General features: G+C 41.2%; 1 protein-coding gene across 1 annotated transcript; it reads right to left on the reverse strand.

Moving 5' to 3' along the window:
• Positions 1–20,265: 20,265 nt before the first annotated feature.
• Positions 20,266–25,529, reverse strand: CENPW (centromere protein W). The gene is made up of 3 exons (XM_081907238.1): positions 25,328–25,529; positions 24,066–24,179; positions 20,266–20,655 (listed from the first exon to the last, which is right to left on the reverse strand). The coding sequence occupies exons 1-3, from the start codon at positions 25,415–25,417 to the stop codon at positions 20,629–20,631; spliced, it is 231 nt and encodes a 76-aa protein (XP_081763364.1). The 5' UTR covers positions 25,418–25,529; the 3' UTR covers positions 20,266–20,628.
• Positions 25,530–72,089: the final 46,560 nt, after the last annotated feature.

Consider the following 72,089-nt stretch of genomic DNA (forward strand, 5'->3'; position numbering starts at 1 on the left):
ACCAGCTGGAGCCATTTCTGCAGAGATGATGATATGGCAAGGTTGAGTAACTGATTCTATCTGAGAAGGCATTCCAATGCCAGTTTCAAGAACATTATGCGGAAAGTGTCCTTCCCCACTTAGCACTGAGCCAGGATTATACATGGAATATATAAAGCCAAGTATGAGGACAGGTGTGTTTTGGGTTTGCTGTTCTTGGATTGTAATTTGCCACTTCCTGATACTCATAGCTGTTTTCATTAAGCCCAGACTTTGTGTTTTAAAACCTCTCTGTTTAAAACAAAATCCCATCAAAACTGTTTAGGGGAAAATATAATAATAAGTTATTTGAATTTAAATAAAGGGGGGGGGAGTACTAGGAGAGCACTGAAACGAGGAAAACTATGATGCAATATCCTATAGCCTTTGAGATAGTTCTGAGCTGCTCATACCGGCTCAATTAAGTTAAAAGCTTTTCTGGTTTCTTTCAGCTTGAAAGTGATTTGATATGAGGCCCACAGAGAAAATCTGTTTCAGTTATCAAATTATAACAAGCAAGGATTAAAAGTATTAAAACATTTGATCGGCCTTTTAATTTCCCCGTGTTCCTGAGGTCATCTGATGTTGCCAGTGGGGGTTAGCTGTAGTAAAATAACAAGGCAGGAAAAGTCCAAAGTGTTGCAGGAGAAAATTAAAGAATAATCTCTATGATTAAGCTATTATGTAAGCAAAATCCCATGGAACATTTCCCAAAATTCTTAAGGGGGTACTCCTATGCTCCCTTGAAGAACAGCTGAGGTGCTGTAGGTTGTTGTGGATCCCTCTCTCTGTAGTTGGAGGTCAATGGTGCAATAAAATTTGAATAGGCTGATTCTATTTGGACCAAAGCGGACTGAGAAATTCTGCCTGTCAAGGGTTTTGTGATCTCAAAGGAGAAACTTCATTTTGAAAATAAATATTACTTATGTCTGGAAAGTTTGCAGCTGTTTTCCAACCCAGAGATGCATTTTAAATAAAAGCACATATTCTACTCATGTAAAAACACGCTGATTCCCGGGACTGTTCGTGGGCCGGAATGAGAAGGCGATTGGGCTGCATCCGGCCCCTGGGCCTTAGTTTGCCTACCCATGATCTAATCCATCATTCATGTGTGAAGTGGCATTTAACATAAATATCCATGCATATCTGGAGTTTCTTCTGCCTCGTTTATTACTGTGATAGGATGACCGGGTGTGTGCAGGAGGGTTCTTGAAGCACAAATTAGTGGTGAAAAGAGTATCTTGTACTGACAGTGTCAGCCTTTTGGTCAAATCAAGTCAGGCAAGTCAGAATGTTTCTGTTAAACTTGTGATGATAAATATGCAACTTAAGGAAAACTGGAAAGTAATGAAAGCCTTCTCATGCCACAAGTATGTATCTCATATCTTGTTACTGAGCAACTGAAAACTGATGAAAGAAATGTCAGATGCTTTATTTGGCGCCACTGTTAAGAGCTAAACTACATGTTACATGGGATATCTGTGATTGGATCTCTTCTTTTTCTTATGAAACGTAGCCATGGGAAGCACATTGCCAATTTGATCAGAACAATAGTGTGGCAGACAAGGGTGCTTAACCCCCTCGCCAGGTCAGTTTCCTAATCAAAGCAATCTCCTTGCCATGCAGCTCCTTAAGATCTGCATAGGCCTCTTTCGCTCCAAGTATAGAACAGTTGTGTGCAGAAGGGAACAGGATCTGGCAGGATCATATCAGCTGCCCACTGATGCCACCGCTGGCCATGTTCTGTCAGCAGTCTTCTGTTCACTTTCTGTGAGAGTCTCAAAACGAATACTTGTTCTCGTTCAAAGAAGGAATAAAACATTGAATCTGGGCATACACATCTAGAAATAACCAAAGGAAGTTGCCCTTTTGAACACCCCTTGAAGATTTTGTGGTAATAAAACTAATTTTGGTCATGGAAAGGTGAGGAAGGAGAATGGAGAAATGCCCAGGAAATCCTTTGGAATGTGGGATGCAATAGTGTTACTTTTATTTTCTGTTGGGAGTTCCCAAGTTATGTACTAGCATTTGTCTGCAGTCTTTGAGTGACTGACTAACTTTAGACTCAGCTTGGGAGCCCTAATCATGGTTACGAAAGGCCATTTAGTTTGCAGTGCAAGATATTTTCAAAGTGTTATACAGTTACATAATACAAATCGTATTTGCCTTTTCTCCTCATCTTTATTTTTAGTTATTGTGATGTTATGTTCCCAGATGGGAAACGAAGCTCACCACAGGCTCCTACTAATTATTATTAAGTAAATATGAACATGAATTCCAGATGTGAAAGTGTGATTACGTTCTCTGTTAGCAATACATATGTTTCCACGTTGCCTAGGTTTTGCCTATATATGACTATGTAAGGCTTTTTATGTGTCACTTGGTTTTCTCAGAATGAGACTTGTCTTCTTCCTGTTGTCAAGTACCCTGCTAGGATTCAGGGAAGTAGGCATCTCTGTCTCAAGAGACAATGGAGTAACAGACCCTCCAAGTGCCCCTATTTTCCAGGGACATCCCTGATTTGGAGAAACCATCCTGGTTTCTGATTTAATCCCGGAATGTCTCACTTTTCCTCAGGATATCCCTATTTTTATCGGAGAAATGTTGGAGGGTATGGAGTATGCCTCCGGGGGTGAAGTCAAACTGCTATATTAGCAGCACTGATGTGACCTACCTGGGGTGCAGGCCTAGACAGTGCATATGGAGGTCCTGGACTGCCCAGATGACAAAACCCTGATCTAGGCCTTTCTGATATGGTCCAAAGGATAGCAGAGCAATACATTTGGCACCAGCTGGGCTGACACAAGTTGCTTGGGAGGTTTTGGTCCAGATTGCCCCCCTCCCTACAGCTGGTATTTGCACTGAGAGGAAAGCTCTCATGGTTGCCGGATTATTGTCACATCCAGTGTCACATCCATTAATATGGATACAGAATTTCAGTTTCTTTCTTTCTGTCTATCTATCATCTATCTCAGGCTTCCTCAACCTTGGCCCTCCAAATGTTTTTGGCCTACAACTCCCATGATCCCTAGCTAGCAGGACCAGTGGTCAGGGATGGTGGGAATTGTAGTCTCAAAACATATGGAGGGCCGAGGTTGAGGAAGGATTTTTAGATCTCAAATAGTACTCTAGACAAATTTGCTCTGGATCCTGGTAGACTGCAGTTAATTACAGTGACTTACAAAACTAAGATAACTGAATTCTTACAGCAAAAGGTCTTCTTCAGCTTCTCTGAGGTGAATCAAAGGATGCTGTGGCCAAGGTTGTGGGTATGGAACACGGAGGATGGAATATTCAGGAGTGCTGCATTTGCTCAGCTACAGAAATGCAACACTTCTGAATAGTACAGCCTCAGTGCTTTGTAACCGACACTTGGGCGGCAGCATCTGACAAAGGCAGAAGCCCAAACATCTGCATGTAAACATTTAACATCTCTGTTTTGTAAGTCACTGTAATAGATAAACAATAGGCCTCATATTATCATCAATACATTTATTGTATTCCATTTTTTATTTAAAAAAAGCTTTACATATAATTAAACAAAGCTCATGGGACTTATTAAAGGTAGGTGACCATGTTACATTGCAATCCTAACCAGGTCTACCCCGAAGTAAGTCCTATTGGATCTTATTCCCAGACAAATAGGATTAGGATTGTAACCCTAGTCTATTACAACAAAACCAACAGAGTCATGCGGCCCCTTAAAAACTAATACCTTTACTGTGGCATTAAACTTTCATCGGCCAGAGTCTACTTCATTAGATGAAGTGTTATCCTACTCTGCCAACAGAGAATAAGCATCTGACAATGGTCTGGATCATGAAAGCTTATGCTACAGTAAACACATTCACGGAACTAACAGGTTTCTGTTTACTAGGATGGCCTTATTCCAAAGGAACAAGGCTGGTGGCTTTCTAAGAACTTGGAGGAAGAAAGACATTGGAAAAGTGGTTTGTTCTATTGATGGGGGAAATGGATCTGCTGAATGTTGGCCATGTGTCAGAAGCTTCTGGTTCAAACTGAGACCATTCAGATCTGGGACCATTCAGATCCTGCAGTTAGCCATAGTGGCAAGTTGAAACATTTGCCTAGGCAATGACATACCCTCAGGTCCTGAGCCTGCCCTGCTGGCCATTTGACCCTCCTGTCCAGTAGGCAGATGATGTATCTACTCATGGTTGTGGTTTAATGTTTCAACTTGACCTGAGCACCCAAAGACACACTCCTCCATTGTCTCCCAAGACAGACAGATGCCAACGAACTTGTTTTAATATGTTTCATACAGTCAGATGCCTGGGGAAAATAGGGAATAAGTAAAATTGTAATAAGTGAGGGGGGCAGTCTTGGCATCTGTTGGCATCTGCTAATGGGAGCCTCTCCTCAGGTTCTTGAAGCAGTTGCAATAACCTATTCTGCAAATATAGTTATACTGTCTGCAAAGGCACTACGGAGGCTCCAGAAGCAAGCACGCAATCAGGCAGTTCACCCCCAAACCTTAAACCAGATTCACAATCAGATATGAATTGCTGCTTATTCTTTGTGTCACCACAAAACAATGTTACCTGACTGACTATCCCACAAGTGGATGTGAACCATAGAGCAGTCCATTGGCCAGAATTGTCCATCACACCTGAGCAATGAGCTAGGCCATATGAAAAGCCTAAAGGAAGTTGCACTTTTTTGCTTGGCAGACCGGTATTGCTCACCCTCACATGATGCCAGATATTCTTTATGTCAGAAAGAATGGGAACATGCTCCCTTCTCTTGAGAGAGATTTTTTAGCAGCCCATAAAACGGCCAACTTTTAGTTCCCATTTCAAGAAGAACAAAGGGGCCAGAACAGGGGAGAGTATCTCACCCAATTAACTTTTGGCATATTACTCAGTTTTTTAACTCATTAGTTGAGGAAAGGCTTGAATAGATCCTATGCTACTGTTCTGTGACAATCCCTCCAAGTTATGTTCTGCTATGTGCTGCGTGATATAACCGAATGTCACTGACACATCCCAAAGAGAAAGGTCACATCAAGAAAAGCATCAGCCAAGAAATCTGACAAGAAACAGCTTTCTCAGTGGTAATGGAGCCAAGTTTGACAGAAAAGGGCTGCTTTGGAAGATAAAGTCTACAAATGACCAAGAAACATTGCACAATGGCTGCGGCACGGTCACAGAAAACCCTGCATAGAAAGAACTACTGTATATGGCAACGTAACGTGTTCAAAGGACCCCTCCTCCCCAGTTCCATTCCAGGTTCAAGAACTTTCAACAAGCTTTAGGGAAATTTGTATTTGTCTTCTGAATGAATTGTCCTGTTGAAATCGGTTTCATGGGAGGTGAAAACAGGAAGGAAGTGCTGCCAAAGCCACCACAAGCATCCTTACTCGCACAGAGCTGCAGCTGTCATTTTCATCTTTAACTCTTTCCAAGGGTGTTTCCGATTCTGTTATTGAAGGCATGTGATTGGAATGTGAACGGGCTTAGAATAACCTGAGCTATTTCCCCATTTCCTTTAGAAGAATTGGCTCAGCAGGCCGGCTTATTACGAATCAAATGGGATGGTGGTGGGTTTGCCAGTCGCCCGATTAAAAATGTGCTGTTAGTTTGCTTTGCAGACAGGTCACGATCCGTGAGATTCTGCATCTCATGGACCAAAGCGGGCTTTGGTCTTCACATGTTGAAATCATATACCCACTTAACTTGAGGTCATCATAGCTGTATTAAATGGGGCTTGCCTCTGAGTAGACATAGATAGGATTACACTGTCAAGCAGCAGCAGCACACCTAAATCAATTACTGTTATGCCTGGTGCTGATTTTGGAGTGGAAGAAAATCCCAGGGATTACTTCTGTCCAGAAGCTCTGTGATCTGGATGCGCTTTCCTATTATCCCAGATATGCTGGCATCCTCTGTTCTTACTGAGCGCTCTGCATTTCATCAGCCTCACTTTCTTCTATCCATATTTCATGGTTAAGCCATTGAAAATAGATGGACTGGTGGGGTTGAGCTCTAACATAAATTAAGCCCTGTGTGTTTCTTAGGTTTACTGCTTTCCCCCGCAAAATCACTACTAACACGCCTCAAAGTATATCACAGTACTCTGGAGTCTTTTTCTCTATTCAGAATGAATTATTTTCCACAACCTCTTGCATAGTTAAATGGGAAAGTGCCCAAATCAAATTATTTGACAGACTCTACTAAAGTTCACATGAGCAAGTGCGAGAATTATGTAACCTCTCAGCACAGATATTTAGACAGCTTTGCGATTACACTGTACACATATGTTGGGACTGTACCCAACACTTATCCTGCTGGTTTTCCTATAATTTTGTAACGGGGGGGGGGGGGGGGACTGCAGTGATGACTATAGATGCATAAGATTTGGGTGGAAAACTTGAGCAAGAAGAAATAACCACCATCTGGAAGAACTGCCAAAACGGGTTGTTTTCCCCCAGTAACATCACTTCTCTTAAAATACAGTGTAGCAAAGTTAATGATTCTATTAAATATTTGGCTCCATCTTGACTAAGTATCTCTCCAAGATTATAAAACTGCAGGGTAAATTCATTTATCAGAATGGACACTGGGGTTTGGAGTTTCATTGGAAAATTAAACAGTCACTCAATGAGAAATTTAGATTAGCAAATATGTTTGTACCCATATGATGATATCCCAATTGTGACAGTCTGCTTGTACAACTGCCATTGCACTAGCAGGAGACTTGTTCTTAAGGTAATGCAACAGCCAGATCCAAGTGGGGGTCTTGTGCTTGCTAAAGATGTTGCTAAAGCCCTCACACTACTGCTGCTATTGTTGTTGTTATATCAGTGACATGTAAGCTTGCACAACAGCAACCCTCAAATGTTGAATTCAACTCATTGGATTCATATGATAATATTTACTGTGATCTTGATGAGTGAAGGGTTCGCTGCAATCCAAAGGCCTGGGACTTGCGTAATAGTGAAAAATGGAATACTATTTGTAATTCGTGTGAAAACTTCAGCATTACATTCTAGCTATATATTTTGAAACTTCACAGGGTTGAAAAGAACTCAGACAACTGGCCCTGTCCGTATAGCTGCCAAATTCACACATATCCCCCATGTGGGGTAGCATCAGGTGGAGGCAACACTTCAATGTAGATCATATTCTCAAGTAAATGTGAAGAAGGTTAGGACACCAATCTCAGTTCTGAAGAACAAATGGGCTTCCTATGAAAGCTCAAATATTTTTTTCCTTCCAAAACAGCATTTGTAGTGGAAATAAGTTTGTTTTATATTGGCTTAGGATGTTTTAATTTCCTTATTTCTTAGAAACTGAAAATGTCTAATTCTTATTTTTGTTTGCTTAATAAAAGATTTTTTTAAAGCTTAAACCAAGTCTTTTAACCTTTCTGCAAGGGAAAAAGATGAAGTGTAAAATAAACATGACCATGGCCAAAACCAAAACCAAAACTTGAATAATATTTTTGTTGTTCTTGGAAATGTGTTGTATAGCTTCTAACTGTGTCCCCTTTTCCAGGTTCTGGATTTAAGAATGCCATAAAACCAGGCCAGTTTGAAAATTTAACGAAATGTTACTGAATATTCAAAGCATAACAACCAACAGTATCAAATTGGAATAAAAGTGTAAAGCTGTCCCACTCAGTGTCACCAGCCAGGTGGCCCTAGTTCTGAATTTGGAAACATCTCCACATGGCCCACCTGGTCCTGCTTTCTGGGTATTTGGTGTTATTATGACTGGGGTGAACTATTTTTTCCCCTCCAAATTGACATGAAGCTATGTTCAGATAGTCAGTCATTCACATATTCTCTCTTGAGCATTATCTAGGGACATGTGCTGAGCTGGATAATACTGTATTCTGGGAACTAATATCAGTCCCAAAGGAAAACGTCAGCACCCCTCGCTCAAGTCTTCCATCCCTGTTTCCAGAGAATGACCTAGAGGAGAAAACTGAGAAACTAGAGTGGTGCTGTGCATTAGTTGAGAGCGAGCATAGAACCTGCAATTGCTCTTGGAAAGACGACGAGAGCAGCCCTGTTTGCAAGTCTTGCCAACCTGCCAGTTCACAGGTTGACCCTGTCTTCTGACCAGACGTTGTTCCATATGTTAAGGCTGCCCTATGTACCACTCTTGGGAAGGGAAGAAAGTTTCCCTGTTGTCTGAAAATGGACTACATATTTTAATGTTATAGCTCTTCAGTTTTGTATGTACAGTGGTACCTCGGGTTACATACGCTTCAGGTTACATACACTTCAGGTTACAGACTCCGCTAACCCAAAAATAGTGCTTCAGGTTAAGAACTTTGCTTCAGGATGAGAACAGAAATCATGTTCCGGCGGCGTGGTGGCAGCAGGAGGCCCCATTAGCTAAAGTGGTGCTTCAGGTTAAGAACAGTTTCAGGTTAAGAACAGACCTCTGGAACGAATTAAGTACGTAACCAGAGGTACCACTGTATCTATGTGGCATATGCACATAATTTATTTCAAAGTTCTTGCTGCTACGTGGTGTCTTGTTATTCAGCCCAACTTCCTGCAAGGTGGTCAGTTTGTGGGACACAATTTCCACTCTCTGGTTCAGCATTTATTTATTTAATTTTATGTATTCAATTTCTATACGGGTTACAATATAAAATCACAAAAATACATACCATAGTAACAAACAAAAACAATACCCCCACCTCACCCCCACCATTTTAAATGCCGGAGAATATTTAATTAGCCAAAGGCCTGGGAGAAGTGGCATGTTTTTGCCTGGCTTCTGAAGTTATTTAATGAAGGTGCCAGGGGAGGCTCCCTGAGGAAAGCAACCCACAAGCAAGGAGCCACCGCAAAATAGGCCTGTTCTCTTCTAGTTCTCTCATGGAGGAGGTGCACTTAGGGATCTGAGTGATCATCAAGCATATGGACGTTTTGTCACCTCAGCTTTTCCACAATACAATCTATAAAAATTACATTTACTTAGAAATTGTATGCATTTTTCTTCTTCCTAAGAACTTAGTGATCAGAAAGTTGCCCTGACCAATCCAGCTGTTATACAGATTTTGTGTGCGTGTGTGTGTGTGTGTGTGTGTGTGTCTTAGCGGGGCAGTCGGTGGAAAACAGCTGCAAACTTTCCAGACATAAGTAATATTTATTTTCAAAATGAAGTTTCTCCTTTGAGATCACAAAACCCTTGACAGGCAGAATTTCTCAGCCCGCTTTGGTCCAAATAGAATCAGCCTATTCAAATTTTATTGCACAGTAAACTGAATCTCAAGTTTGTTTGCTCAGTGGGGAGAAGCTATTATTTTACCTTCCTGGACTAGAAGGTGGGTGGGTGGAGAAAATGCAGTTAAATACCAACATGTCGATGAAAATGATATCATAGGGATTAAGTTATTATACGGTCTTTCACTGAATAGGTGTGCGCCCAGCCACTAGGATTCCTGCCATTTCCTTAAATTGACCCAACAGACTCTCGCTATTACGTCTGTGCTAATCGGCATCATCCTCTTATTTGCTGACTATGCACTGAGGGCCATATTCCTGCAATCAGCTGAAATGTGTCTTTTGAAAATGTGGTTATTCAATACAGGCTTTTTAATGAAGTATTACATTTTAGGTCTGGGCTGTGTGTACTTTCCCTAAAGACGAGGGATAGAGGGATAAATGTACTCCAGATGAAAAGGATCATCTAGTTCAAGATGGCTGGAGTGGAATTTTATTCCTTACTCAGCCTGAACTAAGTCTAACATGATATGTTGTAGTTTTGCTACATGCCGTAGTGTCACATCACACAGCTTATACTCAGCTTCTGATTAAATAGCTTAAACGCTGGGCAAGGGAGCTTTGCACACCAATTTAAGATTTAAATCAGAAAATGGTGAAAATGAGTAATAGATAGGGCTGGTGTGTCTTTCCACATGAGCTCCTCACATATTGTGCAATGGAACAGTTAAAGCCACAAAAGTATCACAAGTAAAGAAATTAGTTCATTACTGGCACAGAATTTCTAGCTATACCTTGCTTTCATGCACAAAAGAAAGCAGCATGCCTTAATAAAGCCATAAGGCACCATAGATCATTTTCTGAGCATATTAACTACAAGTAGCCAGTACAGCCTGAGAATTCAAATGATTTTTTTAATGACTAGTGTAATTTGTGAGATTTGTGAAATTTAGACATCAAATGCAACAACCTGATCCAGGGAGCACCTGACCAACAGTCAAATGAATTTTAGGGAGATGTTTAATTAGGGTTAATTTGGTCCATCATCTTGATCCAAAGTGGCCCCTGGTGGCCAAATGTAGATGAAGAGTGCCACCTTCACCTCCATAATTCAGCAACAATATCTCGAGATTGGAACCATTGTGAAAAATTGGGCAAAGTCCTGCTCCATCGGGTGATACCTTCAGAGGTAGCCATATGGCAGGTGAGGCCAAAGTCATGTTTCAGTCTGCCATCTGGATTCAAAGTGACACCCAGGCTCCAAATATTAACGAATACTACCTCCCCCACCTCAGGAGCCCTTGTGCCAAGTTTGGCAATGATATCTATTGCAAGAGGCCTAAAACCGGGCAGTAATTCAAAATGGCCTGTGGCCAACTGTCAACAAAGACTCCTGCCCCCACCTTGGGAAACTTTGTTCTGAGTTTGAGGACGATATCTCAACGGGTGGCCAAGTCTATATAGAACAGACAGACGAACCAATCTCCAAAATACAAAGTAGATTATATTCTAATGCTGTTTCTCTCATATCATAAAGCACTTGCTCTTTGGTAACCAGGGACCACTTCATTGAACCTTAGCAGACATTTCATATTTTTTGCATCCAAGATTTCATGTTTAGTTTTACATCTAACAACTAACAAGCTTTACAGTATCACAAACCAGCCTAATAAAATTGTGTTTACTAACAGAGCAGTTTTCTCTATCTTTCGAGAGGAAATGGCCTATTTTACACAAATATGCATCCATTTATCCTTGGATGTTACTTTCCAGTTTTCTGCTTATTCTCATTGCTCACTACTTTTGCCTTGCTGACTACTTTTTGAAGAAGGACCATCATTTTCTCTTCTAGATGTTTGTCTGCTTTTGTCCAATTTTTCCATATCTGTGACCATGCCACAGAATTTGCCTTAAGTTGAACTTTCATTATTATAAACGGTTCTCCACTGTTGGCAACCATCGGCTTGGTCCCTGCTCCTGCCAACCTAGCAGTTTGAAAGCACATCACAGTGCAAGTAGATAAATAGGTACCGTTCCGGCGGGAAGGTAAACGGCGTTTCCATGCGCTGCTCTGGTTCGTCAGAAGCGGCTTAGTCGTGCTGGCCACATGACCCGGAAGCTGTATGCCAGCTCCCTCGGCCAATAAAGCGACATGAGCGCCACAACCCGAGTCGGCCACGAGTGGACCTAATAGTCAGGGGTCCCTTTACCTTTACCCTGCATCATAATTGTTGAATGCTTTATATATTTAACATTAAAGATGCAGCGTTTTGGAAATATGCAGGCCTGATTTGTATTCTTAGTAATGATATGTTTCATTCCTGTGCTGTTTTTTGTTTAAAGAGCCACTCTCTTGACCAGCACTTTTGCATCACAATTTCGAACAACTCCAAAAATCATGGCAACCTAGAAATTAAACATGGAATATAAATCTGCAAAGGTGGCAAACTAATCCCAACACATTTTACAGCCTGTGGCATTTAGATGCACTCCAGACAGTTAAGAGACACAATTTGGTTAAGCAAGGACCCTGCAGCTATTGAATTTGCTTCCAGCAACTATATGAATGCAGCTGCGCTGGCTACATCTAATATGTTTTGCTACAGTAGCTATGAAAATCTCAGGAAGGGTGTGATGCTGCACAGCTTCAGCAGATTATAGCTTTAGCAGTTGTAAGGAATGATGAGAGATAGCTAAAACCAGCTACTTAATGTTTATACTGTTGTATAAAGCTGTTAGCGCCTAACAGTGGAAAATTCATATGCTGCAACAGATCCTTATAGTTTATTGGAATTTTTCAATCTAGAAAAAGTGAGCAGGAGAAGCAGTTGCAGCATGTTGTCTCTATGCTTTAGGCGTGAAAGCAAGTTGTGTTATCTGAACATTTAAGTACAGCTTCTATGAGAAAGGTTTGGTATGTGTGTCATCAAACTGATCACTACTACAAAGCAGAAGGGTACCACCCTATTACACTAATTGTCAGCGTAGGGTGGAGAGACATGTTAGTCTTAAGGCCACGGTGAATTAGCCTCAAATACCTGTTCATCTAATCCATTCACTCTCTCTCAGCTTAACCTATCTCACAGTTCTTACAAGAATAAAATGTGATCAAATCTTTATATGCAACTGAGATCCATTGGACAAAGCCCATGATACAAATGTGAAACTTACTTTGAGGCCATTTTACTTTAAGGCATGGTGATTTTAAAGTGTTACAACAAATGAAATGGCTACAACCAATTAGTTTTGATGATGCAAGAAAGAGTTTGGACCTTGAATCCTGTAAATGTCAGTTTTCAATTTACTCTACTGTGATCTCAAAGGTGTACGGCTCCAATTGTCTGTGTTAGCTACTGATGCTTGACTTTGGAAAAACTAGGTCTAGCCCACTCAGCACTTCTTATAAAACACAAATTTGCATGACATCAAAATGGCATTGTTAGGATGTTTGTCAGAAGTATCCTCCAGGAGAAGACACTACTGTGGTCATGTTGGCTCTGGAATATTTTACCTCCATTAGGTTTTTTGAATGCATGTTCCATTTCCTCTTATGATATTGATTTTACTTTGTTCATATTTTAAATACTGCAATTTTTATTGTTTTGAGTCAGCTTGAGGGCTCTTTGGGACAAGGCGAGACAGAAATGGTAAACAATTTACAATAAATACCAAGCAGTAAATGAGGTATTCTAGTCAATGATGGCTTTGCACTAACAGACAGCACTTCCACGCAACATAAGTCAGGGCACCCAGTCAAATCAGACCCTACTAGCCCTCAAACAACATAAAACTGGTGATTTTCAACTAGAACAAAGCCACAATTTGATATAATCCAAGTTTAGAATTAAACTGCAAGAGCATGATCCTTCACTACAGCAGAGTCGGGCACCCATATATGATTCTCATGTATAAACAGTTATTCCTCCCTCCCCACCTCAAGAGAGACATAAAATAGCATCACCATAACTCATTTTAGAGAATGGGAACACTGCACGAGGCTCTCATATTACCATGCAATCCTTGAATAGTATGGAGAGGATCTGATCTCCCTTAAGTGCAAAGTGCAGGAGGATTGATAGTATATGCAATTCACCATAATGAATTGCAGCCACTGGTGATGTTTTTAGCTATGCTTATACAGGCACCAGATTTGGAGAGGAGAACAAACAAACATCTACCAAGCGCTATAGAGATTCATTTGCTTGTGGGCACTGTGGCCTTGCAGAGTGCAACACTGCAAGTTACATTGAACAAGCTTTCTAAAAAGTGAACTGCAAAGTCGGATTCTTTAAGGATAAGACAACTATTAAAAATTCAAATATTATTCATACTGACAAGCAGCAAGGTAATATTTTCCCCTTGGTTAAATGTCCTTCAAATAAAGCTGAGGAGAAAAGCCAGAGTTCACAAGATTTTAAAAAGGAGCTGAATTTCATTTCACTCTTCATCAGTAAAGAGGTCATTTACAGGGCCTCATTCTAAATAGGAAGCTGGCAGACACTAATGTACATAATATGGAATTTAAATAACTGAGAAAGTGTTTTGGCTATTATTATCTTTTAGCTATTTTTGGTAGTTACTACCCTTTGGGGGAGACTCTTGAAATATTTATTTTGTCATAGTTTGTAAATTATGTAGAATAATTTTGACATAAGGTGAACTCTTAACTATGCTGTGGTTAACGTAGGGCCTGAAGCTCTATTCCACAGTATTTTTACTCTGAAGACGCTCCAAAGTTCTGATTGCCTTGAATATGGAATAAAGATTTGCCATTATCTGCTTTGAGACGAGAAAGACTGGTAAATGTCTGAACTTTGGAACTGCCTTTGTGATGTTTGGATAGCACTTACACATTGTGTGATGAATTATCATGTGGTGCTCTTAAGCAAACAATAGAAAACCCCCAAAATACATTGAAAGTGCCTTTAAGAAAAGAGTATTGGCATATGAATAAACTAATCCTATCATAGCAATCAGTTTGTGGTCTGGGTATGCAAATGCCAAGTATATCTGCCAAGCTATAGAAAACCTGCAGTTAAAAGACTCATTTATATTCTATTGCAGACTTCCCCCCACCCCACCAACCCACCACAAGTTCACCATCTATTATTTGATCACGGTGAAAAGATTAGAAGTATTGCAGATCAAATATAACCTATACTTATACGGCAACATTTTTAATCCGAAGACAAAATATCAGTACTTTATTTGTGAGACACTTCTGTTTTCCACCTCGTTTCACAAAGTGAGATCTACCGATTTTTTCAGTCTATAAGACGCCCCCTAATTTTTGACATTAATTTTTAGGGGGGGAACCTAGTTTTATACACAGAAAAATACGGTATTTCCATTGCCAGTACAAATTCCCAAAGGGAATTAAATGAAGGTGTGAAGTCTGCTAAAGATCTTGAATAAAGATGGCAAGAGCCATCTTTTGGCTTTGCGTATCAACCAGGCACAAGCACCTGAAGCAAGGAGAACCTCAACAGACCCAATCACCACAAGAACTGTAGTGGGGAACTGGAACTAACTACTCAGGCAAACAAGTTACATTTTCAAGCACCTCCCAAATTCAGTCCAAATCAAGAGCAGTTCCTTCAACCACCTGTTATGACTGATTTCTGCAGAGATGGGGAATGATTTTCAGCCCAAGAGTTGCATTCCTTTCTGGGTAACTTTCTAAGGGCTATGTACCAGTGGTGAGCAGTACCAGAGGTAAAAGTAGGCAATGATGAATATTTTACCTTTGTGTCTAGTCCATGAATAGTTGTGTCATGGACTGGATGGGCACTGGTGGGAGGCACCAGCCGGGGAACCTGCAAGCGAATAAAGTTCAGAGCCCAGGGATTGGTGGTGGGATGGAGATGATGTCAGAAGCTGAAGAGGTAGCAGGGTTTATTAAGCTGGGAAGGGCGATGGCAGAGGGCCAAGAGGCAGAGATGAATCAGGCAGGTGAAGTAGCAAGGGTGTTTCCTCCCCTCCTGCTGTGACAAGCTCCCCTACCGCCTGGTTTCCCAGAACCAGGAGAGGTATGAAGCGGGAGAAGCAAAGGCAGCCACCCCATTGTAATCTCAGATTGCTTGGGAAAGACCTGGGAGATGAGAAGGCTTAGGCAGCTGTGAGACAACTGTCTCACAGGGACAAGACCTACTGAAGCAGAGTTGCTGTACTCATTAGGCCTGGCATTCCTGAGCAAATCCTGCCAAAATATTCAAGCAGGGTACAAAGCAGGACCTATGGGAGCTGTGGTCTGTGGAGAAGGGCTGCAGCTGGTGAGTGAGTGAGGCTGAGGAAAATCCCATGGCCAAGATGGGACTGTCAGAACGGCTGCATTTGGCCTCTAGGCCTATCTCTGGGGGATTGAAGCTGCAAGATTCTCAGTGTAAACCTAATCTGTGACATAAACGTAGAATTAAAGATGCAAAATCAGAAGTATGGCTCAGCAAAAGACTCTGGCCTCTTGATTTATATGGCTGCTTCCTAATATGAGAAATTATATTGCTTGAGTTGTAGATGTTAAGAATAAAAGATTAAAAAGGCCTCTTAATTTCAATGTTGAGAGTGATTATTATTCTGGTGTCTCATAACAGAAGTCACTATAAAGTACAGACTTTTCATTCTCATCCAACTTTATTAATAGCTAATTAAAATAGAGAAGGAAACAAAGGGGCCCCTACCCAAAGGCATACTGTCTTCAAAATAAAAAAGAAGGGAGGGGAATGGGAGGGATACATTTGGGGTAATTTTATTATCTTAAAAACTAGGTTTGATTTTCAAACTTTTAATTTCTTTTGGAACTAATAAATGAACTACAATTTAAGGAAAATAACTTATCGAAAGCACTCAGAAAAGGGTTTGCTAATAAAAGGGGCACTTAAAAAAATCCAAAAGCTATGATGCATTGCTTTATGTCCTGTGTAGACTGCAGGGTTCCAATAGCTCACTCTTCTCTGGTGTTCATTAGCTATTGACCTTTCAAGCTGGTGAGGTAATTCCCTTAACACTATAAACCATAGGATATCCTCCCCTCTGTTTCATGTTTTGACATTGCAAAAGGTCATAAAAGTGTTCTGAGCAGTTCTAGTCACTGCTTAAAACACAGATAAGAAAAAAATAACCTCTTGCCTTGGCTTTCCAGGTCCAGTATTTGAAGTCCATACAACACCCTTATCTGTCTTGCCAAAAGCAAAATAACAAATGTATCCCAAGATTAGAATTTTGTTCAAAGCAATTGACACTAACTACTAACATGTCAAGAAAGGTCAAATATCCAGCACAACAGCAGCAATATGCTTCCTGACTTACAGGATCATGCAAAATAGTCTCCTATAAAATTGTGCCTCAAATACAATATTCAAGAGGATTTTAGTAAAGTGTTAGTCTACATATGCTGATCACAATCTCAGTTGCTGCAATATTCTTGAGCTCCCAGGAAATTAAAGATTTCTTGTTATTAGATATACTTTTGCTTTCATTAAAAGCTAACAGAAATGGGAGTTTTAAGGGGAGACATATATGTCACATTAGTCCCATGGCACAATCCTTAAGAGCTGGGGCTCTAACAAAAAGCCAACATGGCGATGTGGGGGCTTTAACTCTGGCTGCTGCTGTGGGCCCAGCTCCGATCAGGTTCTGGGCAACTGTTACCTGTGTTTTTGCAAAAAGAGGTCCGGGGGGGGGGTGACCTCTTTATTTTGCAATGCAGATCAGGCCCACAGTGGGTGAGGTAAAGGATTGAAGCCTGGTAACAGCATGCAAGAGTTCTAACCTGGTCTGTGGGCCTAGTACTGGCTATTTGTAATCAAACACAAACATACACACTACAGTTAAAGGCAGAGCTATGCGACCAACATCACATGTAATTTGGCAGCACGTGTGCCACTTGATCTCCCATTTCTGTAAGAAAATAGTTGGAAGAATTTGGAAATTCCTTTTGTAACGGTTAACAGCTCTTCCAAAAGAACAGATACTTAGGAATTTGGGTAACCATAGACAGACCATTGTTGTGGCATGCTAGTTTATACTTTTATATACTGTCCTGACCAACTGGCAGAAAAGTTACATACCAGCTTCCTGCTAATTTATTCAACCACTTTATCTGGAACCCATGTTTGTAAATGTGACCCTTTCTATGAGGAGCTGAAGTTCTAGAAATCGTAACACTAGTAAAATCCTCATGTAGGGCCATTTTTAAGAGCAGTTCCTTTTAGAAATAGTGTCAATGATTCTTACCACCTAGTGACCATACTTAACACTGCATGCTGAACATGGAAAAGCGTCTGTGTTTTGACAGCATCCACGGCATCATTGTGCAGTCAAGTATCACTTTGATAGTTCTCATTATATAGACCCTTCCTACTGTACTGCTTTTGCAATACTAAAACTGAAAAGACCCACAGGTTGGACTCCTCCAACATGGTCAAGGTTTTCTCACATTAACCTCAAGACACAACAAAGAGCCAAGCATCTCTCACACTGCCAAAGTAATGATAAAGGGGCCTAATTTGCCTGAGGAATGACCAACAAAATGTGAGGGTTATTTTGGCACAGGAAGCACTCAGCAGAGGATCTTTTTGACATGAACATTTTTTTAAAAACACCCTTTGGAAACAATATAAAAAGTCATTTGTACGTAAACCAAAGTGTTACATACATACCACCAAGATACCAAGACACATGGAATGTGTGCATGGTGCAAATCTAGCAAATGAAGATATAGGATATCTTCAGAAACTGAGATATAAAAGATGCAGAGTAAAGGCAGCTCAGATAAATGAAGAAGACAGGCACAATTCACATGAGAGCTCCATACAAGCAACTAAGTTTTTTCTAAAAAGATATAAGGCAGTACTTCTTGATGCAGCATGGTGAAACTATGGAATTCGCTCTAAGATATGCATAGCTGTAAACGTTCCCCCTTTTCTAAGGGAAATCCCCTTTTCCGAATGGGATTCCTCGTAAGAAAATGGAAAAGTTGACAGCTATGGATATGTTGAGGGCTATGCACTTGGCTTTAAAACAGGTTTTGACAAGTTCATGGAGGACAACTACTACTGCATAATACTTCCCAAAACAGAGGCAGCATAACGCTGAATAACAGTCTCTGGGAAACAACCCTGAGAGAGGGCTATTGCCTTTATGTCCTGATCATGAGCTTCCCAAAGGTATTTAGCTGGCCACTGAGATGCTGGACTAGATAGGCCTTTGGTTGGATTAAGCAAGGCTCTTTTTAATGTTATGTTAAGAATTTTACTCCAGCAGTTCTCCAATAATGTATTTGCCTGGGTTTGGCTTTCCCAAGGGATATTTATTACATCCCAATGGCTGAGTAGCTATTTAAAACATTTGCCTTCTATCTTCATTGCAAAATTACTACACATAAAAGTGTGTAGCAATAGCACATTTCCTCTAGAACACCAAGAATTTACAGGGCCAGGCAACGTAACAATTTAGCAACAGTTTCTCCCCTCCAATATTGAGGGGGAGGTTAATTTTCATTCAACGTTACATGCAATGTTATAGATGCAATACTACAATTATTCTCAAACAGATACAGAAACCAATGCATTAAACACATCAGCATTAATTAAAATATACATTCAGATTTTATGTCAACCATAACCTCTGAAGTGTTAATCACCCATTGTTGATTAATTACTCTGGATGATTGGATGACACTTGTTAGTGTAGAAAATGAAATGTCTTCAGGATGCTGTCAAAACACAGAACATTTAGCTTCTCTCTACTCAGACTTCATTAACAAGATACATGAAAGCTTGAAAGTAGTTTCCTTCTTTTACGTGAACAACTTTAAAATGAAACCCTTAATTGCCCCACATCTGTCAGCAATAAAAACTTGGGACGCATCATGACTGCCAGTAGCATAATGCAAAATGCTAATTCTAGAAAAAGAACATATTTCATAAAATAGAAGCCTGCACATGAAGAAAAATAAATGGGACACTTAACTCTATCCCCATCTTATGGTTACAAAAGGAACATTCACTGAGGCAAGAAATTTCCAAAAGATGCAATGTCTATGTCAGTGTTTATTTCACTCAAACAGAAACACTAAGCACTAATACACAAAAAGAATAATTTTAAAACTCTGCTTTCACTAAGGCAATGCAAAAATAACTAAATAATGCTTTCGTATATTCCCTATTCAATTAAAAGAGACTTAACCATGTACTTAATCATATTTCTAAGTAGCATACATGAAACAACCCACAAGTTTTGCAAGTGAATGGCTTTCATTTTGCAAAACACTGGTAATAAGTGGGAGTTTTAAATGTTTGCAATTTTTCTATCCCTTTGAAGGATTTATACTTAGTAGTTTAGACTTGCATTCCAAATATGAATGACGAGACCGAAAGTAGAATCCTGTGGTTGGTATTCTTGGGTACAGTTAGCTGTGGAAAGGAAAGATACAGGCATAGGGACCAAGGCTTCCAGTTACACATTTTCTATCTTTCCAGTAAAAAAAAGAGAGATGACAGACTTGCTACTTCTTCCAAAAATGAATACAGGAGGGTGAGGGGAACACTTCAGGGTTTTCCATTCCTTTAGCCATCTCCAACACCAGGAGCCATTTCAGTAAAGGAAGAGAAAGAATATATCAGTGTCTGTCCTTTCCTAGGAACTGCTGCTGCAACCGGCCCCAACAGGATTTACCATGTCTAAAACACCTCTCCTTTTACTCTGTGATACAGTGAAAAGCATGTGAAATGAACAAGTGAGGGGAGTTGTGCAGAGCTTTATTGCTATAAATCGTTCTGAAACATTTGTTCTCATATTCTGTTTACAAACTGTTTTGTAAATGTTCTGCTTCCCAGTTTAAATCCCCTACATCAAACATTTGCTTAACAGTAATATTTTATTTGCGATGTTACTTAAAATAATCTCAAAAACCAAAAAGGTTTATAAACAAGTGAAAAGATGCATATTTACAGCAACCCTGTTGATAAATATTCATTCAGAGAAAGAAAGAAAGAAAGAAAGAAAGAAAGAAAGAAAGAAAGAAAGAAAGAAAGAAAGAAATATTTTGTTTTTCTAGAAGTAACTTTATACAGAGAATTAAAAGTGGCTTCTAACATTTGCCATAGTCTCATAGAAGACATCTTGCTAATCATTATAAACAAGTGAACACATTACAAGGTTAAAACTTGCATTTGTCTATTGTATTAATTATACACATCAGTTTTATTACATTGCCCTAATTAAAAAGTAAGTAGTGAGCTCCTGCAAATAACAATGGCATCGGCTTTGGCTATCTATCTACTGAAAAATATGGAAAAATATGAATATGAAAAATAGAAGTACAAAATGCAGATATTTTAACCTCAGAACATGTACGACAGTAATTACGCAGAATCAATCAGGGGATGAAGGAATACTTCTTGACTTTAGCCTCGGCTCTTCTTTAAAACAATCTGAGGGGAAAACAAAATACAGTACCTTCAGATATATAAAGCTGTTATTTCAAATAAAGATAGACCAATACTTAACATGAGATGCATTAGATCAAAGGGCTTTTAAAAAAATAGGAATATCACATTTTTCTAAACTACTACAAAGTCAACTTAACTGATTTGCATCAATAAACTAAATGGTTGATAGGGCTTCCCTGTGATGACACCCTGTCTAAAACTCCCTTTTGGGGAAGAGCACTTAATGAGTCTCCTTGTGAGTTTTCATCTGCCTTCAGCAAAGCTGATCCCCTCTCTGCTGCCTGCAAATCTTCCCTGCCCCGAAACAAAAAAGAAGGGGTGGGTACACAACTAGAAAAATTAAATGATCTTACTACAGCTGCTGTAAGCCAGAGTTTTGTCTGTCAGAATCAGAGGCAGTCCGCGTTCTCTGCTGAGTTCCTTTTCTTAACATGGTGCATATTTCAGATAGGACGGCTATAACTTTGCATATGGATACATAGATACGGGTTTTTTCAATACTTTTTCACAGTATTATTCAATAACTTGGGAGCAATTCAATCAAAATTATATGCTGCACAACTGCCCAATAGATTCTGAAAACTTCAACTTTATAAAACAAGCTCTCTGAAAAAGACACAAACAGCAATAATAATATATATAAGCCTCCCAAGACATGGTCAGGCTCACCCTTCTCCGATGACAAGAGCAAAGTGACTTATTCAGAAGGTCAGTGGACAGAACTTTTGCTCTCCTGCTCAGGCGGTCACTAGAAATCTTTCAGAAGGTAAAATAGCATTGTGTCACACCCTTTCAGGAGGTTTTTCTTGAAATACAAATAGCAGCTTCAGAGATCATGCAAGTAGCAGCTTTTTGTCAGGAACTCCTCCCACAGTCCTGAGGCTGTAGACATTTTTACCTTTCCGGAGATGTGCAGCTGGTAGTCCTCACTAGAAGCTATCTACTACTAACAATTTAAAAATTAGCCTGGAGAGTGAAACTTAGAAGTCTGAAGCAGAGAAAGCCTTCAATCTGTGCTGCTAGCTGCCTCATGCCTATGTCCTTGCAAAGTAACTCAATTTGCAGGAACCTGCACCCTTCTAATGCTCCAGGCACTGTCACTGCAAAGGACAGAGCCTAGCTGCTGCCTACTCTTGCTTCTTTAGCATCTCCTTCCTTTCCAGCCTAGCCATATCCCATTAGCAGTATTCTTATCTCCAATTTATCAGAGATAGGGTTGTCACATAACCTTCACTCAGCACCAACTTGTGCTGTGCAATAGAGAAAGCTACATCATGACAACATCCAAGGTAGCTTGACAATGGAGCACCACTATAGCTGGTTATCAGGTTGGTCTGTGTGCATTCCAACTTATGCATGCAGAATCCTTTCCCCCAGCTAGTGAGTAATTACAACCAGCCAACCACAGATCTAAAAGACTGCGGGCAAGGGTTTCCAAACCAGAAGGTATTTCAAGGCTGTCTGGGTAGAAATTAAGCAAAAAGTCTTGGGAATGGAGAGGAAAAACTGTTGAAAAATACAGTATACCAATAAAGATCCCCTCTTTTACTAGTATGCTCACTCCCTCTTAGCAGACTCCTAGAAAATCTGTCTGGCTCTTAAGTTCCGTTTAAAAAAAATTGCCCCCCCCCTTCACTGTATAATAAGGCACTTTGTACTTTTATGTACAACTTTGAGAAAAGAATATGTGTTAATTTAAGAAATAGTCATGTGTAATGACAGCCTCAGCTCCTCTAGTGAAACTCATAACTATCTTCCCTCTCTAATAATAAAAGTTTATGGTGTAAATATTTGAAGTTATGAGTAATAATAATAATAATAATAATAATAATGTGTATGCTCCTTCTGGGGTACTTTGTCCACCTTTGGTCTCCACCCTGCACTCAGCTCTCACCTGTGATTCCTAGCAGCTGTCACCATGCGACAGCAGCCACACCCCAGGAACAGCTTCAAATGGCCGGCTGAACCATATAAGGGTAGCCAATGGGTCTCAAACCCTCAGTAAGTGAGGGAATTCCTCTGCATACGAAGACAGACTCTGGTAGACTGAGCAGACAAGACTACAGTCATACCTCGGGTTAAAGACGCTTCAGGTTGAGCGTTTTCAGGTTGCGTTCCATGGCGACCCAGAAGTAACGGAACGGGTTACTTCTAGGTTTCGCCGCTCGCGCAGACGCTCAAAATGACATCATGCGCATGCGCAGAAGCGGTGAATCGCGACCCACGCATGCGCAGACTGCATTTTGCTCAGGATGCGAACGGGGCTTCAGAATGGATCCCATTCGCATCCAGAGGTACCACTGTACTCATGGGTCCAATGGTCAAGAAGGCAGTTTCTGCACGTGTTGTAGAAGGAAGTGAGGGACAGATGGGGCTTGTCAACCTGGGAAGGTAGCCCATCTATAAGAAGGAAAATTCTGAACCTAAACCTCCCCTGCCTTGTGGAATATCTTAAGGAGAAGAAAAGGCTAAGGAGTAAACCCTACACAAATCCAGAGTGGAATCCCTAAGACAGTTGGATGACGCCTTGTAAGCCTCCTTCTGGCAGCTCATGCAGCCAAGCTGGTACCAAACATATTGCTCTGCTTTCCATTTGATTACATCAGCGCCCCAGAGAAGTCACTTTGGTGCTGCTAACATAGCAGTTTGACTTCACTCCTAGAGGCACACTCCATTGTCTCTCAAGATAATATGGTAGTTTTTTCTGAGTTTGTACTTGAAGGGAATTGTGGAACCAAATGTGGTTGGTTGTAATATCCGAGTTGTCACAATGTCTCTTGTTGAAGTACCCTGGTAATGAGCACTGATTTTATTTTATCAATTTTATTATGATTTGTCATGCAATATTATATAACAACCTGTTCAGAACCCTAACTATGAGGGTTCAGAAGTAAGTTGTATTGAATTCAACAGGGCTTCCTACCAGAAAAGTGGGGTTAGGATTGCAGCCATAAAGATATATTTTTTTAATCCATGTTGCTGTTTTATGGTTATTGTCCTATTGCTGCCTTTAATGCTGTTTTTTGTGGGGGGCTTTTTTGGTGTTCTATGGCTGTTCTATTTTTTATTAAATTTGGGAATCTATATTTATATGATGGGATCTGCCCGATTAGAGTCTCGCTCTAGAAGGCAGCCTAAAAAATATTTTAGATATCCAAATATGATTTGGTACCACATATTTTAAACACATAGGAAACATCATTATATAAGCTTGATCCCCCACCAAGCCATTTAATAAACACAGTACAACAAATGCTATATTGATAACATAAAGTGTTTTCTAATGAACAGACCTTAACATTCCCTTGATATTTAGTATTAATGTGTGAGGTGTTTACAGTGTTTAAATACTTAGATTCAATAAAGAATTCCAGCTGTTAAACTGCAATTACCTTTGCTGAAGAGCGAACATGTCGAGATTTAATTGTTTTGCTCTTTTCCGCAATAGCATTGGTCCTGGTTTCTACAGCTAGTCGATGGAGAAACAGTAAGACATTCAAATGTACCTTTAAAAGAAGAGTGCAGCGTTATTTCCAAAGAAATGCTTAAAAGCCACTACCTGTTGATTAATGAAGCACTCCAGACAAACTAAAAAGGTAAAGGTAAAGGTACCCCTGCCCTTACGGGCCAGTCTTGACAGACTCTAGGGTTGTGCGCTCATCTCACTCTATAGGCCGGGAGTCAGCGGTCCGCAGACACTTCCGGGTCACGTGGCAAGCATGACGAAGCTGCATCTGGCGAGCCAGCGCAGCACACGGAACGCCGTTTACCTTCCCGCTGGTAAGCGGTCCCTATTTATCTACTTGCACCCGGGGGTGCTTTCGAACTGCTAGGTTGGCAGGCGCTGGGACCGAACGACGGGAGCGCACCCCGCCGCGGGGATTCGAACCGCCGACCATGCGATCAGCAAGCCCTAGGCGCTGAGGTTTTACCCACAGCGCCAGACAAACTAATGTCCCTTAAATCTTACACTAAGGATGCAAATATATTACTTGACTTTTGTGCTGTCAACATCCACGTATCTCCTCATAGCACACTCACACTGAAAACGTGATGGCTATTTCACACAACTTTTGAGAAACTGGTGTCGGCTGGTTGCTGCGAACAGGGGAGTGGAGGAAACAATGAAGAAAGTAGATAATACTACTAGCGTACACTTCATGGGCGTGAGTTCTGAAACCCTGGCCAAACAGCTTGGGTGGCACCCTAAACACCCCCTCCTGCGCCACGGGGGGTTGGACTAGATGACCCTTGGCGTCCCTTCCAACTATTACAATTTTATGTCTCTGTACCTCCCATGGCACAGCACTAGCGAAAGCGCCATCACATACGGCGACGGGTGGGGGCACCCGGCACGAAACCCGCAACACTAGCTGCGGATAACCGGAGTCCCCTGGACACACCCGCTTCCTTTCACGGGGCGCCGGGATCTGCCAAGGCCTGTCCCTGATCCTGGAGAGAGACCGGCGAGGCACTAAGGTCCCTTCAGGTATCAGCAAGCTAGTGGGGAAGGAGGGCAAGCGGTTTGGGCAGGCGCCTGTGGAGGCTTTCCCGGGAATATCCGACCGACCTCCGTTGGAGACAGGCCACTGGGCTTCTTCCGGCCTCCCCTTCCCCTATACACACACCGCCTTCGCTCCCTGCCCCCCCTCACCAGCAGGTCGGTGTTGGCGCGCATGCGCAAGTGCGGCTTGTGCTTGCTCAGCAGCTTCTTCACGGTGCTCCGCGGAACGGTGTTCTTCATCCCGGCGGCGGCGGCGGCTCCCTCTCTTTCCTCTCAAGCAGAGCGGCCTTCCTGCTCCAGCCGCGCCTGCGCCCGAGGAGTTTCGAATCTGCCGCCGCGCGCAGGGTGACGTCACGGCCGCCGCCGGGCCAATCCGCCTGCACGGCCCCGCCTCCCTTCTTCTCGCCCCCCCTCACGAGAGGAAGCGCCTCCCTCGCGCACGGCGGATGCAGCCTGAGCAGAGTCCCCTCTCGCTTAGAGGGTCGTCGTCCCGAAACCACGCCCCTTGCCCCCCACCCACCCACCCAGCGCAGCGCTGTTAAAAGCGCTTCCTCCCAGTTGTAAAGGCTTGGTGACTTGGCCTGCCCTTTGGAGACGGCATATATTTGTCTGTGGATAGATATATGCCGTAATAGACTTAAGGGAACCCCTCGCACGAGGCACTTTTTCTCCTCTTGCTTGTGGACTTGACTCACCTACCTCACAGGGCGGTTGTTGGGGGGATTATATGAGCGCATGGTGCGCGGGGGCGGGGGGAGAACTGCGCCTTGGAGAAAAAGCTGATATACATATGCAAAGAAAGTGCTCTTGATCAGTGCCAGATTTACGTATAAACTAAACAAGCTATAGCTTAGGGCCCCACGCTCTTGGGGGGCCCCCAAAAAAATTAAAGAAAAAAACCTGGATGTACATTTCCAAAATATAAGATAAAAAAACAAATTAAATGGCTTTAGATACCTGTTAGGTCCATAAATGACCATATAGCATATATTCAACACAAAAACAGCGACAATTTGTTGTTGACAAAGGATAGCTGGACATATAAAGGGCCCCATTACCTTCAGTAGTTTGGGGCCTTATCAAATCTAAATCTGGCCCTGCTGTTGATACAGCTGTCTTGTCATCAGGATTACACTTGCTGGTTTACAGCTCTTAATATGGGTGCTTCCGCTGGGCAGGAATCCTGTAACTTGTGGGTGGTAAGTCTGCACACCTTCCAGATGTTGGTGGACGCAGCCAGTGGTCGAGTCTGATCAGAGTTGGGAGTCCAGTACCAGAGAGAACTGCCTCATTATACAGAGCCGGATTATTACTCCGCCCAGCACAATACTATCTTCACTGACTGACAGCAGCTGTCTCAGGTTTTAGGCAGGGTCCTCTCCCAAACCCACATGGAAGAACAGAACCTGAGACCTTTTGCATGTGAATTGTGCTCTTCCACATCCACAGCATGTCTTTCCCGGTCTTAAGGTGGTGCAATGGGTCACAGCATCTGGCTGTTAACCAAAAGGCTGGTAGTTTGAGCCTACCTAGGGATGGCTGTGGGCAGGATTCCTGCATTGCAGGGACTAGACAACTCGGGGACGCTTTCCAACTCTACTGTTCTGTTACTCTATCTGTAAGGCCACAGGTTCTCCATCACTCCTACACATACTTACCTGCAAGTAACTTACTTTTGATAGGCATGCATAGTGTTTTATTGACCAATATGCAACAAACACAAGTTTAATTTTTTTAAAAAGTATTTTAAGCCACTTTTTAGAGCTGCACCCTCAAAAGGTGACAAACAATATTATAATGTGCTTTTTTGAAGGCGGCAAAAACATGTACAGTGGTACCTCAGGTTAAGAACTTAATTCGTTCTGGAGGTCTGTTCTTAACCTGAAACTGTTCCTAACCTGAAGTACCACTTTAGCTAATGGGGCCTCCTGCTGCCGCTGCGCTTCGGAGCATGATTTCTGTTCTCATCCTGAAGCAAAGTTCTTAACCCGAGGTACTATTTCTGGGATAGCGGAGTCTGTAACCTGAAGTGTATGTAACCTGAAGCGTATGCAACCCGAGGTACCACTGTATTGATAGGTTTTCATTAGTACAATCCTATACATATCTGCTCAGAAGTCACACTGTAAGATTGCAGCCTAAAATCAAAGGATATGGCTTCTGGAATAAATACTGAAGCAAGTAAATATGTCTTGCATGTAATTAAACGAAAAGTGCCACCAGAACCACATAATAATCCATGGCTTAAGCGAATGGTTTTCAACCAGTGTGCCGTGGCACCCTGGGGTGCCTTGAATGATGGTCAGGTGTGTTGCGGGCTACACTGGTCTCTGTCCCTCTTTTCTTCCCTCCCTCCTCTGATGCCTTCTCCTGACTCCACCTCCCAAAGGCTTGCCCAGCTCTTTGTTGCAGCAGTCCTGGCTACAAGCTCCCCAGGCGAATGGTGCCTCTGGGGCTGGCCAGGGGGTGCTGGTTTGCCAGGAACTGAGGTGGCCTTGAAGTAAGCAAACAAGCAAACAAGCAGGAAAGGGAGCCCAGCCCTTGCTGTTGGGAATGGACAGACAAGTCCCAGGCCCCTGTGGGCAGTGTGAAGAGGCACCTCTCTGGGGCAGGAGGAACAGCGGCTGCCTGCAGGACTCCCAAGGAGAGGGGAGAGGAGGCTGAGGGAACACTCAAGGGAGGCTGTTCAAAAAGGGGTGAGGGGCTGCCATCTCTCCAGGCAAAGGGTGACATAACTGGGCTTCTGAGCCCCACAGGGGTGCCACAGAAAGAATGTAGTTGGTCAAGGGAGCCATGGAGACAAAAACCTCTGGCTTAAGCTGATCTTAGGATACAAGTATAGAAGCTGCTGGTGAACTGAAGGTTGCTGGGTTTATCTCTTTTGTGAGGGCTGTTCTGTGCAAATTAGCTAGCAGTTTCTTGGTGTGTTTTTTTGTTGCTAGCAGCTCTGCTGGCAGCTTCCCCAGTGCCTGGGAGCTTGGCCAGGGGCTCTTGCTTGCTGGCTTACAGCAGGCCTGTGGAAGAACCACAGACAAATCCCAGCAGCAGATTTTTGTCTGGGAGTTTCAGAGCAGTAGGGCCTGATTGTTATTGCACTGATTTTGCTGGAATCTTTTTCAGAATTCTAGGGGGAACAGTGCTGCCTCTCTCTGCATATTTCTTCATCCATTGGGGGAAGCAGTTTTGCTAATGGATGCCTATTGGCACACCAGGGCTTGGTGCTGCTGTGGAAAAGTATATTATTACATAGTCCTGTGGGCTGTTGTTGGTGGAGGTTCTTGTGGTCTTGTACCTTCCCCATATCTTGTTTGTGTTTTTGCCTTATCAATGCAGAAATGTTCTTTGGAACCATGGAAGTCATTAGACCAAATCTTGGCCACATTGTTTTAAAATCTACACTATGTGGGTTCTTAAGTGGGTGTCAGGTTTGGGAGCCAATCCATGAGAGTGTTTTTTAAAAACAAAACAAAAAACTGAAAGATGTCTCACCTGTCTATTAAAATATACGGTACTTTCTTCTAAGCAGAATCACTCAGGCTGTATAAAGCATCTTCTGGCTTTAAATTTGCTCCTGAAGCAATGCAGTAAAACACACGTTTGCCACACAGTTATGTTGCTAGATTCTTGCAAAGCTGAAGTTGTTCGTGTTAATTAACATGCAAACAAGCTCTTGCCAGAAGCTTTGCTTTGATCTAACAGCTTGGTACTTGAAAGGTTTATATTCCTCTTCTTAAAGATTATCTTCTTGTTGTTTTACAAAACCACAAAGAAATAAACATTTGATAGCACTTAAGATTAAATGAACCTGCGGAAAGCAAATAAACAGAAGATCAAGTAATTTTCTAAGGGGAGAGCAACAAGGCGCCCTCTTGTAACTTTTCACTCTGCCTTGAGAAAATAGAAGTTCCAAGATCATACTTTCCAAACTTAGGTTCTAATCATTCTGTTTGATTTTTGTACTATCTAAAACAAACCCTCCAGAGTTGCAGTGTTCATGCCCAAAGAGCCATATTGGAGAAGCGTCATTAGTGGGTTCAACCACTCTGAAGGGGGTTGGAATGGGCTGAAGATGTTAAGTTGTCTCAGGTGAGCTTTTGCTATCCATCGTAGTTTGCCCTTGGTCTGCCATGGAGCTGCATGAGCAGCTTTGGGGAAGAGATGGCAAGAGCAGCCTGTGCAGTCCTAGCCTCCTCCCTCTATCAGAATAAAGAGACGGTGTCACACACTTCTCCAACAAGTTGCCTGCATGAAAAGTGTGAGTAGGCTTGCCATATGCTCTACTTACATTTTCTAAATTGCTTGCCATAAAAGGCATTTAACGTATCTCTCTTTGGGGGGGGGTTATGGCCTATGGACACCACATTGCCTATATTTTAGTTCTTACATGTGTGAAGCCCAGCCCATTTGGATCTTTACAGGGAACATTACTGCTGACAATCTGGAAGACATTGTTACATGTTTGGTAATCTGAAATGCATATCCACATTTCATGCTCAGTGAATACATGTTTGGTGCTTCTATTGGCCATAAAGTAAGTGTAAAATGAGTTGTTGGTGCAAATCCAGTTTTAATAGTTGATGAAAGATCTTTGAAGTCTGTCCTGAACAATAACCCCAAAGCCTTAAGGCCCTTTGATGTTTTTCAGTGATGAAAAGATGTCTCCCAAACAGTACAGAACAATCCAGCAAAATTCAGTTCCAGGAAGATACAGATGACAGGTTTGATTATACCAGTTTCATAATTAAGTGGTGCATAGCCCAGTTTTCCTTTTCCTTTTTTTGTTTTTGCTTTTTGTTTTGTTTTGCATGAAGAATAATTTATGTGTAGCTGTGGACCTTGTGTAGAACAGGATGGAAAAAATAAATAAACTGAAGGCTGACATGTGACACGCTCCTGTTTATATGGCTAGATTTGTTGGGGAGGCACTCTGGTTTTGCTAAAAACAACACATAATTGCTGATAAAATAAATTATATTAAAGAAACACTGTTCTCTTAAATAAGTATTATTACTAATTATTTGTCCCTAATGATGCTGTTGTAGCAGCTATCATGTAAGTGCCCCCCACAGTGTGCCTCTGGCTGTGCTAACTTAGTACAGAACAATCATCTGAAAAGTTGTGTTAGCACTAAGCTGAAGCAGACCAGCTCAGATCTTTAAAAATCCACATTCCAGACAGCTGATGCAATTTATTAATCTAAGCACAGTGATTATTTTTGTAGAACCCGCAAGAAGCGAAAACCATTTAACAACTGTTGGATGAAGGCCACTCACTGAGAGATCGGCTATATACATTGCAGCTTTTTCAGAACGTGTCCCTGTGATGATGAGTGCTATGTGCCGTATTCAAGTGCTGCAATACACATCTAAATTATAACTAACTTGGAGAGTGTAGCAATAGCAACCTTTTGTGACTAAGGGGGAAAACACTGTAGAGCAGAAGTGAAGAAGATGTTACCTTCCAAATATTGCTGGACTACAACTTCCATCATCCTTGACCAATGACCATGCAGGCACAGGGTGATGGGAGTGGGAGTCCCAACAAAATTGGAGGAACACAGGTTCCTCATTACTGCTGTAAGTATCAGCAGAAGATTACAGTGGGACTGTGGCAAAATGGTAGAGCACATGCTTTGCATTCAGAATGTCCCAGATTCAAAATGAGCAGCTTACATAAAACAATATAAAATAATCATTACAAATACTAATAAAATCAAACATTAAAGGCAAATTTTACATGGCAATTATCAAAATATAAATAGTTAACAGTTTTTTTTAAAAAAAACAGCTAGACAAATACATGTTAAAGTTACATGTTTGGGTAGACTTTTTGTTTTTGCAGGCCTTGAAAACAATACGCTACGGTGCCTGCCTAATATCAGTGAGCAGGGAGAGAAGTAGGTGAATAGTAGATATCTCGCAAATGCAGAATGGACATTATATCCTCAGATATAAGGGTGAATGGGTGAATGAGGACATCTGGGATAAGTTCCTTAAAGTATGAGAAACAAATACAAATAAGCCTAGCCCTAAGGCACAGTTCATATCAAAGTACAGTTTGTTACCATTGTTAAACCAGTAACTTTCACAGTTCCTCAGTCTGTTTTTGCTGGCCACTGTTGTTGAGTTTCTTTTTCCTCGCTGTCTGAAGGCTGCTTTGCCTGCCTCACCTTTTCCCTCTACTTCGCTTTTGACTTCTCCACTCTGCTGATCTTCCTTGTCTTTCTCTTCAGCTGTAGTGATGGCCCCAGAACCACAAATGTCATGGCATACCACCAGTCCGTCCCAACGAACTTATCCCGAGAGTTGCTCTGTAACTTCACATAACCTTTTTGTCAACTCTTACAGTGACTTTTTGCACTCAACAAAAAGTGGATGTAAAACATGACCATTTTGTGAATAGTTCAACACATGTTGAGACTGCGGGCCAGCACGAGTTTGGCAGGCGTGATTTTCAGTTTGCCAGACTTACAAGACATTTTCTACATGTGTCGAATCACAAAATTAGGATACACATGAATGAAAACTGAAATTCTTATCAAGCACCTATAACCAGTAGACATTGATATGCCACTTCCTGCTTTCTTGCTATTCTGTTGTGGTAGTTCCTTTATACCAAAGCAGGTTAACCTACATTCTAGAATCCAGATGATGGATTATTCCATCTGGAGCTCAGATGCTCCCTGCTGCTGAGAATTCTGCCACTCAGTTGCTGATACACTGGTCTGGGCAGCTTCAAATGAATTATAAAGCCACAGTAAAACACCAAACATTAAAAACTTCCCTATACAGGGTTGCCTTCATATGTCTTCTAAAAGTTAGATAGTTGTTTATTTCTTTGACATCTGATGGGAGGGCGTTCCACAAGGCGGGCACCACTACCGAGCAGGCCCTCTGCCTGGTTCCCTGTAACCTCATTTCTCACAGGGATGGAACTGCCTCGGAGCTGGACTTCAGTGTCCAGGCTGAATGGTGGGGGTGGCGTTGCTTAGCGAGATAAAAAGATTATCCAGAGGAATGTGATACATCCCCTCAGAAGCTGGGCCTAGCCAGCATTGCTCGTTGGCTGGATCTACACTGACCTTTTTAATGTTATTAGAACTATAATAGATATCACAGGGCATACTGGTAAATAAAAAATAAAAAAATGTTCCTTACCTTGTTTTGTCCGTAACCTATTGCCAGTTCCTGGTTGCTCTGCAATGCCCTCTGGTGTCACATTTTAATACCGTATTATTAACATTACAAGCAAAACATAATGTGTCCATATATGTCATGAAAATCATTCCTTAACCCTTTGGTAACATCAACCCCGTGTCGTAAGTTGCTCAAAGAGTCATGCTTATCAGACCAGCTGCTTCTAAATGAGAGAGAGACTGCAAAAACATAGGGAAAGTCCCCCTTTGGTCACAGTGGGGTCCTGAAATGCAACTCAGTTATGCTTCCATGTTATTGCCATTTAGTAAAGAATGTTCAAAAGATAACATGTAAGAACCCTAATACTTACTCATGGTGTCTTGAGCTTCTTGCTAAACAAGCACTAGCCAACATGGTGCCCTCTAGATGTCCTTGGACTACAACTAGCATCAACCCCAGTTAGCATAGCCAACAGTGATGGAAATTGTAGTCCCGCAAAAATCTAGAAGTTCCACATTGGCTACCTCTCTGCTAGACTAAATCCAGATGTCTCAAGGAAAAAATGTTTTATGTGTTGTAGAGGAAAGGTTAAAAAGAATTGGATCATTGCTCAGTCTAATCTTAGAATTGTGTGAGGATGTGTTATTTTAAATAATGTTCATTTTGGATTTAACACATTTCAAATACAAATACATTCATGGCTACAGTATAATACTTTTCAGTTAATATATTCAAGCCGCACAACTATCTGTATGGGAAGATTGCCTACAAAGTGACTAGCTCTTATCCTTTCATATGCTTCTCATGATAGATTATGGCTCCCTCAATGTAAAGTCCAACAAAATGACATACTTGGTTAGGCTTCAGATAAAATCTTGGAAGAAAAGAAATTGTTGATTACTTAAATCCCACGCTTCATGAAAGACACTGAACCACAATGTTTTATTTATATATGAACACGATGAAAGGAAGCAAGAAGCCAGCAATGGTGTAGCAAAATTTTAAATAATTGATATTATGGCAGTCAAGTGTACACTACACTAACACTAAGGAATAAGCAAACCATAAATTGTGGTTCTCTCAGTAAGGAAGAAAGGAGCTTATGGATGTAATCTCAGAGTCTCTGTCTATAATCTTTGAGAATTATTGGAGAACAGGTGAGGTCCCTACAGAATGGAGGCAGGCAAATGTCCCTGTCTTCAAAAAGCGAGGGGGAAAGAAGACCTAGGTAACTACCTACCAGTGAGCTTGATATCAATACCAGGACTGTTTAATTATCTAGAACAGATAATTAAACAGTCGGTCTGTGAGCAGTGTGAGAAGGATGTTGTGATTACTAAGACCCAGCATAGGTTTCTCAAAAACAAGTCATACCAGATAAATCTCATTTCTTTTTCAGTGGAGTTACAAGCTTGGTGGAACAGGGGAATGTTGCAGACATAGTGTATCTTGATGTCATTAAGGCTTTTGACAAAGTCTCCCGTGATATTCTTGTGGGCTGGACAAGGCAACTGTTAGGTGGATTGTAGCAGGTTGACTGACTGAACCCAAAGCTTCCTCATCATCCTAGAAAAAGGTGACAAGTGGGGTGCCACAGGGTTGTGTCCAGGGCCCATTGTTGTTCAATGTCTTTATAAACAACTTGGATGAAATATTGAGAGGATACTTTGCAGGTGACACCAAACTGGGAGCAATAGCAAATGCTGCAGAAGACGGAATTGGGATTCAATATTACCTTAACTGATTGAAGAACAGCACCCAAACTAACAAAATGAATTTCCATAGGGACAAATGTAAGGTCCTACACTTACATAGCTGCACAGAAATAAGATGGGCACACCTAGCTTCCAGTAGTACATGTGAAAAGGATCAAGGGGTCTTAGTAGGCCACAAGCTGAATGTGAGTCAACAGTGTGATGCAGCGGGGGTGGGGGGGGCCTAATGCTATCCTAGGCTGCATCAACATAAAGGGAAGTAATAGTTCTGCTCTATTCTGTCTTGGTCAGACCATACCTGGGCTCCACAATTGAATAAGGATGTTGACAAGCTGGAACCTGTGCAGAGGAGGGTGATCAAGATGGTCAAGTGTCTGGATCCAAGCCTTTGAGGAACGGTTGAGGGAGTTCAGTATGTTTAGCCTGGAAAAGAGGAGATATGATAGTCATCTTCAAATATCTTAAGGGCTGTCACATGGCAGATGGGGCAACCTTGTTTTCTCCTGCTCTGAATGGTAGGACCCGAACCAATGACTTAAAGTTCAAGAAAGGAGATTCCAACTATACATCAGGAAGAACTTTCTAATAGTAAGAGCTCTTCAACAGTGGAAGGGACTCCCTCAGAAGGAAGTGGAGATTTTTAAGCAGAGGTTGTATGGTCATCTGTCATGGATGCTTTAGTTGAGATTCATGCATTGCAGGGGGTTGGACTAGATGTCCCTCAGGGTTCCCTCCAACTCTACAGTTCTGTGATCAGAGCAGATGTTAGCACTGGCTACATTTTATCTCATAGGATTCTTATTTACTTCTTACAATTTATGAGAAACTGATAATGATCAGAAAATTGACCAAAAGCTTGGGCTGGTGATAAGAGTAGCCTGTCTGCATTAACAAATGTGCAAACATTGCAGATGTTGCATATTTTAATTATTTGAATTTATATACTAGACAAGGTTGATCTACAAAGTAGCTAAAGGACCTGAATTATTACAATCAATTTTTTAATTTTTATGAAGCCCAAATAGTCCAGATAGAGGATTTTTGCTATGTGTAGTACTATGAAAGTTGTCATACATGGACCTGTTTGCATGATCATTTGCCAAGGGATAACACTTAGTTTGCTTACTTCGGCCTTTGAATTTGTGTATGCGTTCAAGGAGCTAATCAGAAGCTGAGTAGTTATTACAAAAAGAGCTGAATCTGGCTAGCATTCATCACAAACCTGTTGGTTAATCAACAGCAAAACTAAAATGTTGTGGGGGGTGTTGAAAGCCCAACTAATTATATACAAAACTATGCACAAAATTATATGCAAACTTTTCATATACAGTGGTACCTCCAGGTTAAGAACTTAATTCGTTCTGGAGGTCCATTCTTAACCTGAAACTGTTCTTAACCTGAGGTACCACTTTAGCTAATGGAGCCTCCCACTGCCAACATGCCGCTGCTCAATTTCTGTTCTCATCCTGAGGTAAAATTCTTAACCCAAGGTACTATTTCTGGGTTAGCGGAGTCTGTAACCTGAAGCGTCTGTAACCCGAGGTACCACTGTAAAAGAGTCCAGCTCCCCCTGTCCTATATTTCTGACACACATCATTATGAGTATATTAATATATATTTTACACCATTATATGCATTGGTTTATATATCCATTTATGCATCCGGTTACTTTATGAAAGTTGGAGCATATGCCATTAATATATGTGCTATAATGCACATAATAGTATAATTTTATATGCATTGAATAACACATGAAAATGGTATCCATAATCAGCAGTAAGGGAACTCACTTGACATCAGTATTAAGATGCAGGACAGGAATTGAAAATAGTCTTTGTAGATAAGCTTGGCATCACAATTTTCAGACAATTCTATCCGCCATCCCTCCCTCCCTCCATTTGAAGTTCAGAAGGTATTGGACAATTGACCTGATGCTTATTATGTGGGCCATAATGTATGTTATCATTGTACTGGTACCATCTCCACTAAATTTCCATAGGGCTTCAAACACTCACTCTGCCATAAATTGTATGAATAATATCATTGAATAATATTCTGACTTATTTCATTTCTTTAAAAAGGTGATTCTAAGGTCATCAGCCTACCCAAAACATTTTATCGGTAAGAAGTTACTTTTCCCAGTGGTTAGACTAAGAGAAGGAAAAATGCACTCTGAAAAGCAGGATAATAAAAAATGGCCACTTTCATTCTGCATTGAGATAACGTCTGCATTTTACTGGTATTCTGTTTCTCACTTCAGCTAAAACGCTTTTCATTTGCTTGTGGTGGGCCTAGTGGTAGAAGAAAACATATACATTTGCGTAGTTATCTACTGAAGGCTCATATTATTCCCTGTCACCATAATATAAGTCTTTCGGAGACCAAACAAGATATGCTTACTGCTAATAAATCAGAACGTTCTGCTTTAGAGTCTACTAAATGCAGATGCATAAATCAAGACCAGACCTAGAAAACCTATGTCTGATTGATTAATTGCCTTTTTCTATACCAGGCCAAGAAAAAGTGATAAAGTCGTGAATTGTGCATTGAGAAGCTAATGCACTCAGTATGATTGTGGTTTCCATTTTGAAGCACCAATGTTACATAGATAGAGGCCTTTTACAGAACTGAAATGACAATTCCAAATGTTTGCCTAGGTGAAAAATCTAAATCCCTTTGAATGCTCGAATGCTTGTTTTTGTTTCAGAAGGCAAAAAAATTAAATCATTGCTACCAACAATAATTTGTGTGCAGCTGATCTGTTGTAACATTACCCGTATTTCTTTACCATAAGCAGGAAGTTTGGAAATCAGCATGATCCTCAACATGTAAAATATAGTGTTGGAAGACGATCTTACTCGGCTATGAGTGATCGGAAGAAGAAGAAGAAGAAGAAGAAGAAGAAGAAGAAGAAGAAGAAGAAGAAGAAGAAGAAGAAGAAGATAGTAGGGCCTTGCAAAAAGTTGTAATACTTCACTCAGTATATCTCCATTCCCTGTTCATAGCTTAGGGTTGCCAGAGGAGATTGCATTGCCTCCACTGAGTTCCCATACTATCACCATTTTGTCTGGAAAGGTTGACTGGCAAGATCTAGCAAGGAAATATAAAATGCATTTACAGGTTGGTTGATGCTATCTGTTGAGCTAGACAGAGTGTTCTTCTGCCCTAACTTTGATCCATCTGTCACACTTGCTGGTTAATCCATCTTCGGAGCTGCCTCTCAGTGCACACGCAACCTTAACCTTGCTTCCTTGGACTATAATCAGGATAATTATCATGGTAACCATAGAATTTGGCGGGGCTTAATACAAAGCAGTGTTATGCAACCTCTGGCCATCCAGATGCTGCTGGACTCGAACTCCCATCAGCCCCAGCCAGAATGGCCATTATACAAGAGATTATACAAGAGTTGTGGTCCAGCAACATCTAGAGGATCATATTCCTGATACAGAGTTATCTATAGAGAGATGTACACAAGGTATTTGTAATCCCAAATGGGAAAACAAGGCTATTAAATCCTTGGGAATAAATTGCTTCAAATTTTGTAGAAGGCAACCTAGCTCAGTTTTTACATCAGACTGTCATGATTTCCAGCCTCAGGAAACACCCAAAATCTGAAGTGGGAAGTGATGTTCAGCTCCAGCTCTCTGGCATCATCTGCAGAGGTGTGGGACCCAGCCAAGAGCCTGAAGCAGGCAACCAGGAAGAAGCTTAAGACCCATAAGCTGGGGCCCTCAGAAATCATTTCTCCTGACTGAGCTTCTTCCAATAGGCTACATGCCCTTGTGCCAGGCACCTCTTATCCCCAGTGCCCACTCATGGGTGCAGGGAGTTTACCAAGCAGGAAGTAACAGGTTGTATTGTTGCAGGCCTGAGGATCCCCTTTAAGGGCTGGAACCTGAGAGGCGTAATGTGGGCCAACATATTTAAGAGGGATTGACTGGTGCTGGCACTCCATTGGAGTAAGTTGCTTTCTCTCAGTGAACTGTCCATGGTCCTGCAAGACTTGTGTCCTACCATCCTTTTCCTCCAGGGATTTGTCAATATCCTGTCTTCCCTCCATGTCTGCGTCTGAAACCTCCACATAGGAATATAGGAAGCCACCTCTTGCTGAGTCAGACCATTAGTCCATCTACTCAGTACTGTCCCCACTGAGTGATAATGTCTCTCCAGGTTTTCAGACAAGAGTCCTTCCTAGCCCTACCTGGAGATACCAGGGATGGAACCTGGGACTATGTGCATTGTTTTTGGGAGGGTCATGCTAACCCTGATCCACTCTGATGGAGGGACAATTGTAAAACCCTTTAGGGAGGATGTATCCATAGAAGTTTCAGGTTGACAAGGAAGCATGTCCAAGGGTGGGTGAATTTACTTTGTACCATGCTTTCTTGTTGGCCACAGGGTTGGATTGGGAAAACGCTCCTAAACATTAGGTTAGGATTAGATTTTTGAACTTGTGTATTGATTCCTACAATAAAAAGAAGAAAATACAGTAATAGAATAACAAACATATATAGAAACATAACCAAGAGTAAAAGCAGCTAATCATTGGTGCTGCCCAGGAAAACAGAAATATTCTTGCCTGGCATGAAAAGGATGACAAAGTTGGTGCCAGGTGGGCCTCCCTAAGGAGAGTATTCCATAGATTTGGAATTGCAACAGAAAAGGCTTGTTTTTCATTGTTACCCTCTATACCTTCCTTCGAGATGACATGCGGAGAAAGGCCTCTGATGTAAACCTCAAGGTCCAGGCAGCTTCTTCTGATATTTTCCTTTCATAAAATGTTTTGAGAATTTCTGAAAAATGTAGAGTTTCCAGATACTCCCCCCCCCCATTTTTAAAACTAATGATATTCCCCCCAAAATTTAGAATACTGGCATTTTTAAAACCAGGTGTTAATTTTCAGAGGGACTGGAAATTTCCAGCTAACTGCCAGGACTAATCTAGCAGCCAGCAGTAAGTGCTGAATGAGCTTAGGTACAAAATTCATACCATCTGTTTCAAGAAGTTCAAAGCCCAAAATGCTGAAGCTACTTTCTCTCAGTTCCCAAAAAATAGATTCTTACTATTAAAAAATAAACTGAACTTTATTCTACCTTGTTAATCACATTCAAAGACCTATGAACTTATGGAATAAGCTTTCCAGAAAAGGAACACAAAATGGTTTTGTTGTATCTAAAATGCTCTTTGGATGGTTTTGAACAAAAACAACCTGAAAGTACAATCCACCAGAAACAGCCGATGTACAGCTTCCATTTATTTCAGTACAGCATTTTGCAAATCCCTCTCAAGCTCCCTTTAAATCATTGTAGCTTGGCGACAATGATGACTGGTGAATTACATCATAAAATGTTGAGATCAAGATTCTTCCTCAGCCCTTTCATGGCCAAATTTTCGGAAGTACAAAGCATTCTCACACATAGCATTGAAAATGAATGGAAATCACAGGTGTTTGGCATTTCAGAGAAGACTATCCTTCTGTGAAATATTTTTTAAGGCTGTGCATTGGACTTGGAGGAATCCCAAGGTGAAACAGAGTATCTCAAGGGGATTTTTGGCTTGTCACAGGTGATGCAGTATCTCCACAAGCTGCCACAAGTGGATTCAGGGTCCCCTGAAGTGCTTTGCCTCGGTGATCCAAACATCAAAATAATTCTTCAGACATGCATCTGCTGCAATGGAAACAATGCCTCTAATATTTCACCCACCCAGTAGCGTAGCATGGGGGGTGCAGGGGGGCCCGGCCGCACTGGGCGCAACATCTGGGGGTTAGGGTTAGGGGGCACAAATTATTTGCCTTGCCCCGGGTGCTGACAACCCATGCTACGCCACTGCACCCACCCACCCAAAAAACTCTTCTCTTTGAGAAATGTTCAAATGCCATTTCTTTTAACTGATGGAGAAAATTCATAAGAAATATTTGCCACAACACTAGTCTAGCCCTGTTTAGGGAAGCTTTTAATGTCTGAAGGACTATTGTATTTTAATATTTTGTTGGAAGCTGTGCAGAGTGGCTGGGGAAACCCAGCCAGATGGGTGGGGTATAAATAATAAATTATTATTTATATGTGTGTGTGCTTATTAAATTTTCTTTTTTCCTTTATAACAACGAGTATTTTATAAACAGGTATCAAATCATAACATAACAAAATATTTTAAATCAATCCTGCAAATGTTTTCAGATGTTTACCATTTTCCTTCATATATTGTACAAATTTACTCCAGTCCTTTTCAAACAATTTGTCGCGCTGGTTTCAAATTTTCCCCATCAGTCTCGCGAGCTCGGAATTTGCAATCATCTTTGTCTACCATTCTTCCAACGCTGGAAGTTCCTACTGCTTCCATTTCTGGGCTTGCTGTTGTGGTAGCATACATAAATATATTTATGTCTTTTGGGGGAATTTATTCACTTATTATCCCTAATTAAAAAAAGCATCTGGTATTTTACTAAAGGTGTTTTCGAAAATCTTTTTCAGTTCATTACATATCATATCCCAGTAGGCTTTAATCTTTCGACACATCCACACAACACTAGTCTATCTTGACTGGCATCAGCCCTCCAGGGTTTCCTCCAGCGCTATCTAAAGATGCTGGGGACTGACGATGGGACTCTTTATGCAAGGCATGTGTTCTACCACTAATCTATAGCCTTTCACCCCTTTCCAATTTCCTCTCTCCAATAATTTTTTTGTTTCGTTTACTTATTTTAAAATCTATTTTAATCAGGAAATGTGGGGCTAGGGGGCTGGAGGTATTATTTCAGGGCTGTGGCATTCCTCCTCATCCATCCTTTGAACTATGGTCCTATAGCTCCCTCCACAACAAAATGTATTTCAAGAAATAAACAGAGGAACTTGCTTGTTTGTCTCCTCATTTTGTTATTCTGCTAGACTGCCTAGCTGGACAAAGTTCAACTAATACTCATGTGTTGTTGTTCTAGCCTTCTCTAATTTTCTCCCACACTTGTTTTAGTACAGCTGAAAGTTCATCTTTCTGGCTAAACTTCAGTGCCTCTTAATGAAGGGCCTGTAACAAAAACTTGTCTCACCATACAGCAATCAAAGTTTCACTGTTCTGAACAGCTTGATTTATGTCAGCGTGGTTAAAAATCACCTAAGCATTCAACCTCCCCTTTCTACTCTTATGTCGAACAGTGATTATGTGACCCTGCTCTGGTTTTTCTTCCTTGAAATTATGTGTGTGATAAAATGACTTAACCACATCAGTTGGAAGATTTCAGGGACCTGAACATTATTGCATTGCATTGCATTATGGCATTTTTTCAGCCAGAACTCACCAGAACTTAGTTCTGCAACCTCTCGGGTGGTTGCCATTGCTATTATAAGAGAACATTCTATTGCTATTATAAGAGAGGCATTCATGGTGAGTTCCGGCACCTCTTTTCCTAGAAAAATAACACTGTAATACAGGCATAGGCAAACTTAGCCCTCCAGATGTTTTGGGACTACAACTCCCATCATCCCTAGCTAACAGGACCAGTGGTCAGGGTTGATTGGAATTGTAGTCTGGGCTGAGTTTGCCTATGCCTGCTGTAATACATACACATACACACACACACACACACACACACACACACACCATAAGTTTGTAAAGAAGCATACATTTAGGAATCTGAGTTGGAAAAAGGAATATAGCCTACACATGAAAAACATGATTTGATGGTATAAGGACAGAGAAAACTGCATCAAAATCAGATACTATCAATGGCAAATAAGCTTTGCAATAGCAGCATACAAGAGGAAGAAAGAAAATTGAAGTAAAGAAGACAACAGATTGGTCTGTGGATTGGGTATAATCTAACACCAGTCTCAATGCACTCTCAGGCTGCTGGCAAGAGAAGACATGTTACGATGTTTGAATGTGAATTGAGAGAGTGTTCAGTTTCCACTATATACGCAAGCATTTCATATGGCTCACTGTTGCCTTTGGTCAAACAGGTCTGGGAGGTTTTTGAAATAAGATAAAACCCTAAAAAGTCCCATTTACCAGAGGCAAAAATAAGATGTGTACCAGCAGCAGCTTTTCTTCCCAGTCAGAAATGGTACTTTCAGAAAAAGTGATGAGTAGGAAACTTCTACACACACACAAACCATGCTCAGTGCTCATGATATTAGAATCTTAAACACCAGCTTGTTTTTATCTGTGTCGTCGCTATCAACAGACATGAAGGATTCATCCACTTCAATACACAGGAACATAGGGAAGCTGCCTTATACCAAGTCAGACCATTGGTCCATGACAGCTTAGTATTGCCTACACTGATTGGTAGTGACTCTCCAAGGTTTCAGGCAAGAGATCTTCCTAACCCTTCCTGGCAATGCCAGGGATTGAACCTGGGACCTCCCACTGAGATGCAGTCCTTACCCAATGCAGACCCATTTTACAGCCCTTTAACTGTAAGGTGAAGGGCAGTATATAAATATAGATCTTGACTCACCTGAGCATCAGAGAGGAGGCCAATGCAGCCAGCCAAGTGGAAATGGGGCAGAACAGAGTATTCTGCCATGCCTATGAGAGCACATGCCTATGAGATCACCCAATGAAGACTCAGTTTTGCTGTGTACTGAATAGTTGAAATAAGGGGGAAGCTGTCCTGCCCAGATGCTCACAATCTCTGCATTAGACAAGAGCCATTCAAAACATGCGCAAACATCTGAGTCCTAAAATTGCAGCCAGCAGCAATAAAAGATCTGGCTCTCAATCGTTTTTAAAGGTCAAAATCCTAATTCTTCTGTCCCTTGTCTGAGATGAGGATCTTCAGTCCAGTGCATTATCAGAACTATTGCCAAAGGGTGAAGAGAACTCTGAGAGGGTACAATGATCTTCCAAAAGCAAGAGAACTTTATGGATGGAAATACTGTAATTTACAGGTATTCCATCAACAAACACAAGGACTTTGTAGCTTGTTCAGATTTATGACCTGTAGTCAGGTCATATTCTTGAGACAGTATATATAGTATGTGATAATGATCATTGCAAGTTAGGTTTCTTCATACCTTTTGAAAGTCTTGTCCATTTGCTCTTCACAGTTAAGGATGAAGAAGACCATGTTTTATTTGCCTTATTCTTTACATAAAATCAAAGTGATTCTAATAAAACTTTGGGGGTTCAATAAGCACTCCTAGTTGTTAGACCCTGCAGTCTTACTTACTGTGCCACTTAGAGTTGTACATTGGATTGTTAGATGGGCTACAGTTCCCATCATTTCTGACCATTGACCATGCTAGCTGGGGCTGATGGCAGCTGGAAGGCCACAGGTCTACTTGCTACTCTGACATACTCCTTTGTCAAGGGCTCCTTGCTTATTACATCTGCACTTGCAACAACTGCTTACTTTTTTTTACCTAGTGGGAAATCTACATCAATCATAGACTAACGAATCATGAAAACCCAGCATGAACAGCTTCCAGTCAGTCCAACACTACTGTAAAGCTGGCCAGAAGTATTCAGGAACTGAAAATCATTTTGGTCCAGCCTTATGGAAATCTGTTTTGCAATTTGGTCCAGCCTTATGGAAATCTGTTTTGCAATTTGCATAACTGGAGTAGCAGCAAATCTAGCTCATTATGGCTAGTTTTATGAGCATGATCGCTTCGCTTGGAAGGAAGCCTGACTGAAACCTGTGAAATTGAGGCTGCAATGCTATGGGAGTATTGCCTTACTCAATACAGTGGTTTCTGTGTATAAACATATATAGGATTTTGCTGTATATAGGCATACTTTTGTATGAAAGGCGGCTTAGGTTTTTCTTCTTACAGGACAAGCTCTACAATCCTCCCCCACACCTCTTTTGGAATATCTGCCTGGATCCAAATTGATCTTTGGGAAGGCTTTGGGCATTAAAAGAAAGAAACCAAGCACCCATCCCTGTCTATCTTGTTAAATATTTATTTGGCAGCTGCTTCTTAGTTTAAGCCAATGCATTAAAGAAAACCTTGAATCACTCCAGGTGGTGGCAAGGGAATTGGCTTCATGACTGGCCAACAACATAAGAACCAACCAATTAGCACTCTGCACAGCCAGCTAGGGGAGGAGATAGTTTTGTGACTGTTTCTTGGGCCAACTAATCCACACTCTACACAGAGTGCATCCAAGCTTGATTCTCTTGGGAAGGTTATATATCTGTCCCAAACAAGAATGAGTCACACATTTGATCCACAGTGGACTCAGTGTCAAAAATATGTTTCTTCACAGCCTTACTTATAAATAAGGAGACAACGGAGTGCACCTCCGGGGGTGAAGTCAAACCGCTGTAGAATCACAGCATCTGCTGTGACTGCAGAGCCCAGTAACTTTAGCTTAATCACAAGCAGCCCTTGACAAAGGAGTTTGTCAATCAGAGTAGCAAGTAGACCTGTGGCCTTCCAGTTCCCATCAGCCCCAGCTAGCATGGCCAGTGGTCAGAGATGATGGGAACTGTAGTTGGTCCAACATAGGATGATTAGGACTGGACTATGTGTGTGTATATAACAAAAAAATCTTCAAGCCATAACATGCAAACTTGTGAAGTCTAAGTCCTTGTAGTTAAGTCACATATGTGTGTGTACGCACAGAGAGAGACCTTTTTCTTGATCCACAAAGGATTTGCTCAAAGCAACTTACAAATATAAAAACAAACTTTAAAAAATGGATCCATCCATTAAAACAAATTATAAAACTAACAATTTCAGCAAAAAAACAGAACACACAGAGCAGCATTCATAATCAATACATTAAACAGCAGATTAGTCACATTGACCTCAGTGGATAATGGCTGGGCTCCTATGGAGCCAAGAAAGCTTTGCCAAAGATTAATTTGGTTGTAGATTATTATTTTTTATGCAATTCTGAAGCATGTTAAAATGTTTGCCTTCACTCCATTTGTTTGTCTTCCTTAGGGCATCGGCAGCTTATGTATCTTACATAACATCTCTGAAAGTAAAGAAATGGGAAGAGCATAGCTCTTGGCACTGCAGCATTTTGATTTTTGCAAGAGAGACCTTACTTGAACAACAAGGACGTCTTAAATTGGACTTGTGCTTAAGAAATGTTGTTACTCCTGTCGCTGAGCCAGGTTGCCCTGATAAGATCTTTGATGAGAAGAAGCAGTTAGAGCTCTCCACTGCTCCCTCTGCCCCCCCCAAAAAAACCCTCAGCCAATTTGTTCACATAAATTGTTTACTTATGTACGTTTAAACAACTACTGACACAGCTTTCTTTGGGAAAATCTTCTCTAAGCCTGTCTCCAAATGAAAATGGGCTTCGGCTGAGTCTAACAAGGCTCTTCATGCTCTCCTGCTCCTGTTGCTGCCCTGCAGGGACCTGATTGATAGTGGCACCACAGAGACATGCATGAGCATCACGTAAAAAATGCAACAGCTAAGGCTTAAGTTTCTCTTTTGTTTATCTGTAGGATTACACACTCTGAATAAAAATAATGGCCCTGCTCCTTAAACCAAATATTTCCAGGCCACCCAATCTGGCCACTTAAGGACGTTTTCAGTTTATTCTCACTTGGAGGGGTGGGTCAATCCTCAGCTGCCATAAAACTGCAATGAGAGCTGGTGTAACACAGTGGCTTAAAGGCGGAAGGCCTGGTTCGCACAAACCGCAGACCATCTGCTAAAGCTGTTCATTAACTGTGCGATTGGACTGCAGGTGGAAGATAACTGAGCATGGAAATTTAGCAAGTCAGGGCAAGGCTAGACATTTTCCCGTTGACGTCCATCTTCTCTCCTACCCCGCCCCCCTCCACCTCCTTAGGGGAAGGATCATAGCTTCTGGGTAGAGTATTGGTTTGCATGCAGAAGGTCACGGATAAAATCTTGGCATCTCCAGGGGGGACTGGGAGGGAAAGGCTGCCTAAACCCATGGACAGCTGCTGCCAGTCTGTGTAGACAATACTGGGCTAGATGGACCAATGGCCTGACTCTATATAAGGCAGGGTCCAGGTCAGTTCATTTGAGGAGAGGCAGTCCTTGAGACATTGCGGTCCTGAGCCATTTAAAGTTTTATATGTCAAAACCAGCACTTTCAATTGGGCCCAGAAACTAATTGGCAGCCAGTGCAGTTGGGCCAGGATTAGTGTTATATGCTCAAACTGTGGGAGCAACCTGGCAGCTGAATTCTACACCAGTTGAAATTTCTTAACTGTCTTCAGAGGCAGCCCTCCGTATAAGGCAGCGGTTCTCAACCTGTGGGTCCCCAGATGCTGTTGGACTACAACTCCTATCATCTCTGAGCTCTGGCCTTGCTAGCTAGGGTTGTTGGGAGTTGTAGTTCAACAACAACTGGGGACCCACAGGTTGAGAAAGGCTGATATAAGGCATTGTAGTAATCTAACCTAGAGGTTACCAGAGCATAGACAACAGAAGTTAGGCTACCCCTGTCCAGATAGTGGCACAGCTGGGCCACCATCCTAAGCTGATGGAAGCATTCCATGAGGCCACAATGGCCACCTGAGCCTCAAGTGACAGCAAAGAATCTAGAAGTGCCCACAAGCTATGTACCAGCTCCTTCAGAGGGAGTGTGATCCCATCAAAAGCTGGCTACCTCCCATCCATTCACTCAAGGGAACCACCCACTAACAGTGCACCAGTCTTATTTGGATTGAGTCATACCATATCAATAGCCACAATAAAAACAGCCTAGCACCAGCCGTTTCATTAAAAGCAGTCAGTTCCCCAAAGCCTGCTGGAAGAAGAAAGTCTTCACCTGCCGGCAGAAGGACAAAGAGGGAGCCAGTCTAATTTCTCTAGGGAAGAGTTTCCAAAGTCTGGAAGTGGTAGATCCTGCAAACTGGAAATCTGCTATGCCCTTTCTCTAAAATACCCCAGAAGTATTTTACTTCTAACATTTTTGCACCTGTGCTAATTGAGACTGCAATCCTATACACGCTTACCACTGAGTAGACAGGCAAAAGATTGCACTGTGGACGTAGCTAAGAATACAGGACTCTTCAGGGCAGCCGACAACAACTTCGAGACATGGCGCTGTTCTAGAAATTGTTTTGCTTCATTTCTTTTTTCCAAACAAACTCTGATATAATCCCGGTTTTCAATAAGCAGTTTAGATGTGTGAGGCAAGGCAGTAAAAGGAGGCAGGCATTGCAGCCAGCATAAATCTATTGTTATCATAGGGATATAAAGATACAAATAATGAAAATCTCATTGCTGCAGGGTAAATGTATATACCACTGTAACAAAGCCTGACAGATCTTTTTGGCCAGCCCATAAAAATCCTAAAAATAGAGACTTCGCAGCTTGATTTTCTCCAGCAGAAACTATTTGGGTGGACACCATTCTTGGGCTTTAATTCTGCAGTCTCATTTTTGTGCCATTGAGGCTCTTATGACTGTACTGGGTTGCACTGGCTGCAGTAACGAGGATTTGTGCAATTTCCACTGCCTGGATGATAGCTGAGGTCAATCATACTTAGTCTGAGAGCAGCCTCACAGAAATCAGTGCCCTTATGTAGCAAGTCAGTTTATTTTAATGGGTCTACTCAGATTTCTAGATATAAATAAATGATTTTAAAAAGCAAGAACAAAAACAAGCCTATTTTTGCTCAAGATACTATAATTCAATTTTTGAAGAATTTGGAAAGTGGACTGAGAGATTGAAAGGAGTGTGCAGCGTATGTCCCCAATAGTACTGCCAGCCAGCAAGTGGCATGGATAGTTGCATAAGTCTGAGGTTCTGAATGCAGGGTTTAGGCTTGCTGTCATTGCAAAGATCCATTTTTTATGTGTGATCTGGTTTTTGCATTGGAACTAACACCCATTAAAAAAAATTAGTTAAAAAAAAGAGGCTATGCAATACCTCAGAAAGTCCAGAAGGGCAATAACACACACTATGACCAAATATTGCTCCCCTGTCTCTCACAGTGATCTATTACCTCAAGCTGTGGTCATTAAAGCAGCCTTATTAGGCTATGTACAGGTGATTCTTTCTGAAGAGCAAGAGAAACTACCTTTTTTTAAAAAAAAGTATCTGAGAAGGGCAGCTGACTTTAATAAGAGCGCACAACCCACAAGGTCGATGGCTCACTTGCGTAAGTCACAGCGACCGCCAATTATTGGCAAGAGATTTGCACGCCTGATCCCCAGCCTATGAAGGAGAAGATTTGCACTTGAGAAACAGATTGCACTGTAATCTTTCCCACATGTAGACCTGAAGAGTATCACAAGTGACAGCTGTTTAAATTTCTGGGGGAATTAATGATGCCTAAAGAGGCAAGGCTTAGTTGGGTGGGGAAGGAGAACTTTGTCCAGTACTGATAGCGTATCACCGCCCAGGGGAGAGCTGTTTATAATAGCTTGTGAGTGTTTCATTATATGGGTTCACCCCAAAGAATTTTATTATCCCTGCTCTACATTTTTATCTAGCAAATGTTTGAATAGAAAAGTCCTCTTCCATTAGCTTGCCAGGGTTACCAAGGTGGGTCACTAATAAAGTACCTCATGTTCACACTGCCAGGGTTGTAGTCAGGTTGCTCCCTCTTCAAGCAACTCATGTTTTATTTTATTTTTTTGTTCTGTGTAAAGTTTCTAAGACTTGTTGGCACTTAAGAGTTAGCTTATGGAGGATATTCCAGCTTTATCCTGGGAGGAGAGTTGGGGGGAAGGGGCGAGCAGTAATCAAGAGCAGATTTGCCATACAACTCTACTCTTAATAGAGTGCATATGGCAAAAACTGCCATACTTCCATTTCCCTCCACCCTGCGCGGTTCTCCTTTTATTGAACGACTATACCTTTACGACAGGACAAAGAAACTTGGTGTCAGCTGTACAGGCATTCCACATCCCCCGTGAACCACTGGGCAGGAAATGTTCTCATTTCCAAAGGGGCTTTTCAGAGTCTGGTTCTATTTCAAAAACAGCACTGTGAGGAGAATTCCTGCTGGCTTGGTGAATGCGATGCAGTGGGGAGATCACAAAGCCAGGCCGTGGGTAAGAGAATCACGGCTCATGATTGCTGGCTCTTCGGCTGAAGACATCTTTGCCATCTTAACCGGTGTCAGGGTTGGGGTTCCAATTCTGAACCACTAAACCCCCCTGGAAAATTGCTTAGCCAAGGACTAAGTTCAAAGAAATATGAGCAGAATGAGTTTGCTTGTGGACAACCTTGCACAGAACTGTGGTGAAAGTTCTAGCTCAGGGGTAGCCAGCCCAGAGGTTTGTGGACTACAGCTTCTATAACCTCTGACCACTGGGCGTGATGATAGGGGGTGACAAGAACTGAGATCCATGACATCTGGAGCCATCTATGCTGGCTGCTGCAGTGTAGCAGAGATCTGTGATCCCATGTGCCAAACATGATCCAGGCTGTAGGTGTGATCCATTTAGACATGTGCTGAGTTATACGGAGATGGAGCCCATGTCGGTTTGGAAATGTTTGCCATCGCAATGCAAACCCCTCGTGGCTGAGACATAAGCAGCTTCACATAGCAAAGAAATGGAAAACTATTTGTGTCCAAGTCCTTAGGACTCTCTTTGTCATTATTCAGGGGTGTACGCTTGGTTCACTTTCCACATGCAATGTTCTTTGCTGTTAGAAGCAGCTCTCCTGGAAATATTGCTGCAATATACTTATTTATTATGTGGTTTGTTTGTTTTTTTTAAAAAGGATTACTGCTCTTCAGCGGAGAAGCTCCTAGAACAGCAGACAATATTGCAATAAAATACAATATTAAAATTAGGCACAGAGCAACCAAACAACAGAAACATTAAAAAAAACTTGGCAAATGAATGGAAAGGCAAAAAGGCAACAGTTAAAACAGCTAATTGACATGCCTGAAGGTCTGAGCAAATAAAATATCAGATAAATAGTCTGTGCAATTGTTTTAAAACAAGTTACAGTAATCTTCCCTAATAGATATATTTCTAAGCTAGTAGTTAAATGGCTTAGGGATTAAAGAATCAAAGAAAGGGGGTCCATCTAGAGAGAAAAGAAATGAAAGGTGATGGTTAGGTTATCCTATGGTCAGGTGGCCAGTTCTGCCAAATCTACCGGTACATGCATCCCCTGTGCTAATATTTCCTAGTCCATTTATTGTAAGTTCCTTATTGTTGGTTAGCTTTATAGCCTGCTGTGGGATAAAGGGAGCCCTTCTCCCTCTCCATAGCATTTAAAAGAGGATGGGGAATCTCTGGGAAATTTAAGGCAGGGCACATGATGGCTGGTTGCTTGGCAGTGCTCTCGTCTTCCAAGCCTGCCATGGTTCCACATGGTTTCGGCTGATTTCAGATTGGTTGGATGGTCTTTGCTGTGTAACATCTTCCGCCAGTGTCAATTATTATAGCCACAACAGACCACCTATGCTCTGTTATTCTTGATAATCAAAAGCTATTTCTGGGTTTTTCTCCCTTCCACATCCATCTTTTCAAAAAATGGAACTGTCAGAACTTGGAAGTGTATCTGCATAGCTTTTGTTTTTGTTTTGAGTGAATACAAAGAATGAATAAATCTCTCTTCTTGTGAATACTCATAGCAGATGCTTCAGAATGCAACGTTTGTACAGAATGATATGTGCCAATAGGACAAACACATGCATGCACTTCTTCAGCTTCTGCTTCAGTCTTTTTTTCTTTTCTTTTTTTTTTTTGTCTCAAATACTGGAAGTTGGGCAAATGTTCTGCCAATACGAATCAAGCTACTATATAAGGCAATGAACTCTATTTGCCCAATATTTGGGTTTTTTCACTATTTGTAATCCATCTTGCTTTATCCGTTACATGGGCAAAATTTTGAAGAAAGTTTTGTCTAAACAAAGGAGATACATTTGGCATTCAAGATGACCACTGTGGTTGCAGGAAGCATTAACCTGATTCTGCAGTGATGAATACAACAGTCTATGGGAAAACGTAGATGAAAGACAGCATTCCTATTGGGTAACATAACTTGTCATGCTATTTGCTCCAACCTCCTAATCTAGATTCATTTATATGCTCTCAAATAATGAACACACTCACTTAAGACTATAAGTGACTATAAGTGATTATAAGACTATAAGACTCTGCCAGCAGAGAGGGAGGCCTGAAGAATCTAAGGACCTTCAGCCATCCTCCCACGTAAGATAAGGTTGCCCTCTAGCTTGTACATTCCCCACCTCCATGCCAAAAAAGCCAATATTTAGTCACTCCTCTGGCTCTCTGATCTTTCACCTCCATGACCATTCCTCCACAAAGGAACAAGAAATCAACACTGGAATTCTTAACAGTGGAAAGATGTCATCCTCTGACATCTTTACTACAAAACTGTCTATTCTGTCTGCTGTTTAGCATATAGTTTTAAATGGGTACTCTTTAGCAATAATAACATGATTTAACTGGGCACCACAGTTCAAGAAGGACACTGACAAACTGGAACATGTCCAGAGGAGGGCAACCAAAATGGTCAAAGGCCTGGAAACGATGCCTTATGAGGAACGGCTAAGGGAGCTGGGCATGTTTAGCCTGGAGAAGAGGACGTTAAGGGGTGATATGATAGCCATGTTCAAATATATAAAAGGATGTCACATAGAGGAGGGAGAAAGGTTGTTTTCTGCTGCTCCAGAGAAGCGGACACGGAGCAATGGATCCAAACTACAAGAAAGAAGATTCCACCTAAACATTAGGAAGAACTTCCTGAGAGTAAGAGCTGTTCGACAATGGAATTTGCTGCCAAGGAGTGTGGTGGAGTCTCCTTCTTTGGAGGTCTTTAAGCAGAGGCTTGACAACCATATGTCAGGAGTGCTCTGATGGTGTTTCCTGCTTGGCAGGGGGTTGGACTCAATGGCCCTTGTGGTCTCTTCCAACTCTATGATTCTATGATTAATAAATATTAATGACGGATACTTTATCATGATTTTTCTTTTGTGGCTAGCTGGAGATGTTAGATGTAAATGGCTCAATTCTCATGGTTATTTCTATTCTGAGGAGGCACTGTCAGATAACACAAAGTCAAAATTTATAACCTGATCTTGCAGCTGCAGAAATAATGGACTTGGAAGAACTTAGGCCATAATAAATGTGTTAGTATTTAAGGTCCTACGATAATTTTTGGCTGCAACCATTTGGAAACCAGTATTGGCATTTAATCTTCCTCCCCACCATATTGAAATTTGCTTATGTCACTGCTATCTGCATCAATTTCAAAGAGAATCCCTTTTGTTCTATTGAGTTTGCCATACATTTTGGGATGGAGGAAGATCAGATACATTAATGTGTGTGTTGCAGTTATATGCACATGTATACCTGTGGAAAAATAACAGCAGAACTTTGACCACCACCACCCCACATACTTATCCCTCATCTGTTCTTGCCTTCTTAGGCAGATCTAAAATTATTTTCCCCATCAGAAGGTATAAAACCCTTTCCCCTTTTTGCAGCGGAAGATTAGGTGTCCTCCTTGCAATCAAAGCCGCTGTGCCTCATTACCTAATGAGACATATTGGGAGCAAGCTGAGGCCATGTTAGTCATAATTAAGTACATAGCATGTCCTAATCCCTTTTGGTTTGTGTTTATTCACGCTATGTTCTTGGATTAACAGTGCTAGTCCATGCAAAGAGAGACAAAGATTCCCAATGGATAAAAGAACTTTCTGTCCCTGGGTTCAAGTTTGGAGATGCTGTTGGGGAACCTTGAGAAAGACTGATCTAGCTTATGAATGAAACATGGGTACAGTGGTACATACGCTTCAGGTTACATACACTTCAGGTTACAGACTCCGCTAAAACAGAAATAGTACCTCGGGTTAAGAACTTTGCTTCGGGATGAGAACAGAATCATGCTCCAGCGGCGCGGTGGCAGCAGGAGGCCCCATTAGCTAAAATGGTGCTTCAGGTTAAGAACAGTTTCAGGTTAAGAACGGACCTCTGGAACAAATTAAGTACATAACCAGAGGTACCACTGCATATAAAAGGCAAAGGAACTGGATTAAGGCAAAGTGCTATTCATGTCTGAAAGAGAGGGGGTGGTGGCCTGAAACTGGAACTCTGAACTCCAATTGGGCAAAACTGTCTTGAAAGTGCTGGACAACTACAGCAATATTAGATTCTTAGTAAACCTGACTTAACCCCAGTGGCAGGACTTATACCACTTGTGAGGGGTCAAGGTAAATGAAGTCCTGCACCCCTCCCACCTTATGCTTGAAAATCACCCTGGTTTTGCATTCTCAACATAGGCAACCGATATATGTGATCCATCAAGGCCTGGATGGCCTGCACTGGACAAGACTAGGTTATCTGAGCACTTCCCAGCCCGCTCCTATTTCTCCACGCTGCTCCACTGCCACTTTCAGCCTCTGTCCGCTTTGCCTTCGACAGGGTTATGAAACCTGGTAATGCTACTCACTATCCCATCAAGCCTCATGTTGAAAAGCTAGCAGCAAATGACAGAAGGGCAAGGACTGAGAAGCAAAGGTTAGGGAAGAGAATGCAAGCTATGCCTAAAATTTCCCAGCAGGTTCCCCCTTTCCTTATTAAGTTGCTTCAAAGGCTGCTTTTATTCTCCAGATCAATCTGACTGATAAAGGAGCTTTTATAAAAAAAATAAAAAAAGAATTCTCACCTGATGAAGAAAGAGGATCTACTTACTTTGAGAGGCTCTTTTGTTCAAGGAGGACAGACTTTCTCTCTCTTCCCTCCCCGTGTTTCCTCGTTTCTTTAACAGACTGTAACCTTGAAAGAACTGAAGGGTATACTTTAGCTTTGTCATGGATCCTCAAGACTGGGGATTGAGGGGGGGATGATGGGAGGAAAGCAGAGGAGGCCATAAACAAGACTGAATGTGTTGACATCCTTCCTCTGCTTCTCCCCGGGGAAGTGATCTTGCCAGTGATGGATCCAGTCTGACTTACTGCCACAGAAAGAGAAAGAGAAGTGTGAATGGAAGGAAAATATTAAAAGGGGTAGGGGGAAGTATAATGAAGCTCATATAGGAGTAGAAGTGTCATTAAATGCGACACAGAGATGATTACAGTCATGATCTGTGTGTTACTGTGGCTTCGGACAGGGGGCTTAATACTGCAAATGGATCATTCAGATATTACATACATGGCAACAGGTGCTGTTGGTTTGTTTAAAAACCAAAAAAAAAAAAAAATGGGTAGGACTTTCCAGGGAAAGGGTAAATCCTGATTAAATGGGGAAAGGGAATGAGAGAGTCTGAATTAATTTTAAGATGTATTTTAATTAAGTGATGTCTGTTTTTATGCATATTGTGTTGTTTTTATGATGTTAGCCGCTCTGAGCCCAGCCTTGGCCAGGGTGGGTGGGATACAAATGTATTATTATTATTATTATTATTATTATTATTATTATTATTATTATTATTATTATTATTATTATTTCAATGATTATTATTATTATTTCAATGAAGTAGCATGGATATCGGGGGGGACCATATATTAGCAGCACCGTCCCCACAGTAAACAGCATTTTGGAGACAGGCTTAGAGAAATAAACTGGGTATCTGTACTTTAATCAAAGCCAAGGAGAAGGCATCTTGGGGTTACTCTTTCCATGGGACTTTTTTTTTTCAAATTAGGAAGCACAGGCAGCCAGGGAGGCTGCAAAATGCTAGAAGAACATTTTCTGGAAAGAAACAGAGGCACATCCCCCTTGGCCACCTCACAAGGATATGGTAAGCTCCACACCAACTGACATTCTCGGGAAAACATTTCAAGAGCCCTCACAGAGGGAGGAAGTGTTCAAGAAACAAAAAGACAGATTTCTGCACAGCACTAATACTTGTGAATGCGATTCATTGCAACCAGTTCCAAACAAATGAATGGTCCTGCTCAAGTTTAGCATCAGTTTCCATAGGAAATTAAGGGTGTGTTTAGCTGTCGCCAGCCGAAATAAATAGGGCTTTAAAGTCCTTAACTCTGACTCCATCACACCCCAAGTGTGTGTGTGTGTGTGTGTGTGTGTGTGTGTGTGTGTGTGTAAGGGGAGGGATAGTTGCCTTCTAAGTGTTGTGTTTTGACTTTCCACAAGGAACAAGTGTACGGCACTGCAAAGTCATCAGTGCTGAATCACGAAAACGTCCTTTGGCTCAGCGGCTGCCTGTTTACAGGAGGAGAGTTTACTTTCAGCACTTTCAACTTGGAGTGCTATTTGGAAACATTTAGCTCATAAAAAGGCTTACAGTTCATGCATTGACCTTGTCGTGACCTGAACATTTTGTTAACAAAGTGCTCTGCTAATGTTTTGACCAAAAGAATGAATGTGCTTCAGGTTGGTTGCTTTGCCAAAGTGGTGCTTGCTCCTTAAAAAGGGAAAGTTTTAAATGCCATTTTCAGAAAGAGAGTCTCACTCCTAACTATATATGGAAATGTCACCAATCAGTGTTGGGGAAATTGTGTGTGCATGCACATGCATGTGGAGGTTGCAGCAGAGAAGTATGTCTTTATTTCCTTTTTTGTTTCCTGCGTTTCCTAACGATAGCTCACAATGGAAATCTTTGGCTGCATCTAATTTCGCATCATCAATTCTCAATAGATCTGAATGTAAAATGACATTTATTACCGGCAGTGTAAGATCCTTTTCTTTCACGGAGAAGATAATAAAAGTGTGCAGCACCATGCCTCACAGATGTGGGGAAAGTTATACGTGCCTGACCCCCGCAATAAAAACCCCTGCTAGTCCAAAAGTGAAAGTTAATTTGCAACACATACCTAAAATATATTTCATATGGTAATAAAAAAAATGTTCTAACCCAGATAGGACATACACACCCACCACCCCAAAGGGGAAATGGCAATGGAGCTGTATTTCTTATTCTTCTTTCAATTTTTAACATAGCCTTTTCAGTTCTTTGCTGAAACCACACGATATACTTCAGTGCAAATACTCCACAAATACTTATAGTGTACTAAAAGTTACCGTATTTTTCGCTCTATAAGACACACCAGACCACAAGATGCACCTAGTTTTTGGAGGAGGAAAACAAGAAAAAAAATATTCTGAATCTCAGAAGCCAGAACAGCAAGAGGGATCCCTGTGCAGTGAAAGCAGCAATCCCTCTTGCTGTTCTGGCTTCTGGGATAGCTGCGCAGCCTGCATTCGCTCCATAAGACGCACACACATTTCCCCTTACTTTTTAGGAGGGAAAAAGTGAGTCTTATAGAGCAGAAAATACGGTAATTCATGCTTAGTTCTCTGTGTGCCGTTGCCTTTACACAACTCCTAGTATACATGGCAAGGTGCAACTCAGTGCACATAGTAGCTCGGGCGGTTAAAACAGAGACCCAAAGTGGCCAAATTTATGCTAACACCTTTCCACTATTATAGAGGGCTAGACAAATGACATAAATGAAGTGAAATGATCTCTTCCAAGAATCTTTTTTATCCACAGCAAACTTTAAACTATTATTTTCCATCTGGAAAAGGAATACTTAGCAAGAACTATTATAGCTTTTATCGTCTAGACAAAACACACTATCTCCCTCAAGTGGTCAGTGACGTTAGTTTTCTATTTCTAGACTGTACTGCTATTATTAGAATAAGGGCAATATTGCACATAAAAAAACATTTTATACATAAAAAAACGGCTTCACATTCAAACAGCTCCCTAACGAAATGAATCATGAACTAGATGAAAAGAAATAACGCTAAAGAAAATATACAAATGTGGTTGAAGGTCTGTGTTAGTGGAAGAAATGATAGCTTAAACAACCACGTACTTGTAAGTTGCTTCAGAAATGGTTCCATAGAAAATAGTAGACCAGTGAATACTCTGAAACTCTCAAAGATAAATCAGTTCAGGGGTGGGGGAGCCTATGACCCTCTGGATGGTGTTAAACTACAACTCCCATCATTGCTGACCATTGAATATGCTGGCTGGGACTGAAGGGAGCTGGAGTCCCAACAACACAGGCTAGTCAACTCTGCACTAAACTCTGCATTATAACACAGCAGCTGTCCTTACGTGCCTCAGGTTTCCTCTGTAGATGACTTTGGATATTTAATCTACAGAAATCACTGTTTCTGTCTATTATTAAGATGAAATACTTTGAAATATATATTTAAGTCCTCTGGGCAAATAACTTCAGTAGTCTGTACAGAAGTACACAGTGCATTAGTAGGATTAGATAAATTATTAGTGGGCCAGACCAGCTGGACAGATGTAAGGGTGGAACAGTGCTTTTGTGTTCTTCCATCCTCTTCTAGGTTTATTTTTTTAAAAAAATTCTTAAACTGTCTTCCTCCCTGGGATACCTCCCGTGGACCATAGTATTGCAGAATTAACACAACTGCCACCATGACGTGATTTGACAAATATCAAGAGATCCCAAACTTGGCTAGTATTCTCTAACCTATAGATTTTCAATGGGGAGGTTACCAATTTTTCGATAGAACCCACTGTGAATGTCTCCCTTGTTCTCTTATAACAGCAATGACGCCCACCTGAGAGGTGCCAGAACTGAGTTCCTGTTAGTTCCTGCTGAGAAAAGCCCTGCCCCAATTTGAGAAGAATGGAATGCCCTCCCATCAAATGTTAAACAACTGTACAGTGGTACCTCGGGTTAAGTACTTAATTCATTCTGGAGGTCCGAACTTAACCTGAAACTGTTCTTAACCTGAAGCACCACTTTAGTTAATGGGGCCTCCTGCTGCTGCCGTGCCGCCGGAGCACGATTTCTGGTCTCATCCTGAAGCAAAGTTCTTAACCTGAAGCACTTTTCTGGGTTAGCAAAGTCTGTAACCTGAAGCCTATGTAACCTGAGGTACCACTGTATGACTTTCAGAAGACATCTGAAGACAGCCCTGTACAGGGAATTTTTTAATGTTTGGGGTTTTAGTGTGCTTTTAATACTTTGTTGTGAGCCGCCCAGAGTGGCTGGGACAACCTAACCAGATGGGTGGCAGATAAATAACAAAATTATTGTTGTTGTTGATGATGATGATAATGCCATTGTCTCTTTTTAGCATCTTCAATGACCTCCCTGGACCAGGTCCCAATGCTGGTACAATATCGTTGCCACCATCATATCCTACAGAAGTTTTCCCTGCCAGAAGCAGTAGCAGTAGTGGTGGTTGGTGCTTGTTAAATGAAAGCTGATCCTTTTTCATCCTAAGGGCAATTTTCTTTCAGACAATAACTTTAAAAGTAACCTTTTTATTTCTACTCAGACTAGAAAATGTGCTGATGGCTACGAGTCAATGTAACATTTTCTTTTTCTTGTGACCTGGAATACAAATGAAAATCTAGATTCCTCTGTAAGAATGGCTATGCCAAGTTAAACCTGAGATTTTAAAATGAAATTGCTGTGCATAAAGTGTTGGAACCTGAGGTTCCTCTTTTATACAATCATTTCGTTTTTTAAAAAATCTTGCTACTGCCTGGCAACTGAGAACAGTGTGAGCTCACATGTATTATTATTTTTTCCTTGCACACTGAAAACCAGCATGCAGTCCAGGAGAAGACTAAGCTAAAATTCTTCTGCCTGAAATTCTGTTCCCAAGAGGATGGCACAATGGGCTTTTTCCAACCTCGTAGTTTGGTGATAATGTAAAGCAGTGCAATATTTTGTGCATGTTTATTCCAAGTGTGTTCAGTGAGGCTTCTTACTTTTAAAGTGAAGCAGGCACACTTGACACTTCTCAGAAACAGCATAACAGAAGCATCCATGGTTAACTTCATATCCACTCTCTATGGACAGTTTGCCAAAGCACTTTGTACTATGTCATTTGGAATATGTGCCTCTTCTCCTGGTGGATTATCATAATGGAAGATATTTATTTATTAAACACTGGACTGAGATCACCAAATTCTTTTCACATGATATGCCAAGGAAGAGGCATCAGGTACTAATAACATTTGCTCACCACTAACCAGGATTACAGTATAACAAGGGATTTCAAAAATCCCTAAACTTTTTTCAACCACATATTTCCAGTTAGACACATCCTTCAGCCATTCCCTTGTAAATTTTTCCTAGTATCATTTGATCATTTAATACCAGAAGAATTTTTTACCAATGTATCATTTAAATAGGTCTGGCCACAATTATGATATGTGCCTTGCAAATGTGACAGGAAATGCATGTTTTCTGCTTTCCATCTTGCTGACCTAGTGCTCCTGAGTGTTTTTAGAAATATATTTTGAAAATGTGTTGTCTGCATGTCAGTTTGCTTTACAGTACATCACACTGGTCACCGGGTGCCCAAAGAGTCTGATCCTATTCACATTAAAATAATCAATGGTGGTTCTGCGAGACTTTATGGGGGCATTAGTGAAGACTTCTTCGGGAAGTTGGAGATTAATGGGATTTTTTTCAGCATTGGGGCAAGGAGGAATAAAATACTGAAAGACAGACAGTTGGCACCCAAATAAGTCTTCCCTACCAAGTTCATCAACACTACCACAAACCATTATGTATGTGTAGGGAATACCCTGTTCTTATTCCACCAAATGCCTGATCTTCAACTCTTCCATAAGATGGCCACATAGAAACTGCTCCTTATTGCCGGTAGGGATGAAGGAAAAATTCGGTGCACATTTAAAAGGTGAATCTACCAAATTCATACTTTTCAATACAAGACAGCCATCCTTCAAAATTCACACTTCCCTGAATTTTGCAACGCAGTTCTCCAACCAAGAAAAGTGTACGAAAATACATATACTGGGGTAACATGTGTGTTAAAATACATTTGTGAAAATAAGGTGCAAAAATGGTCACAACCAGCTCCCTGCCAGCCAGTCTTGTGTTGTACAAAATTCTTCTGCTAGTCCTATCTACCTTGCCATTTTATCTTGCAACAGGTTGATTGTTTATTATTGTATAAATATTAGGTGTAAATGCAAAATCCTCACAGAACTCTAGCCCAATGGTTGCCATTAATCTGATTTGAATTGATTTTATAATGAAATGTTTTTAGTATATTGTATCATTTTACTCAGCCGCTCTGAGCCCGGCTTCGGCTGGGGAGGGCGGGCTATAAATAAAATATTATTATTATTATTATTATTATTATTATTATTATTATTATTTAAAGCTTGACATAAATTATCAGTAAAAACAGTTTAAAATAACAATTCAAACCATTTAAAGACAGTTAAAATCAACAAAAAAACCCACATTAAAACACATTGTAATTTAAAGTAATATATATTCTATGTCTGTTCCTCCAAAATCCAGCTTCTGTCTAATATATTGGGTCATAGGGATCCATTTGTGTAAGTTTTTTTCTGAAATTTGGAGCACCTTTTAATATACCGGTAGTTGTCCATTCAATAATTTTAATCAGCTCCCATAATTTTTGCAACAATTCCTTCCTAGAGAGAATCTGATTGCTTTCCCATGTTTTCCCATATAAACATCTTGCAAGAGTGAGAATCGATAGAACTGATATTTGCTTTTCATCTGAAATGTCTCCTTTAATATGGTTTAATAAGCATATCACTGGATTTGACTATATTTATTTCACATTTCCCCAATTAATCACACCACCATCCTCCAATATTTAACTGCCTTTTTACACACACACACCACAGAGGAAAGAAATTAGATTTTTGTTCCTGACATATCCAGCACTTCCTCCGCTTGCCTTATAGATTTACCTTATTTTTCCTTAAATTTTTCCTCATTTTTTTCTCATAAGGTTAGATACAGCTGTTTGCTCATTTTTATAATATTCCTTTTGTACTATGTGGATGGCTATGACAAATGCTAGATACCTTTGTGTACAAAAAAAATTCCACAATTCTTCTGAAACTACTTTTTAAAAAGAACTTTATTGCATTTCTTCTATGTTCTTTCCCATCTGATTGTCCATCTTTTAGACGTCTTCCTCTCATTTACTTCTATCAGTTATTGGTTTTCTCTCTATTTAATACATATATCTGTTTCTCCTTCCTCCAGATAGATGTCTCCAAGACATCTTCCTATGGGTTTTCTTCCCATTAGCTCAGTCACCTGCATGTAAGAGATTATAGAATTGTGAAGTTGGAAGGGACCCTGAGGATCATCTAGTCCAGGCCCCTGCAACGCAGGAATATGCAGCTGTCCCATACAGGGATCGAACCTGCAACCTTGGCATTATCAGCACCACGATCCAACCAGTACTGCTATGTTGCATTATATTATTAATTATTACATTATATTAATATTATATATACACAGATGCATTTATAATATATTTCCAACAGACAGAGAAATTTAATTCTTGTTAACCCACCTGGAAATACCAATTAAACACCAAAGGGTGTGGTACAAATTTAAAAAAACAAACAATGCATTGAATCAGCCATGTCAAAAGTAGAGATGGGTGTAATTAGGCAAAAAATAAAAATAAAATAGGACTTTCCCCTAGAAATATTCTGCTATTGTACCTGCTTTCGATAAATCCTCTTGAGGTACACGATTAAATATTATATTGCATTGTGCTTTGCCTCACTTTAACCAACAAACTATGTAGTGAAGCAGAGGAGGTGATAATGATAAACTCCATTCACAATTTACTTGTACAGTGATAAAGACAATTTTTATAAATTGAAGTAGAGATTTGTGCAAAGGCTGCATCATGTTCAGTGCAAATGAGGTCCTTCCCTCTGCCCTGCCACCATTGAGGAGATTAACATAATAAGATGGGACAGTAAGTAAAGAACTGATTTCTACCCTGCATGCTATACAACCTTCTCCTAAGCTCTCCAAGCTTCCAGTCATACACAGAGCCAATGGGCAGCATTGTAGGTGCTGAAGTTCCCATTGAACAGAATGATCTGTAGAACTGAGAAGAAAGCTTCGTTGTGCACACTGAGACTTAATTCCTGGATAAATATACTTAGGGTTGCACTGTAATTAGCATACATGAATCTGTAGACTCCATCATTGTTGATTTCAGGTGGCCTTCCCCTCCAAGCAAAACGGTTTAGGATCAGAAGGTAATAGGATGTGGAAGAGATCTAGTTGCTACTGTTGGTATTTTTCTGTGGAATTTTACAACAGGACGCAGGTTCTTGCTTTTGATTCCATGACTCTTATGATACCCATGCAAAGATCCAGGAGACCACCCTTCCTTTATGTCTAGACAGGAAAAGGCCATGGAGTCTCTAAACTACAGAAGTGAATGCCAGAATCTTGTTACTGCTGTAACATGTGGTCATGGCGCAGCAAAGGTTGAGAGCCTCTGTAGCAGAGACGGTGTCTGCAGTACTAATCAATCCAACATGAGTGATAAAATCATTTTTAAAGGTGATAAGCTAATAATACTGTCCATGGATCACTGATAATGCTGACAAGCTCATAGCTCAGCTAGGCTCCTGAAAAATATCCAGAAGAAATCAAAATAATTGACTCCAGCTGTAGACTATGAATCTCTACCCAAGCTGAAGCACAAATCTTTTGAATCGACTTTCAATCAACATTGTAAAGCTCTGCTATGCCGGCATGGTCTAAAAAGTGGCTTCTTTCTCCAAGAAGTCTCCAAAGCTCTGGAAAACCCAGCCAGGAGAGGTGTGTGTGTCTCCTCCATCATCGGGCCTTTAATTCTTCTGTTCCCCATTTTTAAGACCTATCAAGATACTAACAAGAGGGGAAGGAAGGAAGGCAAGACTAAAGCACTTCCTGAGTTTATGGTTCTCTGCGATGTAGGCCTCTCAAGCATACTCAGATACACCAACTCTGGAAGCTGTAAGTGGCAGTGAGGAGAGCTATATAGTTGTTCAATTTCTGAGGAACGATCAACCTGTTGCTGCCACACAGATATTAATGAGCAGTGGCTGCATACCTGGTGAACTAGCCTAGTTCAAAAAATAGCATAGCTTGGGGCTACCCAATGTGATATCCCTCAGATATTGTTGGACTCCAACTCCCATCAACCCCAGCTTTAATTATGAGCATAGAATGAAAAGAGGACGGAATTGGCAGAGATGCCACAAATAGTCTGCAGACACATAGAATGGGTCTGCAGCGGAAGCTAAGTAGAATCAGCCCTGTTGGCTGCAAAGATGAGAGACTACTCTGCATTCTCTGTTCTGGGTTCTTTGAAGGAACATTGGTGTATAATACAAGTGTAATAAATTTTAAGTGAGGTACAGTTTGAAGTCTAACCCATTCACAAATAAATTACATCATTAAAATATAGAATAATCCACCCAGCAGGCCTTAAGTAAAACTGAAGGCATACAGTCAACAGATCAGTTCATTCAGCCAAGAAATCAGATATATTAATGGTGAAAGGCATATAACCACATTCTGTTAGTTTGGACATCCCTTTGGTGAAGCCATTGTGCTGTATTTGTAGTAAAGGTAAAGGGACCCCTGACCATTAGGTCCAGTCGTGGCCGACTCTGGGGTTGCAGTGCCCATCTCGCTTTATTGGCCAAGGGAGCCGGCGTACAGCTTCTGGGTCATGTGGTCAGCATGACTAAGCCACTTCTGGCGAAGCAGAGCAGTGTACGGAAACGCTGTTTACCTTCCTGCCAGAGCGGTACCTATTTATCTACTTGCACATTTTTAGTGTGCTTTCGAACTGCTAGGTTGGCAGGAGCAGGGACCGAGCAACGGAAGCTCACCGCATTGCGGGGATTCGAACCACCGACCTTCTGATCGGGAAGCCCTAGGCTCTGTGGTTTAACCCACAGTGTCATCCGCGTCCCTGTATTTGTAGTAGGAGGCTGTAAAACTGAGATACTATAAGTAGCGAGATGCTAGAATTGGGATCTGAGACGTTCAGAAAGTTCCTTGCTGTGGCAACAGAGCTGGCCTTCCTTCCTTATTGTAAACTGAAATTTGGAAGAAGGAAAAAGGTCTTCTAGAAAAGGAAGGCATGCCAGCATAATCTGAGTTTAAGATAAGATTTAAAGGCAACTCAGCCTCTCAGAGTGGCTGGGGAAACCCAGTCAGATGGGTGGGGTACAAATAAATTATTAGGGACACAGTTTCTGCTTTGAAGGGCTAACTACCAGGGGCATGACCAGATCCCTGAGCAGAAGACAGTGCAACACTTAGGGAGTTGTTTGATCAGTTGAGAGAAAGGGTTAAATTTTGGGTTCGATTGAATATGCAAAACTAAGTTGATAGAAGGAATGCCGAAATTATCTAGAATATGGCAACAGTTCTATGTACCATGGGTGAAAGGTTGTTGGAAAGGTTTGTTGGCAAATCAGGCTAGAGGAAAGCAAAACAATTCTGGGATATGGAGATGAGTTCCAGATCATTGACGATATTACATTTGCCACCGTCTTGACAAAATAAAACACAAGGAAGTTGTTTGTGCCTGTCTGCCTCTGAGCCAAGCTTAACTCCCTATTGAAGTCAATGGCAGAATTCCCATCCACTTTTGACAGAAGCTACGGTTATGTGTTCTGACTGTGTGCAACAGACATTTCAATTAAAGAGAATATGAATCACATCGTTCTGTCCTTGGCAACTGAAAGCTCAAGACAGCAGGGTAGGAAAAGCATAACACAACTGCAAATGGAAATAATTTTCCTATTAACTTTTTTTTTTAAGAGACGTTCAAAGGAACATACAAACTAAGCCACCAGTGACTGTTATTTCTCTTCAGTCTCATTTTTAGTAGTTGATGTCTAGAAACTGGATGTATATTGTGGTGAGTTGGGTTCAAATTCTATCTCAGCTGTGGGCCCCAATTTCCCATCAGTAAGTAGGAATAATAGTGTCCACTTGTTGGTTTTTTTATGAAGGCAGATAATATTTTAAAGCACACAGGAATGGTACGTAAATTAAGAATTATATTATTACAATGGTACCTCAGGTTACATACGCTTCAGGTTACATACGCTTCAGGTTACAGACTCTGCTAACCCAGAAATATTACCTCGGGTTAAGAACTTTGCTTCAGGATGAGAACTGAAATCGTGCAGTGGCAACACAGCGGCAGCAGGAGGCCCCATTAGCTAAAGTGGTGCTTCAGGTTAAGAACAGTTTCAGGTTAAGAACGGACCTCCGGAACGAATTAAGTACTTAACCTGAGGTACCACTGTACTACGAATAATAGTAGTAGTGACTCATTAAGATGGAAAAATATTTGTGTTTAATATCAAAGTGAAATTCAGTTCACACGTGATTCCTCTTTGCTTTATTACTATGCACTTAAGCCCTATTCTGAAGATCAGTTTACTCACTCATAAACTAACATGCAGGAGACATGGGCCACCTCCTCTAGCACATTACCTTCACACCATTTTACAGCATTTCCATCTGTACACATGGAGGCTCCCTGTATGATTCAGAAGCTGGGCCATGCAGAGCCCTAAGCATTTCCCTGCCACTTCTTGCTGCCTCCCACACCCATTGTTGATCTTACCAGTGTTGGAGCTCTGAACTTGAGCCTGGGCACTGGAGGATTCAGTAGCAATGAGGAGGCAATGCAAAGGAGGAATCAGACATCAGATCTCCATCTCTGATACTGGAGCTCTGTCTTCAGCATTGGCAAGGGAGATCAGCTATATCCTATCGCCCTGGAATGCCCTCTCAGAATCCAAACAATTACAGCCTAAGCTTTCAGTTAAATTGCATAGCCCTAGAAGAGACATATAGTGAGGGAGAGGGATATCTGAGTAAAAAATGAGCTGTATATATTATCATATAATGATAGACATGTTGTGGGTGCCACCACAAAAATGGCTGCCACATGCAGGGAGGTGACAGTTCCAGTGAGTACTGCAAAAAAATTAAAAAGCCTATATATTGCCTGTAAATACATTTCAGTGTACAGGCTCTTTCTTTTGCTCCACAGAATGACATACAAAATGGAAAAAAGAAAAACTTGAACTGGGGCTTGTTTTAGGTAAGATTATACATGCTTTCAGGACCTAGGGCTTGCCGATCAGAAGGTCAGCAGTTCGAATCCCCGCAACAGGGTAAGCTCCCATTGCTCGGTGCCAACCTAGCAGTTCAAAAACACGTCAAAGTGCAAGTAGATAAATAGGTACCGCTCCGGCGGGAAGGTAAACAGCGTTTCCCTGCGCTGCTCTGCTTCGTCAGAAGCAGCTTAGCCATGCTGGCCACATGACCCGGAAGCTGTACGCCGGCTTCCTCAGCCAATAAAGCAAGATGAGCGCCGCAACCCCAGAGTTGACTGGACCTAACGGTCAGGGTTACCTTTACCTTTACCTTTTATATATGCTTTCAGGTTAGAGAGAAGAGAGTACAGTGGTACCTTGGTTTACGAACTTAATCCGTTCTGGAAGTCTGTTCTTAAACCAAAGCATTCTTAAACCAAGGTGTGCTTTCCCATAGCGGCGAGGGACTCAATTTACGAATTGAACACACTTAACAGGAAGCAAAACATGTTCTTATTCCAAGGCAAAGTTCACAAACCAAAACACCTACTTCCGGGTTTGCAGCGTTCTTAATCCAAATTGTTCATAAACTAAGCTGTTCTTAAACCAAGGTACCACTGTAATTAAACTGTGAGTCAGCCTCAAAATATTTATCAATATATTTATAGTCTGCTGTCTCATAAAAATATCAGGGCAGCGTACAACAATATGTATACAATAAAACTTAAAAACAGAAAAATGTAATCATTAACGATGAACAGCAAGTCAAAAGGCTTTAAACAGCTGTTTAGTCCTGTCAGCATAGGTTAGGTTGTTTTCAGTCAAACAGTACTGGAAGATTGCTGTTGGTTTCTTTCCCCTCCCTGCTTCCTCAAAGATAAGACCCTCAAATAAACATTCAGCTTTCCTCACAGTGTCTGTGTCATGGTACACCAGTAACCTTGTCAAACCACAGCAAATTGATGAGGATACTGAGTGTAGCTCTCCCTCCTTGTCAGAATGAAAGCCACCTTCTATCCTCCATCCCAAGAGAAACTCACTGACCCAAAGCTGAACTAATAGAAGGTGAATGAAGGTGTTGCTACCTGAAGCTGTACAAATACTTAGTTTTGTAAGGAACGACTTGTTTTTCTTTCCTTTGTGAAAACAGCCAGCCACGCAGAAAAAACTAAAATGGTACTTACTCATGGTAAAGCTTTTAATCTTTAAGGTCCTCCTAATGTCTGCAGCATGTGTCTCTAAGTAATCTTTACATTTAAACCCAATAATCCCTAATCTTTCCCTATGATGCACATAATCCTTTGATACTACGTGGAGCAGAGTTCAGGAACCAGCCCAAGAAGACTGTTCCTTTTAAATAAAAAAAACACATAAAGTTGAACATATTTTCCTTTGCCCACCCACAAAAGTTTAATCTTTTCTGTGACTGAAGTTGGCTTTCAAAGTTTCCATTCCTGCAGGTTTCCTTATTAAAAGGAAGAAGACAATTGCCTAGTGTTCTGATTAAAGGAAAGGACGTCTCAGTAAAAAATCTTTAAGCGGCTCCTCAAACTGTTGGAAGACATTTGAAAAGGAATCCATTCACATTTTGAACAGTCCTCTTTATTGTTTCTGTCATCATTAACTTTCCATGATAATATTCAAACAGGAACATAGGAAGCTGCCTTATATTGAGTAAGACCATTCAGGGCCGACCCACCCATTTGGCAAGGTGAGGCAACTACCTCAAGTGGCAGAATTCACAGGATCCTCAGGGGCAGCAGTTCCACTTTCCATGGAAATCACCACCCAATGTCATGGTGGCAGCGACAGGTGTGGTGCGCTCCTTGAAAGCCAGATCTCCCACCACTTTGGGAGCCCACCCTCCAGCGTCCTCTCAGCAAATAGGAGGCACTGCTGGTCTCCTTGAACCCCTAGAGAAGAAATGATGAGAACTATCCCCAGAGGTCTCCTGGGCTCTGCACCCACCCAGCTTGATTTAGAACAGCCCCCTCCCTGATGGCAGCCTTTGATTTCCACTTCAACTGTCAGGTAAGGTTGATTTGACACACACCCATTGTTTCCAGTGTAGAGCTTCACTCATCCCCTGTTCCCTGGTGCAGAGCTAACTTTCTGTGGCTTGCCTCAGGCACCAAAATGTCTTGGGCTGGTCTTGAGACCACTGGTCCATCAAACTCAGTAGCTCCCCAGGGTTTCAGACAATGGTCTCTTCCAGCTCCACCTGGAGATGCCAGAGATTGGATCTGAAACTTTCTGCATGAAAAACAGATGCTTTACCACTGACTTACAACTCTTCCCCTTAAATAATGTTATGCTTTCATACATTTGCACTCCTCCATTATTCTAGGGATAATCACAGGGTTTATCTGCACAGTTGATACCCTTGAAAACCAATGCTCACCCCTTAAATCCATGCTCACTATTCCTAACATGCTACATACAGCTATTTTTGTTATCACTTGATGTGGAATGCAGGCATTACCAGTGGACATTCACAGCTATCATTACATAATATCTATAAATGATACTTATGTTGATTATGTCAATATTCTTTAGGAACCAGTGAATCTCCACATCTTATTAATTAAGACTTCTAATAGTTACGCATGGAAAGATATTAATACAGAACATCTCTGCCTGGAAAATAATCTACCAAGAAATAAACTGAACATTTGTATAATAGGTTCAAGGTATAACTGTTCTTTTTATGTAAATTGTTAGCACTAGACCTCAAAGTGAGGAAATTGAGTTCAAATTCTCAGTTACGAAGCTTACGTGGGACTTAAGGCTTTCCTCACAGGGTAGCTGTGATAATAAAAAGGTTGAGGGGATATATTATGTTACTTTGTGTTCCTTGGAGAGGGGCTTGTTTTAAAATAGCATAAGTAAATTAGAATGGAGCAAGATGCTGTAAAGATTAATGCTTGGGATGTGTGTAAGCAAATATACTTTTAATGAATTTGAACATATGGAAATCCAAAGACAAACTTTACCATTTTGTACCATCTCTAAGAGCAGGGTTGTGTGTTGTGTGATGCTGATGCTGCTTTGTAGGTAAGAGTGCAAAGAGGTTAGAGAAGCAGATGGAGAATTCCAAATTTTAAAATTTGGTTGCCTAGTTTCCAGAGTTCTCTGCAATGAGATATGCCACAATCATTTCTATTTTATTTTCTAATGGCTTCCAGGGATTATGGGTGTCTTTCAGTCTTCATTTTATGAGATTTTGCTTATCTGTTTTGCCTGCTGTATAAATGCCAACTTGCTAGAAAGGAGTCCATGGAGCAAATATGGCACATGTCAGATATTTTACTAGCTAGTAAACATACAGAAATCAGAAATTCTTTGTAACTAATATCTGCAGAGATTCATGAGACATGTCAATTATGCAGTGCAGATTTGTTGCAGACCATGAGTGGGATTCAACTGACCAGTCACTCCAGCAAAAGCCCATGCAAGGTCTTTCACTACTGTAATGGGGCTTCCACATCCCTCCTTGTGCATGTTGGGTGAAGACATCTTCGCCTCCTCTCTGATGTGAACAATGCTGTGCAAATGTGGCTTGAAACACAGCAGTGAAAAATTACATTGCTGCATCTTAAGCCACTAATGTGAACATGCCACTAGAGAAACTGAAATTGACATGCTTGTCCACTCCTATATGAGAATATTGCCAATGAGCTTATAGAACCAAGTCTTCCATATAACAAGCATGTGGTAGATGATATAATTTTATTAGAAAGAGGAAAGCATCACTCAAGTGTTTGTTTTTAAAGCTACCTGATATTATCTACCATGTTTGCGTGCAAAGCCTGAAGATATAAAAATATTTTCGAAAAAATGAGCTGCTGCTGCTGCTGCTTCTTTGGGAAAAAACCTGTTTTTTAAAAGGGCTTTATGAAAAATTAGAATTGATTAGTACAATCCTGTTGTCTTAAACTCAATGGGAGCTTTGCCATTGATCTTAATAGGATGTGGTTTGCATCCCATGCCTTTCCTTTTATAATAATTAATGAGCAGAACTAGTTGTAACTGCAACCAGGCAGGAAAAATTATTACAGGGTAAATAAACGCTAGTTTAGATGAATATTGTGGCCTTCATCCACCTTGGAATGTTGCTGGGTTACTAAATGGAAGCAGTAAAAGATCAGAGAACTGCTAAGCAGTATGAGACCAGGAGGTGGAGGAAGGGGTGGGTGGGAGTCAGCCAAGAACAGCAAGATGTGGATATAGTTTTAATAGTGAATAATAGCTTTTCATCTTCTGGCCAAACTGGGTATCTGTTATGAATAGTCACCACACCATACACAGACACTCTGTTTCCACAAGTCCATGTACCATGGATTGCATACCCCCGTAAGACTCCTAGCCTGGGGGGTTGTGTGTGGTTGTATAATTTCCAAGTTCTTAGCCGCTTTGGATATGGAGTAAACATTTGAAAGCTTCTGCTTCAAGTTCTAACGGGTCATGATCAAACAGAACTTCTGAAGGTCAGAGCTAGAACAACAGAGAAGTTGCAAGGAGTCCAACTATGTCCATTTGTGGTCTTTCATTATATTGACAAGTAGACAAAGATCTGATTCAAGAGCTGTTGGGGACTAATAGAAATAAAGATAGTACAGTGGTACCTCAGTTTAAGAACAGTCCAGTTTAAGAACAATTTGGTTTACAAACTCAGCAAAACCAGAAATAGTGTCTTGGTTTTAGAACTTTACCTTGGTCTAAGAACAGAATCCGAACAGTGGAAGTGCACCGGCGGCAGGAGGCCTCATTAGGGAAAGCGTGCCTCGGTTTAAGAATGGTTTGGGTTTAAGAACGGACTTCTGGAATGGATTAAGTTCGTAAACCGAGGTACCACTGTAGAGAGGGATCATAGTACTGCTACCTTTTTCTGAGGCAGGAAACCACAGTACCACACACTGGGAGTTGTGCTTATGGATCTCTCTTAGTATTATAGTCTTTAAAATGTGAAAGGCCAGTAGTTTGAGAGCCATGAACACAGTCATCAGAATGCTACCCACCATGTAAGAGTTGCGTAGCTCAGCGGCACTTTGCCACCCATTTATTCACCTGGCAGTACTTGTTACTCACTGCCAAGCAAGTACCGTATTTTTCGCCCCATAGGACGCACCGGCCCATAGGACGCACCTAGTTTTTTTGGGGGGAAATAAAGAAAAAAAATTATTTCCCCCTCAGGTGCGGGGCTGGGGCAGGGGAAGCCCAAGCTTCCCCCGACCCCAGCCCCCAGAACAGGCTGCTATCCACAAGCCGGCTAGCGGAGAGCTGCGCGAAGCCGGAAGCCTGCGCCGTGCTGAGCTCAGCGCACCCCAAGCTTCTGGGTGCAGGCAAGCTCTCCGCACAGCTCTCCCACGGCTTGCGGATAGCTTCCTGAAGCCTGGAGAGCGAGAGGGGTCGGTGCACACCGATGCCTCTCGCTCTCCAGGCTTCAGCAAAAGCCTGCATTCGCCCCATAGGACGCACAAACATTTCCCCTTCATTTTTGGAGGGGGGAAAGTGCGTCTTATAGGGCGAAAAATACGGTGAATGAACGGTAAATTCCAGAGATGATGAAAAGCCATTTGGCCATGGAATCTGCAATAATTATTTGAAAGCCACTTCCTCTCAACAACATTCTGAAGTGACTTCAGAATAGAACAGCACTGGACCAAAGTATTCAGGCCACAATTTTGATGCTGTTCCTTATGAGGGAGGGCAAAAACATGCCACAAAATTTGATTGACTTTCAGGGGTGGAGAATCAAATAACTTTTAGGTGTGAGAAAGCTTATCTTAAACATGATGTAGATGAGGGTTTCGTTACGGGATGTATTAAAAAAAAAAATTACCACACAAAAGGTTTCAACATCAACTTTCTGTTCTAAGCAGCCTGGTGACACAGGGGGCACACAAAAAATATGAAGTAGAATGGAGTATCATACATATCCAAGGCTTATTTCAAAGCAAAACAAAATACTTCCAATTACAGCATAAACTATTTGTGATTTCTTATATAATTCTTAACATATGAAATTCTGTAACTTGGACCTTGATATACAAATATATAAACTAAATACAATTTTTTTCAATAAAATTACTATCCATCTGTATTATTTGACTAACAATATTTAAGAATACATGCCATTTCCCAAACTCTTAATAAACAATAATTTCTCCACATTTGTAGGTTATAGCTATCCTTTCTGCTCTTAACAAGCAGACTCCTGTTTTCATATTTCAGTTACTGCTCTCTCATGAGCAGCCTGTATACATCCAAATAATACATTGGAATGGATTAATCTCCACCACAGCATCAAGTTTTGCCTGCA

This window comes from Podarcis melisellensis, assembly GCF_964234715.1.
Source record: "Podarcis melisellensis genome assembly, chromosome: 3".
Lineage (NCBI taxonomy): Eukaryota > Metazoa > Chordata > Lepidosauria > Squamata > Lacertidae > Podarcis > Podarcis melisellensis.

What these genes read in the sequence shown, in the direction of transcription:
- CENPW (XM_081907238.1), bottom strand. Translation starts at nt 25,417, where the DNA reads ATGAAGAACACCGTTCCGCGGAGCACCGTGAAGAAGCTGCTGAGCAAG. An exon ending in GCGCCAACACCGACCTGCTG is followed by an intron (nt 24,180 to 25,327) that starts GTGAGGGGGGGC and finishes CTTCTTTTAAAG; the next exon opens with GTACATTTGAATGTCTTACT. An exon ending in ATGTTCGCTCTTCAGCAAAG is followed by an intron (nt 20,656 to 24,065) that starts GTAATTGCAGTT and finishes TTTTCCCCTCAG; the next exon opens with ATTGTTTTAAAGAAGAGCCG.